The sequence below is a fragment of the Oncorhynchus nerka genome, linkage group LG4 (assembly GCF_034236695.1).
Source record: "Oncorhynchus nerka isolate Pitt River linkage group LG4, Oner_Uvic_2.0, whole genome shotgun sequence".
NCBI classification, from domain to species: Eukaryota; Metazoa; Chordata; class Actinopteri; order Salmoniformes; family Salmonidae; genus Oncorhynchus; species Oncorhynchus nerka.
The window spans coordinates 12,856,877-12,928,430 of NC_088399.1; the positions used below are offsets into that span (position 1 = coordinate 12,856,877).

Here is a 71,554-nt window from a genome sequence, read left to right on the forward strand (position 1 = left end):
CAATTACTCTGATATTTTCAATCAAGTCCAATCATGGTTGAAGTTTTTCCTCATTTAGAACCTAAAAGTTTATTCACCCAATGGCTGAAAAAAATGCACGTTAACACCAAGTATTTATATTCCCCTTTAGGCGGAGTCGCCTTTCCTCAAAACATCTTTGTTGCTAGGCAGAAAGTTGATGTGGGTAATAGTGTTACTTCGTGTGACCTGACCTCTGCTCCCATTCCACAGCTATCCAAACATGTGATTGCCTTTTCCTTTAACATTCCAAGCCCCTGGCTCGTAAACAACCGCCATTGACCCCACCATATACATTCCTTCTACATAACCATTAACTTCTGGTGTAGCAAGTATTTCAAATTACAACCCAACAGTGTATAACGTCACCAGAACTCGACATTGTCCACTCATGCGTGTTTGTGTAGCAATATGTTTTAATGAAACAGTAATTCATACAACTGAGCATGAAAGGAGTACACTGGTTGTATACTTGGTTCTGACATTAAGAATCGATGCAATATGGACTTAGTTTATAGCTTTGTTCCCTTGTCAAGGATTTGCTGTTCTGACGCCTTCCATGATCCAGCAACCAGTTGCCCATATTTTTATTTTCAAATGGCATGGAACTGATGCTTTTTCCTCAGGTCGTGGAGGGATCTTTCCCTTCCACATTTAATACTGTGTGTGTTAAAATGCCTGCATCCCCCATGCTTATGTCTTTCCCAATGACCAAGGGTTGTCTGGGGTAGGTGGTGCATAATGTATAGAGTGCAGGGTGATATCCTGTTTTCAGCAACCAGTCCAAAAGAACCTACAGAACAAAGGTTTTCAAATCAAAACGGTACAATCTTCGTAAGCTTAACTATTTTAAAACAATATCTTATTGAATATAAGAGTATGAGATGAATACAAGGGGGGGTGCCTTTTCTCACCGAGGAGCTGTCGGATTTCAGGAATCTTCTGTGAATTGTTCTTCCACTTGGGCATCTCAAAGCCACCCGTACAACCTGTCAAGAGAAACCTTACCGTACTCACACTGACCACCTTTTGCCAATCATTAATTGTTTACATGGATTAGAGTAATTGTCTAATTTCATAGTGTAACAGATGTAAGAGCAAACACTCAATGGGACAAAAGTGTATACATACCCCTTCAGCATCCTCTGCTGGCTCCTCTGGTAAAACGACCACCTTTTCAATCCAGAAGAGCACAAACCATTGAGGGTTTAGGCCTGGATTCAATTCCATTGTGCTTTGTCAACTATGCGCCATTTCAAAGGTCTTTTCTGATTGAGCCGACATGCAGCGTTACTGAAAGGTGGCTGGATCGAATCCCCAAGCTGACAGTGTACAATTCTGCCCCTGAGCAAGGCAGTTAACACACTGTTCCCCAGGCGCCAAAGACGTGGATATCAATTAAGGCAGCCCCCCCAGCACCTCTCAGTTGAAGGCATTCAGTTGTACAACTGACTAGGTATCCCCCTTTCCCTACTGTGCGGTCTCTGAACATCTGTAAAAGAGGTGCATAGCCGACAAAGCGTGATCGGATTGAGTCCCGGCCTAATCACAAAACAATGACTCACTCTGCTTTAGTGAAATAATAAACTATAGAGGGACCCGCAAGCGGGACTAACCTGACATGGAATAAAGGTTGGTGTTATCTGGAATCCTTGGGACCTCTCAACTCTGATTTTACCTCATTGAAGTTGACATTTAAAATGGTTTAGGGTAGGGACGTCCCAATTCTAAATAGCACTAACCATGGAATAAAACCATTTTCAGGTCCTTGGATTTAAATTGTTAATGATATCCTGCCATTAGCATTTTAACATCCTTTCCTGAATAGAGTCATTCAGCATACGCACCCTTTTTTGGGGAGGGACCTCAGGTTTGGGGTGGAGTCTGGTGGCACTCTCTGGCAGTTTCCTCCTTCTTACTGCCTCCTGATTGGGTGTCCCATCAACATCCTCCTGGGCACTCTGCCCTAACGATTCTCCTTCCTGTATCCACATAAATAACACATTTACAGTTGGCACACCTCACTGAGGATCTTTTCCAAAGAAGTCTTATCAAAAGGCCTACAAATGTAAGAGGTGTGTACAATTGTTCTCCCCAGTGGAAGAAAGCAAGTACTGCATTCCATTGGCATTCCAAGTACACTTAATTTGTTCATAGCAAATTTGAACCTATGTACAATATTAATTATTATGTTTTATTCATTAATTTGTAGATTTACCTGGCCCATTGAAATAGATCAGTATTTTAAATTCTAATTGTGGTGTGAAACCAAATGCATTTAGCCTACATGACAACATGTAGCCTAGTCTACATATTGCACTGGGGCAAAACAATCACGTTTTAATCGTAAATAACCTACAACTTATTTCGTAAGTCAAAGTAGCACATGCGCAAAAGGTACGGTTGTTTAGCAATCGGGACGAAGTGTTCAGAGAATCCAGTCACCCAGCAATATGTGTTTTTTATACAATTCCATGGGTGGTATGTTATTCTCACCCCAAGTTGTTCTCCGTCAGTCAGCTTCCAGGTCTCTCCCGTCATGCGGTAGAATCGCTCTTCTTTCTTCCTCATAGAAGACTCCTGACGAGGCCTCAGCACTGACTCCTGGTAAGAGAAGGCCTGAAAGGGAAACACACAGGAAAGTATTAGCCTACTCTGTTAATTAAAAAAAGAGCAGTGCTGTTTAGTTTTTTGCTGAAAGGCCATATTACCTTCTCACTGTGTTTCTCCTGCAGCTCCTCCCTTGCCTGCTTTTGTCTTTGTTTTGCCTCCTCATCTTCAGAATCTGGAAGAAGTGTAGTTTCATTCAATCAACTGGTTCACAATTTTCAGGAGAAATCGTTCGCCTGGTGTCAGAAGTTGAAAAACAGTGGCCAGGACTGAAACCCCCGATTAGGCTAATCAACTAATGGCCTAGATGAATTAAATCAGGTGTGTTGGTGACCTTCTCTTAGCGTCTGAATGGGTTTACAGCAGCGCCAACTGCTTTAGCGCCTATTGACAGTAGTATCTTTTGGATGGGGGGAGTTTTGTTAACATATCCAACGCTCCTTCTTAACATTAAAAGCAATCGCTTGCGGTACGGTTTTGGAAACATAAGGAACGTATAAAGGTTCAAATAAAACATTACTACACCTTTATAGGGTTCCCATACGACCATTGTCTCATCGCTTGTTTGTGGAAGACAGACAGAAAGCCACCTGAACTAATTGGCTATCTAGCGTGCTCCAAACACCTATATGTAACTTGGGAGGGAGTGTAGTTCGTCAACTGGCGCACAGTCTGTGGCTCTGTGCAAAACTGCTACAGTAAGTATATTTTTTTGGGAAAATGATTTATTGTTTATTGAAATGAAAGGGGCATATCAGCATGTTTCGAAAAACTGGTCTGACGTTTCGAAACGTTAACACAGCGTCGGAATTGTAGTTCACATGCAGGCAACTGTGGGTGAACCTAATCGCTAAAAACTATGGATAAGAATGGTTTTGGAATGCTAGCTCTGCTGTAAAAGGCCTAAGGTTGGCGACTACTGTTATACAAAATGGAATGCATGATTTGAATGAGTAATATTGGGATTGCCTGTTTTGATACAGTCACCTACATTCAGATGTTGATCGGGTGTTGGAAGAGAACAAAGACCTCAGCCGTGGATAAAAATATGACACCATCAAGGTAGACAGGCCCAACAGCAACAGACCTCGCCCCACCAATAGAAAGGCACCTCTCACATCTAAAACGGAGATTCATAGACATGAGCAATTAATAACTTGAATAGATAATGTACACACACGTCACCTTCAAGTGGATACTAGTAATCAACTTATGACAGTTCAGTATTTTGTGTGTACAAACGTTAGGACAGGAATGTCACATTAAAAGGACAACACCATGACAATTAAACTAGCTACTTATCCCCAAACAAAAATTAAATCCCTCTCCCCTTGTTGCAAAACTAGCCAATGGGCTCCTTGCACATAGCTTAACCAACACTTGCAAGAGTAACAAAAAAAAAAACTTACCGATTATTGAATGTTTCCAAGAAACAAAACAAAGTATTGATATTAACAAGGTCCCCAAAAGCCAAGATGTCTTTGACGAAGACATTTTATAATATCGTTCTCCAAGCTATCCCGTTTTTACTGCGTGTCTTTTTTAATACATTTTTTCTTAAAATATTCTTCCGCGGTAAATATCTCAACCACAGCTAGAACCATGAGCCAGATATTTCACTGGATGTATAAATGTGAAGCATCCGGTTGGCGTTTCCACTCACTGCCAAATATGGTGATGAGAGGAAGCACATTTAGCCGGCAGTGGGAGAAGATGGCGCGAGATGGATTTTGGCCGACGTTCGCGTCGATTAAATATTTGATCTCCATACAGTTTTCTGTTTCTAAAACTAGTATCTAACAGTGGACTGCGTTTTGTAGCCTTTACCCTTTGCAAACGTTTTTTGTTTGCTAAGGCTTTGTTTAGGAGTGCATGGACGAATATAGTTTTTGCACACGCGCACTACATAGTAGGCGTTCCCTAACGGAAATATGCAAAAATATAATAGATCGCGCCAATAGGATGTCACTAGCTCGTGCTTGGCTCTGCCCACCTCCTGCTTGTTCTGCCCATTATGTTCGTTTGTTCCCATTGGAAACGACAGGCTCTGGTCTGTCTTGGGTTAGTTATAAATTATCGTTGTCAATTTCGCAAACGTGTGATTGGGGACCCCTGCTGGTCAATATAAGTACAGGTTATATAGGGTCAGGATAAAACGTCTTAATAAACTGATCATAAAGATATGTTCTTAACTTTAAACCATATTTAGTTGATTGATGGAAGCATATAAGGAATAGTCCACTTTCCTGAATGTTATACATTGGTCTCTTTTGTCATCTGATTATTACCCCTATATATTTTCATGCCATTTTCTTTCTCAGAAAATGACAAACATGATGTGCCACCTGTGTCATTCAAGACACCACATACAGACAACAGGACAAAGGAAATTAGACAGAGAAAGTGAAGGGAATGGGAAACTGTCAATCCCATTACATGCATCAAAGCTAAAACGTAAAGTTATAGTTATCATATGCTGTTAACAGCAGAGGGGGGAATTATTTAGGTTAATTAGTGTTCATATTGAGACCAATTATCTTTTTCAAATGAGCCCAGCACAATAAAAAATATCAATATAATACTAAATTACAAAACATGATCCTAAAAAAATCAACCCAATCTTTACATGGAGCATCCCCCACTAATGCTGTAAATTCCCTAAAGGGAACCAGGCATTCAAGCCTGAGCCTTATTTGCAACATATTCCACATCTGTGGAGCATTAAAAACTAAAAGGAGTCTCCCTAAATCAGATACCACCCTTGGAACCTCTCGCACTATCCAATCTTGTGCTCTGGTACTGTATTCTTGACCAGTGTTATCAGATACATGGGAAGTTTCTGCAGGAGCGCTTTGTAAATAAACAGAAGGGAATGCTGCTCTACAGACAGAGGACCAACCCACCTTTTCCTATAATAGGTAAGGGTGGCTTCTAAAATAATCACCAGTAATGAATCTAAGGGCACAATGTAAAACAGCATCTAGTGGTCAAAGTGTGGAAGCTGCTGCGTGCATGGAGATTATATCCCTCTAATCTAAAACAGACATAATAGTGGCCTGGACACCTTCCTTTCTATTATCAAAATACAGACATGCTCTATTTCTGTAAAATAATACAATTTTGATATTCAACTTCTTTACGAGCTCAGTAACATGTGTTTTTAAAATGCCACCTTATTATCTAGCCAGATACCAAGATATTCATAAGAGGGAACTCGTTCAATGTGTGTTCTGTTCAGGCTAGTAATGTCAATCAAATGTATTTATGAAGACCTTTTTACACCAGCAGATGTCAAAATGCTATACAGAAACCCAGCCTAAACCCCAAACAGTAAGTAATTTATGGGACCTAGATAATAGCATGGATTTTTTGTTGTTGTTGCATTACGTACAAACTAAAGGTCCAAGAGTGACTTCTGTAGCGCATGGAAATCAGATGTCAAATGTGAAAAGGCTTGGTTTACAGAGTATACTACTGTATCATCAGCATAAACATTCATAAACATTTTTTCACAGTATTTCATATTGTGTGTATATACAGTGTTAACAATAGTGGCTCCAGAATCAAACCCTGGGGTACCCCTTTATTTGAGTTCTCATTGCAGGTGAGTAGGAATAATGTGATAACTGCAAAGAGAAACCCGCACACTGCTCTTGCTCGTATCACTTATTTTCTTGAAGCTCATGTGTCAGCCTCGGGGCCTTCGTCAGAGGTTCTTTCCTCTGACGAAGGCAAAGAGGCCAACACAAGCTTTAATGAAATAACTGATATGAGCAAGAACAGTTTGTTTGACACAATTTATATCTGTAAAAAAAGAACAGTCAACGTTTGTTTTAGAAAAGAGATGATAGGAATGGTACTGGATCTTCAGTGACATGTTATGTTTGCCCCTGTGTTTTGAAAGAAACCTGGAGTAACAGCCTTGCTACAACTTCCCGAGCAAGCTAATACAGCAGAACTGGAGTTGTTAGTCATCGTACTTAGTCTAATCTGTGAATGAATCACTGAAAGTGTAATGGTGAACAAGAACAATATAACAAAATTTGACCAGGGAGAGTGTATGTGAGTTAGAATATCTCCAAATGCCTCTATCTTAGACACATCTTAGACATGAGCAGTGACCAGACCACAGCGCTGAAAGGCCTTTTGCTCCCAGGGAGACTGACTTCCTAGCAACTTCTCAGAATAGAGAGCATGCTGACTGCAGAGCTTTATCTGAATTCATGACATACTTACCCACCCAAAATGTATGGAAGTTAAACCCGTTTTTGTGTAAACATTGTGTATACGAGATACTAAGTATTCATGTCAAACTACAATATTGTGGTGTCTATTGAGAATTGTTCAGCATATTGTTCTTTAGATAAGTTTTGCGTTTTATATTTTGATTTAGCGGCTTTAGTGAGAACATTCCATTTCACATTGTCCGTTTTTTATTTGTTACCAATAATAAACGTCATTCAACACAAGCAGAGATGACTTCCTACAAATGAGATTATTGCTGACTTTCCAGGAAGTGGGCATGGTGTTGTTTAGGACATGATAGATGTCCTTAGGTATGTTATGAATTTACATACAGTTAGTCGGTAGACTAGTAGCTCCCCATCACACTGCCTGGTTGTCAGTGTAACCCAGAAGAGCTTGTTAGGTGAGAGTTGAGTTATAGGGTGTGGCACTGCCATCTACCCTAGTTGCCACTGAGCCAAATATGCCATTGAAACTGTTCCATGCATTTTGCTACACCTGCAATAACATCTGTTAAACACGTGTATGTGACCAATCTGATTTGATGCCCATATTATTATTCAGATACTTTTGACTAATCATCATTCCCTTTAAAGACACATTCCAGTCTCCTTTTCATCTCACTTATCACCTGATTTACTTAACAAAAAGGCACATCTCAATAGGTGGTCCAGGTATGACATGGAACAAGAAGGGGGGTGGGCCTTACCTCTTTTGGCCTCTATTGTTCCTCAAACAAGGGGGACAGGGGAGGCCTATGACAACATTACTGCATTTCTACTTGGGATATTGTTTTTCCAACAGGAAAAGTAAAACGTAATAGCCAGAGTGGGTGTTTCAGTGTGTCTTTAAAATATGATTATAGCTTAGGACACTTTGGTACTTTTTAAGTCTAGCAATTAAGATCGAACAGTAAGAAAACATTTTGACAATGATTGATAGTTGCTGGTTACTTGGCTCATTCCTTATGCAATTCTTTGTTGTAATGTTGACACTCCCGGATGTGAACGGAGGAATGATGAAGTCAGAGGTAAAGAATGAAGATGGAAGTTGTACACCATTTTAGTGAGATAAGAAACCTGTCAGGTTACGTGTTACTATTCCTCTGCCTGACACACTGAACATGCATCACTTTGCCATGCGGATACTGTTGTTTATTTCCATTGTGAATGTTTCTGATTCAAGGTATATTGAAACATAAATGATACATTCGTTTTAGTATAATTATGGTTAAAAAATTATAATAATCCCTTTCAGTGTATGTATATTTGCTCTACATTTTCTTAACATTCCCTTAATTTCTCATGAGGTTGACTGTACAGTAGGCTTTACCCCAGTCGTCTGTGTTAGGACTTGATACTTTGGAAGTAAATTACACGTGATTGAATGTGTTCTCTCTATATGCCGTGTGTTATTTTACATTTGACTGTATGTGTACTACCATGAAAACATCTGACAAACGTTGGTTTTGGAGTGAAATGTCCTACAGCATTGAGGGCATTGTGCTGCATAATATACATGTATCCCTTCTCAGTTTTGCTCTAAGTACATTTTCAAGTATTAGTTTAGACTACTATGAGATCTTTGTTCGACATTCCTGCAACAACTTTACAGCTCAAGTTTGACAACATTCCCCCAAACATATACTTGTTATTTTAGTATTTGTGCAAAGCATGGTATTGAACCTGAACGTTTAGCCTACTTCATGTGAGGAACTGGATTCCCTTACTACAGAGAATAAAAACTATGACTTGATAACTACAGATTCACAGAATAGTATTTTTTTTCTTTCTTTACTTTATTTTGAAGTAGTTATGCATAGAGCTATTGTGTTTATTGGGGTGGCAGGTAGCCTAGTGGTAAGAGCGTTGGGCCAGTAACTGAAAACTTTCTGGATCGAATCACCGAGCTGACAAGGTAAAAAGCTGTCGTTCTGCCCCTGAACAAGGCACTGTTCCCCAGTAGGTCGTCATTGTAAATAAGAATTTGTTCTTAACTGACTTGCCTAGGCTACCTGGCTAAATATATTTATTGTTTATATCGCTATTTGGTGATTTATGTTTATTGATATCGATGATGCTGATACACTAATTTCCTGTATAATTTTCTAAATCAATTGAGGATGATGGTAATATAAATCATTTTCTAAGTCAATTGACAGGCTATTGATGATGCATTGATATTGTTGATCCTTTAATATCTTCCTAATCATTTGTTGTCCCTAAAGACATTCTGTTACAACTCTACCCCTACACACAGTGTTTATGTGTTCTGATTGTTACCCATTCCTAGATCTACATAATATCTCAACTACCTCGTACCCGTGCACATTGACTCCATAGATTGTAGAGGAATACAAATATCTGGGTGTCTTCTTGGACAATAAGCCTCAGTGGAGTAAATGTACAGCCCTGATCTACAAAAAAGTGTCAACAGAGACTGTACTTTCTCAAAAAGATGGGATCTTTTAATGTTAACTGTACTATACTGACTCTGTTTTACAAATCTTTCATTGAGAGTATTTTAACTTTTTGTGTTTGTTGGTTTGGCAATGCCACTGTCAGCCAGAGAAATATGCTGGGAAGAATTATCACCACAGCAAGCATGGTACTTGGAGTCAAACAGACAGGCTTGGATGAGATCTTTAAGGTCAGGTCCCTCTGCAAGGCTCACAAAGTCATTTTTAGATCCAAGCCACCCCCTGTACCCGGACGTTGAACTACTCCCCTCTGGGCGCAGGTATAGGGTACCCCTCGGTAGGAAAAACAGAATTAGACAATTTGATCCTATCGACTCAGTAAGGCCAGCAGGCAAGTCTCTTTTTATTGGTATGTAACTGTTATGAAAGTTGTATTGTCAATTTATCTTATATTTAAACGCCACTTTAAACTTGTACATGACACTGCAACAACATTTCCCCATAAGGACAATAAAGTCAGTGAAGTAGTCCGCTACTCCTGTATATAGCATCGTAGGTTTGTGTTACTATAAAGTCAGTGAAGTAGTCCGCTACTCCTGTATATAGCATCGTAGGTTTGTGTTACTATAAAGTCAGTGAAGTAGTCCGCTACTCCTGTATATAGCATCGTAGGTTTGTGTTACTATAAAGTCAGTGAAGTAGTCCGCTACTCCTGTATATAGCATCGTAGGTTTGTGTTACTATAAAGTCAGTGAAGTAGTCCGCTACTCCTGTATATAGCATCGTAGGTTTGTGTTACTATAAAGTCAGTGAAGTAGTCCGCTACTCCTGTATATAGCATCGTAGGTTTGTGTTACTATAAAGTCAGTGAAGTAGTCCGCTACTCCTGTATATAGCATCGTAGGTTTGTGTTACTATAAAGTCAGTGAAGTAGTCCGCTACTCCTGTATATAGCATCGTAGGTTTGTGTTACTATAAAGTCAGTGAAGTAGTCCGCTACTCCTGTATATAGCATCGTAGGTTTGTGTTACTATAAAGTCAGTGAAGTAGTCCGCTACTCCTGTATATAGCATCGTAGGTTTGTGTTACTATGTACGATTGTTGGGAAATGGCTCGTAAGTAAGCAAGTCTACACCTGTTTGTATTTTGTGCATGTGACAAATAAAATGTGATGTATTTACACACTGCATATAATGTGTCATTAATTCTCAATTGCTCACTATGGGATTGTCTTGGAACTTCGTCAAACAGAAAGCACCAATCAGCGAAGTGGCATAGTTTCGGGCATTGTTGGAGAAGTTTCGTCCGGAGCCCGGCTCTGCCAAAATGTGGGAGGAGACATCTGCAGTGGATAAGTACGGTGCATCACCAACAGGCGAGTCATTCGAGCCAGGCCGGCAGCGACAGGTGTGTACCAGATACAAGAGGAAACGCCATCGTCGTCAAACAGGTTATTGGGTCTCATTCATTTCTCTTCATCGTTGAGTTTTACCTCATTTTAGGCGATTCACTTTTCAGTTAATTTTTTAAAGTTCCAGTACAATTAGGTCGGCCTAAATATTTATGTTAACTAGGCAAGTCCGTTAACAAAATTCTTATTTAAAATGACGGCCTAGGAACAGTGGGTTAAGGGGCAGAACGACAGATTTTTACCTTGTCAACTCGGGGATTCGATAAAAGAACCTTTCAATTACTGTCCCAAAACTCTAACCACTAGGCTACTTGCGCGTTAAAGTTTAGGTTAGTGAAATATTAGACTAATTGAACCTTAATTCTTCCACTTCTCCAGAAAAACGTTGTGGTTTAGTCCAACTTTTTGACATTTGAAGTAATTAACCCAAACGTATATAGTTTGATTAGCCTAATAATGGAGAGCCGGTGTGGTTCTGAGATTTTCCCCCGACGGCGTGGTGTTTCGTGTTCAAAGTAAACAACCTGCTTGTAATGGAGAACCCTCTTTAAACAAATAGACACATTCCCAGACTAGATTATTGCATTGTGGTGGTTACGCAACCAGGTCTCAGAGCATTTCCTATTATTTGTACGTAAATCTGAGCAACCTAATTTAGTAAGATATGTTAAGATTCGTATGGTATATAATTTGTGGATGTCCATCCATTTTGTATGATATGTTACTAATTATAAATTGGGTGGTTTGAGTGCTGATAGGCTAAAGACCATATACCACATGTATGACAAATTATTTTTACAGTTTTAATTACGTTAACCAAGATATAAAAGCAATACGGCACCTCGGGATTTGTAGTGTTTGGCTAATATACCACGGCTGATGTCTGTATCCAGGCACCTCTCATTGCATTGTGCTTAAGAACAGCCCTTAGTTGTGGTATATTGCCCATATACCACACCCCCTCGTGCCTTCCTTCGTATTATGTTAAGTATTCTAGCTCTGTGGCGGGCGTGAGCAAAGCTTGGGGTTAAGGTGAAGTTACAAGGTTAGGGGAAGGGCTAGTTAACATAAGTAGTTAGAAAGTTGATAAAATGCTGAAGTTGTTTGTGATGTAATTTGACCTCTCAATCTTTTGCTAGATGTTTGTGGTATATGCCCACCAGTGGAGGCTGCTAAGGGGAGGACGGCTCATAATGTCTAGAGTGATATCAACTACATGGAAACCATGTATTTGATAACATTCCATTGACTCCCTTCCAGACATTATGAGCCGTCCTCCTAAGCAGCCTCAACTGATGCCCATCCATCCGTTCCTTTGTGCCTTAAGTAACATCTATGTAAGCATACCTAACATATACTAAATGGAATGTTATGGATTTATGTACAGAGTAATACGAAATGCTCTGAGACCAGGCTGGATTATGATGGACCAACCTTGTGTAAACTTTACAGGCATTCTGAGTTTGGGCCCAGGCATAGATTGAATTCTTTGGTTGTCTGGGTAGATGTGTAATTTTAAAGGTAAACTTAAATGTTATTTGGAGTCTGTAATGGCAATGCTGATTAACAGTATATACTTCACTGATAACTTTTGTAGCTATTACAATCTTTGTTATGATCACATGTTTCTATTGTTCCACTTAAAGCCCAATACAACTGAATTGTAGCCTAATTGGGTAAACCATAGGGCAGTGGTATTTAATGCTTACCCTACAAGGTCCGGATCCTGACAGTTTTCTGTTCTACCTGATAATTAATTGCACCCACCTGGTGTCCCAGATCTAAATCTGTCACTGATCAGAGGGGCAACAATGAACGCAGTGGTGCTACTGATGCTATTATGCAATTGATGCACCCGAATTACCACAGTCTACTCAGTTACTGCACTTCTACTGCAGTCTTTTTTTTTGTTGCTAAGGGTAATCTAACTTTTTACTGATATATATATATTTTTTTAAAAGCTGGAATGTGAAGTTTTTTTTCCCTCTCGGACGTAATTGGACGCGCGATAGAACAGCAATACGTACTGCCTTTTTTTTTATTTATGTCGTTGAGCGACGCTCCAGACCTCGCTTCGTCAACAAAACAATAACTGCTGTGGGGCGGACAGTGGCACCGTTTCCCTACTGCAGATTCCATCTTTAAAAAGCTTGCATTGTATTTCAATTGTGCATGTTACTTTGCTGTAAAAACCTATTCTGTGAACTGATATGGGGCTCTGAATTTTGGGATTGCACTTCTGAATTGTATCCTATTTCTTTTATAGGAGGTGCAACAAGAACAGTAATGGCTTTCGACTCGCTACCCTCCAGAGTAGTCTTGCTCTATGATGAATGGCTTAAACTGGCTGGTAAGTCTACACAAGTTGTTATAATTTCGAAACAAAGTTATTCAAATAATTTATTGATGTATAAAGTTGATTCAATTATCAGTTCAAGTCTTAATTTTGTGTGTAGTGTTTATTAGTGATACTCAAGACTGTGGAAATTAAGTTCTTTAAAAAAATCATCTCCATCCATTCTAACTATTTCCTGCCCTTGAGGCATTGACTGATCTAACACAATTGGATGGGTGTCCACAAGGGCTCATTACATTACACCTATCCTGTTATGTCAGATTAGTGATTACTTGAAGTATTTGAACAGGATGCCTGGCTTGTCACGTTACTCAGGAATAATGTTTTATTTTGTCCACTCAGATCCCAGGACAGAGGACTGGCCCCTAATGGCATCGCCGATAGCCCAGACTCTCATCGTAATCGCCTACATCTACTTTGTCACGACGCTGGGCCCTCGGCTGATGGAGAACCGCAAACCCTTTGACCTCAAAAATACCATGGTCGTCTACAATTTCAGTATCGTGGGCTTCTCCATCTACATGATCTATGAGGTGGGTGCACTTCAGAAATCGACTGGCCACCATAACTTTAAAGTCCAATGCAGCTGTTTTTATTTCAAAATCAAATCATTTTCTGGGTAACAATTAAGTACCTATTTCTATTTAAAGCAAACAGCTTAGCAAAGAGCAATTTCTTTAGAATTCTGAGTAGAGGGCTTGAAACTGAAAACTGTTATTGGCAGAGCGGTGTGGCACTCTTTCTTAATGGTCTATTAACTATACTAAACATGGTCCCCTGAGCTGAGTTTTATTTTAAATACATTTATTTAACCTTTTATTTACCTAGGCAGTTTAAGAACACATTCTTATTTACAATGACGGCCAAACCCGGACGACGCTGGGCCAATTGTGCGCCACTCTATGGGACTCTCAATCGCAGCCGGATACCTCCTGGATTCGAAACAGGGACTGTAGTGACACTTCTTACACTGAGATGCAGTGGCCTAGACCGCTGCACCACCCGGGAGCCCTAAAAGATACAATAATGTAATACGCATAAGAAGCTTATTTCTCTCAAATTTTGTTCACAAATTTGTTTAATTCCCTGTTAGTGAACATTTCTCCTTTGCCAAGATAATCATCCACCTGACGGGTGTGACACATCAAGAAGCTGATTAAATTGCATTATCATTACACAGGTGCACTTTGTGCTGGAGACAATAAAAGGCTGCTCTAAAATGTGCAGTTTTGTCCCACAACACAATGCCACAGATGCACAATGTCACAGCACAATGCCACAGCATGCAATTGGCATGCTGACTGTAGGAATGTCTACCAAATAAAGGTGAAAAAAAATAAAAAAATACCAGAGCTGTTGCCAGAGAATTTAATGTTAATTTCTCTACCATAAGCCACCTCAAGTCGTTTTAGAGAATTTGTCAGTACTTCCAACCGGCCTTACAATCACGCCAGCCCAGGACCTCCACATCCGGCTTATTCACCTGTGGAATCATCTGAGACAGCCACCCGGACAGCTGATGAAACTGAGGAATATTTATATCTGTAATAAAAAACCCTTTGTGGGGAAAACCCCATGACTATTGGCTGGGCCTGGCTCCCAAGTGGGTGGGTGACAATTGCCTGCTAGGGTGCATTTCCATTTTAAACATCTTGTCTTTCAAAAACTGCTGGACATAAAATAAGGTGTTGAATACAAATGTAGTGGTTGATGTGTTTCCATGACGATTTAGGCAAATTTTGTACTAATAAATTGTTGACAGCCTGTATGCCATCCCACTTATCTAATTCTTCGGGTAACCTGTGAAAGACTGCATGGATAGAATGCATTAATTGACTATTTGACTTTTCGTAATAATTCTCATGTCACAGATCTAGCGCCGCTGGGCTCGTTAGACAGAAGACAAATCCACCCCTGTCTAACGGATAAGTGTTGTCACCCTTAAGAAAATGTCTCCTATATCTGCCGTTTCCGTTACACGTTACAATTATTTCTTTGCGAATAAACCTGGGTCAATGGAAACCTGCCTACTGTGTGGCGAGTTGCATAGACACACATTTTTGACTGCACTGGGCCTTTAAGTTTTCACTCATAAGAAATGTAATGGGTTTAGTTTTACTACTATGCTGTCATCTGCTGGTGGTTACTTGCAATAACACAGGTGTGACTTTTACATGATGTACTTTGTAAAGTGGGATGTCTGGGTTTTTTTTCCTCATGTTTTTTTCCCCAATTTTGACTAACATTAACTTGTTTGTGTTAGTATCTGATGTCCGGTTGGGCCAATGGTTACTCCTACGGTTGTGACCTTGTTGACTACTCCAGCAATCCTCTGGCTGTCCGGGTAAGCTACTTTCACATTGCACTGGTGAAATACTCTTTGAATATTAATACTCCTGTATCTCTCAATTCGGTGGCAATGTTTGACTGTTGCCCCCGGAGGCTAATGTTTGACTGTTGCCCCCTCAGATGGCATGGACCTGCTGGCTCTACTACTTCTCAAAGTTTATTGAAATGTTGGACACAGTAAGTACTATTCTATCCTGTTTAGTTGTACAACTGTAGTCAAGTAGAACATTTTTATGAATTAAACTTGTTATTACTACACAACTATATTAAAGAAATTGTTATTTTCTTCTCAGATCTTTTTCGTCCTCCGCAAAAAGACCAGCCAGGTGACATTCCTTCATGTCTTTCATCACTCTATCATGCCCTTCACTTGGTGGTTTGGAGTCAAGTTTTCAGCAGGTAGAGTAAAACACTTGAAATGGAACTTGTGAATCTGAGTTGGTAATGACCTAACATTATGCAATGTCATCTGTTGCCATTTTTGAAATCATACAATGTATTATTATTTTTTTAAACCAGGTGGTATGGGAACCTTCCATGCCATGTTGAACTGCTGTGTCCACGTCCTCATGTACTCTTACTATGCTGTGTGTGCTATGGGGCCTGCCTATCAGAAGTACCTGTGGTGGAAGAAATACATGACCACCATCCAGTTGGTATGCTAATACTTGTATAGTGTGCCCCGTGTTCATTAATTGTATTGAGGAAAAGTGCATGACTTAGACTGAAATAGAATGAGTGCCGGTACTGTTTTATAGTCAAATGCAGGAGGTCCACAGTAGTACCGTTTGTTTGAGCTAATATTCTAGAGCAGGAACAGGAGCTCAAGCAGTAGAACATTTGAGGTGCTGGTACTCTGCTGTGGTGAGCTCAAGCAGTAGAACATTTGAGGTGCTGGTACTCTGCTGTGGTGAGCTCAAGCAGTAGAACATTTGAGGTGCTGGTACTCTGCTGTGGTGAGCTCAAGCAGTAGAACATTTGAGGTGCTGGTACTCTGCTGTGGTGAGCTCAAGCACTGAGGATAAACAATTTAAGAAACAAAGCTGGATGAAGCATCCACATTTTTACTTTAAGTAAAATGCTTTCCTCAATGCTGCCCATTTTAAGACCTGTATATCTGCATTGTAGTGGTTTAGTCACCATATAATATCTTAATCATGTTTCCTATTTCTCTAGGTTCAGTTTGTGATGGTGACTGTCCACATTGGCCAGTTCGTCTTCATGAAGGACTGCCCCTACAAGTTCCCGGTTCTTCTCTACATCGTTGGTCTCTACGGACTGATTTTCCTGGTTCTCTTCCTCAACTTCTGGTACCATGCATACACAAAGGGAAAGAGGCTGCCCAAGGTTGCGCAGAAAAGCAAGGCTCTCCAGAATGGCAATGGGGTTCACCATTCCAATGGGGTCGCCAAGGAGGCAACCAACGGCATCTTCTATGGCACAACCAACAAGGTCGCAAACGGCTTTCACCATGGCAATGGCATTCACAAGAAGGAAAAGTAAATGATGCAGCCTCCGGTTTTAGTTGACGAGCTCAATTACCAACTTCCAGGGCTGTATTTTACATCCAAGTCTCCTTTTTGTTACACTTCCACCATTTCAGAGCGTATTCCCTGTTTTAATTGGTTCCAACTGTTTTTTTGTGTGTGCTTACAACTTTGTGTTATCACTGTTATTGAATAGAATCATATGTTCTGTTTGGCTATAAGTGGGTGAGTTAGTGCATGACTTTTGTTTGTTTTGCACATATCATTTTTTCCCCAGTTACAAATGTAAATGTTTTTGTGCTGTAATATAATGTGCCTGGCAACAGGCTTTTGAGTATCGGTTTAAACAAGGTGATGATGCTTAATGTCTGGTGCAAACAGAGCATATAAATGGTCTTAGAGCTGCTCTGATAGAACCTGAAGCCCTGGAATCAGTGGCATACATTTCACTGATTTGAGCTTTAGTCTTTTCATATGACAATCAGTTTGTAGTAGGCGAAATGCACTTCCTGAAATGCTTTATTGCTTATAGTATGCCAAGGGATCGTACTTGATGTATTTTGTGTTAATTTAATGTTCACAATGTATATACATTTGTCTTTTTTATGTTGCCGTTTGAAGGTAAAATGTACAGCAGACAATGTGAAGGCTGTCTGGGCTTTTAGTGTTATTGAAGGAGCTGACCAAAAATGGGCATTTCCTTTGTTTGTGCCCATGGTGAATGAGAACAGAACAATATTGTCTGGATGAAAGCGATTATTTTACTACTGCAGTCAATAGCAAATACTGTGTATTTTTAAGCTACTTGCTCAATATTGTAACGAATTCGGGTGGGTGGCCCCGACCGGGACTAGAATCCGAGTCCCGCGACTGTCAAGCCAACACCTTAACCATCACGCCAGGACGTCCAAACCGCTTGACGAGGTCGCTACAATATTGTTCAAAAGAACAATCTGCTTTTATGTTGAAATAAATTATTTGTACCTACATATATTGGCCAAGTCATTTATGAAAGTTCATTTAATCTTTACGTTTTTATAGGTAACTATACTAGACTACACAATGTTCTCTTATCTCGGGCAAGTTGACTCGTCTGTTTCCCTAAATTGTTACTTTTTTAAACAAATGCAATGCATAGCTACAGTATGTCCATATTTGGACATCGTATCATGTGACCGGGTTCGCTTGTCTCTGCTCCAATCGCATTGCTCAGATGTGACGCTCGAGATTCAAAGTTGGTCAGCGAGGCGTAGCTAGGCTAACTTCTCAATGGCATGGTATGTTTTCAGCAGTAACGATAGTCTGCATTCATATTTGGTAGAATCTCTCGTTTATGAAAGTTGTGTAACTTTTGTGTGTGTTATTGGACCGGAATGGAAGGTAAAATGATCGGACCGGGTCCATACAGGGCAACAAAGTTGGTGAGTTGATTATGTCCAATGCTAGTAATGTTTGCTAGCCAGTATTGTGGTAATTTGCACAGGCAATGTTAATTTGCCAAATGGCTTGTTGGTTATGTTGTAAGACTTCTTCTCGTTTAATCGGATAAAACACCGTTTCGGCTAACGCTAACTATTTATTGATATTGCTCTTGGCTGGCTAGCGTTGAAGGAACGTTCCGGGGCTGTCCAGTGCTCTCTGGCAAGGTTTCTCACCGTGGTAAAGTTGGTATCTTTGCCAGTCAGAACTTCAGGTTAGGCTCTTTGTGAAAGAAACAATGTGTACAACTTTACACAGGTCTTACTTTCCCAATTCCCCGACCGGAGTCTCATAATCACACAGCAAAAGTGTAGGCAGTCTGTGGCACCGTCAAGGCAACTAGTTAGGGACCATCAACGAAGTGCATGATCACAACATTCACATTTCAATAGCTTTAACCACATGATTTAGCAACCTCATTTCAACTTTGGGTGCGTTAGTAAATCCACTCTGGAGTGCCAGAGTGCGCTCTAGGCATTCATAAATTCAGAGCGTTGTCAGATTGTCAGTTCTTAAATTCAGAGCGTTTCGCTCTCGGGATTTTAGAGCGCCATGTACGATCTTGCTGAGGAGTAGGGTTGATCTGAGCGTTCTGACCTCAACAGCAGTCAACCACCCAAGCGAACTGGCTAAAGTTAGCGAGCTTGATAGCTACTTCCAGACATAAATGAGAGAATACCTCACTGACCATTTTACTTGCCCTAGCAGAGCTGGTTATCCAGAGCGTTGGTGACTAACTGTGCTGCTGGCAACAATTTAATATATTTTGCCGAAGTTTACAGACACCGGCCATATTCAACGGGTGTTCCGCGTTCGTAAATTAATCAGTAGTTCTGCGCTCTGGCACACTCAGATGAGTGCTCTGAAACCTGAGTACATAGCCAGAGTGAATTTATGAACGCACCCATCAGTAGTTCTGCGCTCTGGCACACTCAGATGAGTGCTCTGAAACCTGAGTACATAGCCAGAGTGAATTTATGAACGCACCCTTTGATTCATACCTTCTATAGAGGCATGTGCTTCTACATTGCTTGCTGTTTGGGGTTTTAGGCTGGGTTTCTGTACAGCACTTTGTGACATCGGTTGATGTAAAAAGGTCTTTATAAATACATTTGATTGATTGATCCTTTAGTTCTCTCAAAAAATGATCTCTATGTTTAAATGTATATTTATTAAAATTCACTTAAAATTCAATAGCTCCTTGACCATGTGACCTAGACACCTCTACCCAACTTTGGAATGTTCACGTGTAGGGAAATACATTGTTCACCCTTTGATTTTCCGCAAAAAGCGCTTTCATGATTTTATATAAATATTTGAAACTTTAAAATGACTCTCTTCAATTTGATTAGCAACCTTTGTGTTCAGGAAATAAAGGTAATTTCTTTGCCACAATTTTGAAAACTTTAGTGCCTTATTGCAATCAGAATGCACATTGTGGAATATTTTTATCCTGTACAGGCTTCCTTTTCCTCCCTCTGTCATTTAGGTTAGTATTGTGGAGTAACTACAATGTTGTTGATCCATCCTCAGTTTTCTCCTATCACAACCATTAAACTCTGTAACTGTTTTAAAGTCACAATTGGCCTCATGGTGAAATTCCTGAGTAGTTTCCTTCCTCTCCGGCAACTGAGTTAGGAAGGACACCTGTATCTTTGTAGTGACTGGGTGTATTGATACACCATCCAAAGTGTGACCACAGACTGACTTCAGCAGACCCCAGACTTCCTCAGCTTGATGTAACAGGTTGCCTCAGACAGCAGACCCCGGACTGACTTCCTCAGCTTGATGTAACAGGTTGCCTCAGACAGCAGACCCCAGACTGGCTTCCTCAGCCTGATGTAACAGGTGGCAGGTGTAATAGCTCTGCAGGATTGTGGGAACTACGTTGTGGCGCCTCCTTCTCCATAGCAGGAAAGTGTCAAATGTACTTTGTTTTCAGTGAAGTTGAGGCTTCTGTCTGTAATACCCCCTAAGTAATTGAAAATGCTGAACCTCTCTACCTGTTCTCAAATGAGGGTCAGCTGAGGTAATGTAATCAGCCTTCACACAGTACACCAGATAGGCATGCACTCTCAAATTCTCCTATCCTATCTTGTGTACGGTATGGCCTTAGGCATGCTTCCTCAAATTCTCCTATCCTAAGATCAGACAGTACACCAGATTGGACAGACTGACCCTAGACCCCCGGCACATAGGCTATTGTAGGATATATACTTGAGACTGAAACGGGTGGGGGTTGGGCGACACTGGCCCCGTCCAAAATGACTCCCAGACAGGGCCAATCAAGCAGGATAAACATCAAAGCACAGCTCCCACACCACTCAGGGGAAATCAACAGACCACTAACTTACGACCCTGAGACAAGGCCGAGTATAGCCCGGGAAGATCTCCCCTACAGCACTAACCCTAGGGTAAGCAAAACCGGACAGGAAGATCACGTCTGTGACTCAACCCACCCAAGGGAGTCGAGTGTAGCGAGCAAAGCCTGGCATGACGTGATGCGTCCTTATAGGGAAAACATAGGACAGCATGAACAAACCAGTGACACAGACTCCGTAATAGGTGCAGAGGCAGAGAATCCCAAGAGAGAGTGGGGAGCCGGCCAGGCAGAGACTGCAAGGGTGGTTCCTCTCGTCTGTGACTTCACGTTCACTTTCGCTCCCCTGAGCCAGACTACGCTCAATCATAGGACCTCCTGAACAGACAAGTCTTCAGTAAAGACCAAGGTTGAGACAGCGTCTGCGTCTCTCACATGGATCGACAGAGCATCCCATAAAAGAGGAGCTCAATAGGAGAAAGCCCTGCCTCCGGCTGTTTCCTTACAAATTCTAGGGACAATAAGGAGGCCTTCGTCTTATGACTGTAGAACATGTGTACTGTAGATATGTACGGTGGGACCAAATCAGAGAAGTAAAAGCAAGTCCATGCAATGCTTTGTATGTTAACAGTAAAACATTGAGCCTTAACAGGAAGCCAGCAGACCAGCACTGGAGTAAAATTATCACGTTTTGGTTGTAGTCAAAACATCTAACATTGGAGTGTAACATAGGTGTTGTCTGAAGAGATGGTTTGTCAGTCTGGTTTTAAATATGCAAATGGATGATGAATGTTCCAGGAGTTTCAGAGGACTGCAGCTGAGCTGAAGTCACTGAAGACAAGGTCCCCAGTGGCCAGGAGTCTGGTGTTGGGGGTGAAAAGGAAGGTATTTAGGTGTGCAGCATGTCAGAGAGGTAAGAAAGAGCCAGGACATGGAGAGGTTTGTAGTTGAGCAGGGGAGTTGGTGGAGAGTGGATGTTTTCCCAGGTTTTGGTGTGGATTAGGGAATTTTCGGGTCCCAGTGGTTTGAAATTAAGGATCCAAGGATAGAGTGAACAAATGTCTTGTAAGCATTCAGATAATATGCACAATGGTAAGAAGTTGCATACAGCCTGCCTGCAAACTTATCCAACGCTTCAGTCTGCAGCCTTACTTCATACCATAACGTCAGGTAAGGACCCAGAGGAGGGAGAATTTTCCCTCCCCATGCCAGCCCATCAGAATGCCTGCAAATGGATTGAGACATAATGGTGACGCCAAAATGCTGTACCCTTCTGGCTGAGCACTGAAGCAACAGAATTGTGAACATATTGAAGAGGGTTGACAGAGAGGCTATAGAGATGAGCATTGCATTAGTCCAAATAAGAGGTGACAATCTGATAAACTGTTCAACACAATACTATTCAGAATGCCCAAAACCTGGCGGTCCAACTTTGCAGAGTAGAAAGTCTTACTTTTGTGTGAAACTCATGGCAGCCATGCAATGTGTGTCCCTACCCTGTGAATAATACAAACATTCCTAAGTTGATTTGAAGTGCCTAGGTCATGTGATCAAGGAGCTATTGAAATTCAAAGGCCAAAATGTAACTAATAAATTAAGGTAAAAGAAATTCAACAATTGTCCATTTGAACATTCCAAAGTTGGTTTGAGGTGTCTACATCACATATTAAAGGAACTGATGAGTTGTAAGGGATAAAAAAAAAAAAAAATACATGTTTCATTTAGGAATCGTTTTATGAGGACTAAAGGGTGCGCAACATGTCTCTCTCTATATAAGGAATAATACAAAGTGGAAATAAGATTGGTAAGTCACGTGGTTGAAGAGCTATTGAAATTGTAATATTGTGATCATGCACTTTGTTGACGGTCCCCAACCAGTTGCATTGTCCTTTGCCTTGTGATTATGAAACTGATCAAAATCGGGAAAAATAAGACCTGTGCAATGTTGTATACCTTTTTTAATATTTTTTATAAAGAGCCTAACCTGAGCTATGCAGCTCAAAACGTTCGTGAGCTATTGAAGTTTAAAGGTCCGAATGTCTGGCGAATCTCCAACCAACGTTACCACGGTTAGATACCCCCTGGCCAACAGCCATTAACTGCAGACTGTCATATTTTTATTGACATGTCTAACCACATAATTAAATGGAACAACAAAATTGTCTCTAACCCTAATTTACAAGAAGGTCATTGAACCGTTTTGTGGAGATTACTTTAATTGCTGCCAGTCTAATAACCCAGGGGACAGGAAATAAACACTATAAACAATGGTTTTGCTTCTAACTAGTAGTGGGAATGAACATGGTCACGGATTGATTTAAATTGTAGCCTAATGCCCATATTATAAAAGCCTGATAGATGAAGTACCTAAAATATGCATTTCCTTGACTTGTTTGTCTAATTTCATCTACCATTTGTATAGTTTTTACACATGGTCTTGAAGATGTGCCATCATGAATTTAAATCCTTGTACATTATCGGCCATTTTCCCAGACAATGATTAAACCTAGTCCTAGTGCTCAATGGAGAATCTCATTGAAATGTTTTTTTGGTTTGTCCAGAACTAGGCTTAATCTGTGTCCAGGAAACTAGCCATAGACGTGAGAGTCCTCCATCTAGGCATAGTTACTATGCAGCTTTCTTTTGATGTCGCGACATCTAGCTAGCTACAGTATATTACCGTGATCTAGCGATGGGCAACTTTGATGGAATGGGGCCCACAAAAAAATGTAACTCATCATGAGGGGCCGCAGGGGTCTGAGTACCCACATCCCCCCAAAATGACATTTTAAAGTTAATTTCTTGTGGTTCTACACATTTTGCAATGGGGCGTAGAGAAAAGGTTACAATTTTATAACTAATTTCCTGAAATTTTGCTATTGGGTGGAAGCAAATGTTTGCAGTTTTTGATGAGTTTTCAATGAGCCAAACCCCGGTCCTTAATTCTACCATGCTTTCTACAAGTTTAGATAGCTGGCCGCTACACTAATTTACGAATCTACTATCTTTTTAGCAGACATGGGTAATTGAGTGACTGCTGATGCACAACCAAATTTCGAAATTGAACCTCGTGTATTCTATTACTCTAACTGTCAACAGTTAGAACCCGACTGAGTTCCTAAAAATGTATTAATTTATTATTATATATATATATGTTTTTATAGGTCCGCGGGCCTACAAAAGGGGGCCGCTCCGCCAGTTGCTCATCCCTGATCTAGCTACAATACCAGTCAAAAGTTTGGACACACCAACTCATTTAAGAGTTTTTCTTTATTTTTACTATTTTCTACATTGTAGAATAATAGTGAAGACATAAGAACTATGAAATAACACATATGGAATCCTGTAGTAACCAAAAAAGTGTTAAACAAATTCTTCAAAATAGCTACCCTTTACCTCATGAAGCTGGTTGAGAGAATGCCAAGTGTGCAATGCAGTCACCTGGAATGCATTTCAGTTAACCTCCACAGGATCGGTGGATCCCCCGCGGGATGGTTAAGCTCATGTAGGCTAATGCGATTAGCATGAGGTTGTAAGTAACAAGAATATTTCCCAGGACATAGACATATCTGATATTGGCAGAAAGCTTAAATTCTTGTTAATTTAACTGCACTGTCCAATTTCCAGTAGCTATTACAGTGAAATAATACCATGCTGTTGTTTGAGGAGAGTGCACAGTTATGAACTTGAACATGTATCAATAAAGCAATTAGGCACATTTGGGCAGTCTTGATACAACATTTTGAACAGAAATGCAATGGTTCATTGGATCAGTCTAAAACTTTGCACATACACTGCTGTCATCTAGTGGCCAGAATCTAAATTGCGCCTGGACTGTAATAATAGTAATAATAATAATAATAATAAAGACTGCATTTCAAAGATAATGGTACATTCATTTCACATTTCCACAAACTTGTGTTTCCTTTCAAATGGTATATTCTTGCTTCAGGTCCTGACCAAGTCCATATTATGGCAAGAACAGCTCAAATAACAAAGAAAAACGACAGTCCATCATTATTTTAAGACATGGTCAGTCAATCCGGAAAATTTCAAGAACTTCTAAAGTTTCTTCAAGTGCAGTCGCAAAAACCATCAAGCACTATGATGAAACTGGCTCTCATGAGGACCGCCACAGGAAAGGAAGACCCAGAGTTACCTCTGCTGCAGAAGATAAATTCATTAGAGTTACCAGCCCCAGAAATTGCAGCCCAAATAAATGCTTCAGAGTTCAGGTAACAGACACATCTCAACATCAACTGTTCAGAGGAGACTGATTGGAGGAGGTGTGGGGGTGCTTTGCTGGTGACACTGTCATTGATTCATTTAGAATTCAAGGCACACTTAACCAGCATGGCTACCACAGCATTCTGCAGCGATACGCCATCCCATCTGGTTTGCGCATAGTCCCACTATCATTTGTTTTTCAACAGGACAATGACCCAATACACTGCCAGGCTGTGTAAAGGGTATTTGGCCAAGAAGGAGAGTGATGGAATGCAGCATCAGATGACCTGGTCTCCACAATCACCCGACCTCAATCCAATTGAGATGGTTTGGGATGGCTACTTTGGGTGGCTACTTTGAAGAATCTCAAATATAAAATATGTTTTGATTTGTATAACACTTTTTTTTGGTTACTACATTGATTCCATATTTACACCTGGATCTCGCAGCTAGCTAGCTGCTATCCGTGTGACTATTGGCTTACGTCGATCCCGGAGCAAACATCAATTATTCCGGAGCTAGCCAGCTGAAGAGTTCCATCAGCCACCCCTGGGCTACAATCACCTATCCGGACCCGTTTTACTGCCGATGCGGAGCCCCACCTGGCCTTCGACTGGACTACCGACGTTATCTGCCCGAGGGAGTTATCCAACTGGCCCCTCCGTCACGACGTTACCTGAACGCCCATCTGCGGCCCGATAATTGTTAGCTGTCTTATCGGCTGCTATCTGCTACCGATGGCCCGGCTAGCTGTCTGAATCGCCGTGACCCCAACCAACCTCACTACTCCCTGGACCCTCATGATCACTCGACTAAGCATGCCTCTCCTTAATGTCAATATGCCTTGTCAATTGCTGTTCTGGTTAGTGTTTATTGGCTTATTTCACTGTAGAGCCTCTAGCCCTGCTCATTATACCTTATCCAACCTTTCAGTTCCACCACCCACACATGCGATGATATCACCTGGTTTCAATGATGTTTCTAGAGACCCTTATAAAACTGACCATCCTACCGATCCTCGACTTTGGAGATGTCATTTACAAAATAGCCTCCAATACCCTACTCAATAAATTGGATGCAGTCTATCACAGTGCCATCCGTTTGTCACCAAAGCCCCATATACTACCCACCACTGCGACCTGTACACTCTTGTTGGCTGGCCCTCGCTTCATACTCGTCGCCAAACCCACTGGCTCCAGGTCATCTACAAGACCCTGCTAGGTAAAGTCCCCCCTTATCTCAGCTCGCTGGTCACCATAGCAGCACCCACCTGTAGCACGCGCTCCAGCAGGTATATCTCTCTGGTCACCCCCAAAACCAATTCTTCCTTTGGCCGCCTCGCCTTCCAGTTCTCTGCTGTCAATGACTGGAATGAACTACAAAAATCTCTGAAACTGGAAACACTTATCTCCCTCACTAGCTTTAAGCACCAGCTGTTAGAGCAGCTCACAGATTACTGTACCTATACATAGCCCATCTATAATTTAGCCCAAACAACTACCTCTCCCCCTACTGTTATTTATTTATTTATATTACACCCCATTATGTCTATCTCTACCTTGCACATTCTTCCACTGCAAATCTACCATTCCAGTGTTTTACTTGCTATATTGTATTTACTTTGCCACCATGGCCTTTTTTTTTGTTGCCTTTACCTCCCTTTTCTCACCTCATTTGCTCATATTGTATGTAGACTTATTTTTCTACTGTATTATTGACTGTATGTTTGTTTTACTCTATGTGTAACTCTGTTGTTGTATGTGTCAACTGCTTTGCTTTATCTTGGCCAGGTAGCGATTGTAAATGAGAACTTGTTCTCAACTTGCCTACCTGGTTAAATAAAGGTGAAATGAAAAAGTGTTATTTCATAGTTTTGATGTCTTCACTATTCTACAATGTATAAAATAGTTCAAATAAAGAAAAATCCTTGAATGAGTAGGTGTGTCAAATTTTGACTGGTACTGTTTGTGTATATAGAGAGATCTAGCACTCTAGCTGTTGCTTCATGTATTAAACTGAGGAGTATGTGCTCCCTAAGCTTCAATGGGCATTATTTATTTTATTTATTTCTATTTTACTGTTATTTTACCAGGTAAGTTGACTGAGAACACATTCTCATTTACAGCAACAACCTGGGGAATAGTTACAAGGGAGGGGAATGGATGAGCCAATTGTAAGCCACTGATATCCCTGCATGTATTTACAGATGCATTTAGTTTGTTATTTAGGCCTATATTTGACATGCCCCATGTGAAAGTAGAGATTGTGGTGTTACTGGCTAGACTATTTGTTAAAAAACAGGATGTAAATCATCAGCACATTATTAACACTAAATATGTGTTAAATAAAACTCTTGAATGGATCTCTGTCCTGCAGTGGAATGAAACTATCAAGCTCTTCCGTGGAGGCATGCCTCTGAAAAGACACTGGGCATACTTCCGTAGCTATGACAACAGCTTCACTGGATCTGAGGCCGTTGATTGGCTACATGAGCTGCTGAAGCGAAACCATAACTTTGGGCCAGAGGTGTCCCGGTACCAGACCCTGCAACTGCTCAGGAAATTCATGAAGAACCACGTCGTTGAGGATGTCAAGGGCCGCTATGGTAAAGAAGACTTTGAGGACAGTGGTCAAGTCTACAGGTGATGATGTCCTGTTATTGGGATGTGTGTGTTTTCAATGTCATTGCCTTTCATGGTACTAAGGTGTCATGGCTGACTACTTTGCTGCATATTTACATTTTGGTAATATACCAGACGCTCTTATCAAAAGTGATTTTTACAGGAGCAATTAGGTGCTATGCTCAAGCCACATCGACAGATACAATTTGTTTTTCACCCAGCTGTGTTAAGAAGCAGTGCGGCTTGGTTGGGTTGTGTATCGGAGGACGCATGACTTCCAACCTTCGTCTCTCCCGAGCCCGTAGGGGAGTTGTAGCGATGAGACAAGATAGTAGCTACTAAAAACAATTGGATACCACGAAATTGGGGAGAAAACGGGGTTTTAAAAAAAATATTAAAAAAGGGCCAATGCACACGTGACATGAAATGACCCTGTCTGCTTTTATGTGGTCTAAGGAGATATTGAGCAGATAAAGACGTCTGAACGCCTGTGGTCCTTAAATGTGCATGAATGTGTGGAAGGGCTGCCGGTCAGAGTTGTCTGTCCTCATTTGTTCATACCCCTGACTTCCCTTCCCTGTGACCCTAGGTTCCCTCCTACGTCCCCCCTGAAGCCCCTGCCCCAGCGGACCCCAGTGTCAGAGAACTGCGACCTGCCCCGCCTCATCCGCTGGGACGACTACGAGGAACTGCCGCAGCCAGAGAAAATCCCCATGAAGTCTCTGATCCTGGTGAGAGATACTGAGAGAGGCCAAGGGCTAGTACAGCTGTTTAACTTTACAGTTAGCTGTTGCTGTTTTCACTGACCTTTTTTAAATTGTTATTTTATTTTAGAGAGAGCACAACAATATGTAGTAATTATTATTATACTCACTCACTTAGAAACTGTGAAACATGTTAAAATGTACTAATAATAATATAATGTATGCCATTTAGCAGACACTTGTATCCAACGTGACTTAAGTTATGTGTACATATATCTTTTGTATTGGTGGTCCCAGCAGGACAAAAATCCAGTATTTTAGGGTTACATTGGTGTCATAGTTTTCTATGTTTTGTATTTTCCTCAGAACTCAGAGACGTGGAACAAGAGACACAGCATAGCCATTGGAGAGGTGCACGAGTGTAAAATCATACGTAGGAGTGACATCACCCCCAAGCAAGTCGACCAAATCTGGAAGAAAATGACAATCGCACAGTACGTAGCTAGCTATCCACCACACACCACCACACACCATGGACTTGCGCTTGTTGGTCACGCTGTGTGTGTGTGTGTGTGTGTGTGTGTGTGTGTGTGTGTGTGTTGCTTTTCCTTTTACAACCGTTTTAGTTTGCAGAGAGTGCTGGGTCTGAAGACAATGGATGGAGTGTTGGATCCCAAACACGTGAATGCAAAGCATATAATTCACAACGTATTCAGTGTCAATAAAACAGGAATAGTTATTGTGAAGAACAAAGCGGGTATGTAACTTTTGCAGTCATTCTGTAACATTGCTCATGACTTACTGTATAAGATTAACATTAATAACTAAAACTATATTTTAGAATTTAGCCTAACTTTATTTGATATTTTCTCATGTTTTGCATTACTAGAGGACATGCCCTATTGGGTTCTATCAGCAATGAAGTGCCTAGCCAACTGTGAGTAAAGCTATACTGATAATAAACCTCTCCTCTTATCATTTAGACATCTGCTTTGGGTTCACCTTTGTTACTAATTAGCTGCAGTATGTAAGGTTTTGTGCTCTTACCAATACAGCAAGACACAACATCTGCTCATGTTTGCTTTGGTTCTTCTTGTTTTGTATATACAGTTAGGCTTAAATCTCTCTCTTCTTTAGGGCCCAACGGTAGGGAGACCAAGCAGCCCATGTACCCAGGCTTTGAGCGTGATGTACTGAGGACGGTGGCTGAGTACTTCCAGAGACTCAAAGAGCCCCTGTTGACCTTCCAGCTCTATGAAGTCTTTGTCAACATTCTCAGTGAGTAATGTGTCAACTTACAACAATGATAGTAGAAAACACCACTACTCCTGAAGAGGAAGCATTGCATTATTTCTGTTATCAGTTAAATATATAAACTCGGATCTATAGCCACTTTGTGAGGTAGAAGAGGAAGCGCTGTGACTGTTATGTGGCTAAATGTAAACGGAACACTTCAGGGCCACACAGAACCCTTCCTGTAGCCTTGCCTTACCATATTTAAATTGGGCAAACAATCGTGGACCATTTGGTTTGTAATAAACAGTCCAACAAAATTGTATCAAAACCACATGAGAGACGGATAGATGCAATGCCAGGGAAGGTCCTGTGTACCTCAAGCAATCTCTTCCCCCAGGTCTGCTGCAAAAGAAAGATGTGGCAGCAGAGGCCCTCCAGGTGTGCAGCCTCCTCCTGCCACCGGCCAACCGCCGCAGACTCCAGCTGCTCCTCCGCCTCATGGCCAGGGTCTGCCAGAACCCCGCCCTTCCACCGCTTAACGATGCCATAGCAACACGCACCCTGGTACAAACTACTTTCCATCGTAACTTATGGAGTCTGCGGTAGAGTCCATCGTTGTTATGGAGGGCTGCAAGTTATATGGATTTTCCCACTACGTTTCAAAGCTCTTCATAGTAAATGACTGTATTTTTCTGTTTTCACTCCCCACTCGTTGTTCGTGGTCAGATGGTGCAGACATTCTCGCGCTGCATCCTGGGCTCTGCAGAGGAGGTGGACCTGGATGAGCTTCTGGCCACCAAGCTGGTCACCTTCATGATGGAGCACCACGACAGTGTCCTCAGGGTGCCCTCTAACCTGCACAGACATGTGGATGATCACCTCTCCCACCTCAGGAGGGTACAGGTCAGCCTGACTCGGTCATAGCATAGTTTTTACAAACCCAGAGAAAGTACACTGACAGCCTGTCTTGGGTCGTGTTCATTAGGGCACACAACGGAAAAAGAACATTTGCATTTCTCATGGGACAAATCCAGATAATTCCTATCCATTTTAGGCCAGTTTACTTCAATTTGGTGCCTAATGAACACGACCCTGGTCAAATGGTGTATGTTGATATGTGAAAGGGTGTGCTTTTGTTTCACCCTTGATGTGGTGGTGATTGTTTGATTTCTCAAGCTTTTTCACTATACTGGGTTCAAGTGCGACTGATAATTTAATAACAGCTATATAATGTCATGACTTACTATACTATGATCACTTTTATATATTTACGTTTACCTACCAGTTACATCAACTCAATCTCTATGGATTTTCATTGAACATGCAGGATTCTTAACAGCCTCTCCCTCTATCAACCCCAGACCAATAAGTATTTTTCATCTCTCACTTTCTCTACCCCCAGATAAAGTATGCCGGTGCCGATACAGACGCCTCCCTGATGTCTCCGTCGTACTGCAGGAAGATTAGCAGGGCAGAGTTTGAGGAGCAGAGAGTCTCCAGCTCCCAGGGGCCCATGCAGGAGCTGCTGGAGGGCCTCATTGCCGACACTGAGCTCTCAGCCAAGGACAAGAGGAAGAGACTCAAGCAGGTACACTCGAAGAAGAACTCTTTCCCTATATTAACTTTGCTAGGGCAGGATTGATCAAACTCCAGCCTACTGGCGCTCTGTAAACTAATCGTCTTACCATTCTTCAGTTCCAGAAGTCCTATCCAGAGATCTACCGCAGGCGGTTCCCCACAGCGGAGAGCAAGGCTGCCGTCTTACCAGAGAAAGCACCACGGCTCAAACCCCAGCTCATGCTGCTAACCCTAAAGAAACCCTTCCAGCCTTTCCAAAGGAGTTGGAGCTTTAGGACCTAACTCTCACCTCTGACTCTGCACGTCTGACCTCTACAGTGTGGCCAGGAGACAGGGAGGATTATGTGTGTTTGAGTGTTTGGAACTTATTCCACAGCAGGTCAATGAGAATAGAATTCACAGGGGTAAAGTGGCAATAGATGGAATAGTGTTGCCAATTTGACTTACTATACTAGAAACTACTGTTAAACTAAGAAGAGAAGTATAGTAGAAACTACTGTTAAACTAAGAAGAGGATGCTAGGAATCCATAAAGGGCAGCTTGTGTTAGCCAATTAAACAGTGAATGGAAATTATCATGCATAACAGGTCCATAGAATTGGTCACTACAGGTAGAATTAGAAATGTGTGTGCCATGTTTAAATTGGTTTTAAAAAATGAAACAAAAATTACCCCCCTTTTCTCCCCAATTTCGATCTTGTCTCATCGCTGCAACTCCAATGGGCTCGGGAGGTGAAAGTCGAGTCATGCGTCCTCCGAAAACATGGTTCTTAGCACCCGTCCGCTTAACCCGGAAGCCACCCGCACCAATGTGTTGTAGGAAACACTGTTCAACTGACGACCAGGTCAGCCTGCAGGCGCGTATCAAGGAGTCGCTAGAGCGTGATGTGCCAAGTAGAGCACCCCCGGCCAAACCCTCCCCTAACCCGGACGACACTGGGCCAATTGTGCGCCGCCTTATGGGACTTCCGATCACAGCTGATTGTGATACAGCCCCGGATTAAACCTGGGTCTGTAGTGACGCCTCTAGCACTGCGATGCAGTGTCTTAGACTGCTGCACCACTCGGGGGGCCCATGTTTTTTTCCACCAAGTGAACACCGTTTTAATTTTGTTTTTTACCGTCATGCATTTCAATTGGTCATTTACACTGAGCTCCAAAAGTATTGGGACGGTGACCATTTTTTGTTGTTGTTTTGGCTCTGTACTGCAGCACTTTGGATTTGAAATTATACAATGACTATGGGGTTAAAGTGCAGACAGTCAGCTAAAAATGTGAGTGTATTTTCATGCCATTTTAGGGAACCAAAAGTATTGGAACAAATTCACGTGTATTAAAGTAGTCAAGTTTAGTATTTGGTTCCATATTCAAAGCACGCAATGTTTACGTAAAGCTTGTGAATACAAATTTGTTGAATGCATTTGCTGTTTGTTTTGGTTGTGTTTCTGATTATTTGTGCCCAATAGAAGTTAATGGTAAATAATGTATTGTCATTTTGGAGTCACTTTTATTGTAAATATGAAGAATAGAATGTTTCTAAACACTTCTACATTAATGTGGATGCTACCATGATTATTGATAGTGAATAATGATGAACGTTACAGATGCACAAATATCACACCCCCAGAAATGCTAACCTCTCCTATTATTGTAATGTTGTTGTTTTTTTCACCTTTATTTAACCAGGTAGGCTAGTTGAGAACAAGTTCTCATTTACAACTGAGACCTGGCCAAGATAAAGCATAGCAGTGTGAACAGACAACACAGAGTTACACATGGAGTAAACAATTAACAAGTTGATAACACAGTAGGAAAAAAAAGTCTATATACATTGTGTGCAAAAGGCATGAGGAGGTAGGCGAATAATTACAATTTTGCAGATTAACACTGGAGTGATATATGATCAGATGGTCATGTACAGGTAGAGATATTGGTGTGCAAAAGAGCAGAAAAGGAAATAAATATAAACAGTATGGGGATGAGGTAGGAAAATTGGGTGGGCTATTTACCGATAGACTATGTACAGCTGCAGCGATCTGTTAGCTGCTCAGATATTAGATGTTTGAAGTTGGTGATGGAGATAAAAGTCTCCAACTTCAGAGATTTTTGCAATTTGTTCCAGTCACTGGCAGCAGAGAACTGGAATGAAAGGCGGCCAAATGAGGTGTTGGCTTTAGGGATGATCAGTGAGATACACCTGCTGCAGCGCGTGCTACGGGTGGGTGTTGCCATCGTGACCAGTGAACTGAGATAAGGAGGAGGTTAACATGTCTTTGGGGAATGATATTTGTGATTTAAAGTTTCTAACTCCTCTTTTATTCATGATTCATTCAGGATTATCCGTAATCATGGGGGATCCACATTTAATGTAGAAGTGTTTAGAAACATTGTATTCTTATTTACAATAACAGTGACTCAAATAACACAATACATTATTAACCAAGCATTTTAATATGGCACAAAATGATCTGAAACACAACCAAAACAAACAAGCGTGATGCAATCATTGCATGGTATGAATATGGGACCAAATAATCAACTTTAAACTACTTTAATACACAAGTGAATTTATCCCAATACTTTTGGTCCACTAAAATGGGTGGGTGGGGGGGTGTTTATGTACAAAAAGTGCTGTTATTTCTAAACGGTTTACCCGATATGGATAAATTCCCTCAAATCAAATAGAAGATCGACAGTCGTCTGCACTTGAACCTCATAGTCATTGTATAATTTCAAAGCCAAAGTTCTGGAGTAAAGAGCCAAAACAACATGTGTCACTGTCCCAATACTTCTGGAGCTCACTATGTTAATATTATTTGGTGAGTGTGGTCTTTCTCAGAACACATAGGTACTGAAGGGCTGGAAGAGCCATTTTCTTCAATATAGCACTGGTCTATGGAATTGGCAGTGATCTCTGATTCTTCACTTAATTTCATTATAGAATTTCACAATCATCTTGTTTACTACTAGGTCTTCTGAAGACACCCCAGTAGGCTTAGGGTGGATCGAGTCATTTCATGAGACGTGTTGTTTTTACATTTAATTGTCATGGTAATGTATTTCAGTAATGGAAAATATTATTTCAAGTTTAATATATTTTTGATAACTCTAAACTACTTTCATCGGCTTTAGCTGTACATCTGTTTTTCTGATCACACTGGAGAACTAGAAACCGTCGTTAAGAATGTTGCTGAAGAAATCACTGAAGTGCCAGTTGATAATATTGTATATTTGTTGGAATGTTTTTAGTAATTTTGTATATAGTTATAAGAAGTTATTTTTCACACGGTCACACAGTATGTCCTTTACTATAACAAGCATGTTGTTTTATTTCCTGTCACTGTCTTACTACTGTACCTACTTTCTCTAATGACATCTTTAGCTTTTCATCACTTTTTTTTAAATGAAGTTTTTTTAATGATTTAAACAAACTTTTAGCACTGGATAATTTTTATACAGATATCACTACAAGTATTTTTGGTTGATAATGTTAGTGGATAGATGGAAGAATGTTGGAATCTTGACTGTTACGACCTTACTGCAGGTAGTAAGTGGCTGCTCTTGCATTTTTGCAGGAATAAGGAAACCTGATGAATACAAGAAATGTAAAAGAAGGTGTCTCGTCGACTCTTTCTTGTGTGTATGAAATCCACTCAACAAATAACTTTCAGTTGAGGACAGGACACATTTTCAGATGGCATCAAAGCACATTTTTATTGGACTGTGGCTAAAAGGCTCTCCAACCCTGGTTTTCAATGAAGTAGGTAGGATTCATGAGTACCTTCCTGTACCATAAACAGTCAGCACTTTAACCTCACATTTACCATTTCAAAATCAAAAGTGCTGGAGTACAGAACCAAAACAACAAGAAATGTGTCACTGTCCCAAAACCTTTGGAGCTCACTGTACTTTCGACATAGAATTAAGCATACATTTTATGGCTCTAGCAGGCAGGCAAAAGCCATCCTCACCTGCTTTGTGCTCCCTTGGCTTTTTGGGGTGCATGATGCCCATGCTTGTAGCCATCATTAATGATCTTGCACTTTTCTCCTGGCAATTTGGCCCTCCCTTCAGCTGGAAACTGCTCCAATTCTTCAATGTTTGAGTGGGTGCCTTCCATCAACTGTGATTTTCAGATCTGGCCATAGGTTTTCGATAGTATTCAGATTTGGTCTCATCGTTCACCACTCCAGAACAATCCAGGGTCATTCTTGAATTGTGGTGGTAAGTGCTTTCCCTTGATTTGATCACATTGTAAAAGTCCATTTAAATGAAGGGAAACAACATTCCTAGCAAAATTATGAATCATCACTTTTGTAAATAATTTTGAAAAGGTTTGATGACCTTTGAGTGTTTGTGCCCTCCATTGTCTCATTGGTATTACTACTTCTACTGGTGGCACAATGTTATAATGGTACAAAGGATTTAAAGTCATTAAGCTAAAGTATTTGATTTAGAATGGACATATTTATCCCAAAACATTTAAATACATACAGATGTAGAAAAATGCAGTTCATTTTTTACAAAATGCCCAAATGCCCAAATACCATGCCCAAATGCCATGCCCAAATACCATGCCCAAATGTCATGCCCAAATGTCATGCCCAAATGCCATGCCCAAATACCATGCCCAAATGTCATGCCCAAATACCATGCCCAAATGCCACGCCCAAATGCCATGCCTAAATGCCATGCCCAAATGTCATGTCCAAATACCATGCCAAAATGCCACGCCCAAATGCCACGCCCAAATACCATGCCCAAATGTCATGCCCAAATACCATGCCCAAATGCCACGCCCAAATGCCATGCCCAAATGTCATGCCCAAATACCACGCCCAAAGGCCACGCCCAAATACCACGTCCAAATGCCATGCCCAAATACCATGTCCAAATGCCATGCCTAAATGCCATGCCCAAATGCCATGCCCAAATACCATGTCGAAATGCCACGCCCAAATGCCACGCCCAAATGCCATGCCCAAATGCCATGCCCAAATGCCATGTCCAAATGCCATGCCCAAATACCATGCCCAAATGCCACGCCCAAATGCCATGCCCAAATGCCACGCCCAAATGCCATGCCCAAATACCATGCCCAAATGTCATGCCCAAATACCATGCCCAAATGCCACGCCCAAAGGCCACGCCCAAATACCATGTCCAAATGCCATGCCCAAATACCATGTCCAAATGCCATGCCCAAATGCCATGCCCAAATGCCATGCCCAAATACCATGTCCAAATGCCATGCCCAAATGCCATGCCCAAATGCCACCGTAATTCAAGAAAAAACACTATAGCGTTTATTCTTGAACCATTCCTGGGTGCTGTTCTGTTTGAAGACCCACAATTTTCAATGGAGACCCAGTTTTTGGGTTGAACATTGCACTCCAAAACACCTTGCACACGTTCAAGGCCCCCAGTACCAAACACAGCAAAGCAACCCCACATCATTATCGAACTTCCCCCATGTTTAGTCGCCATAATTGTATATTGGTGTGTTTTGTTAGTGCCATGTGTTCTCCTTTCCACAAGAGGGTAGTGTTGATCTATGAGGATAATGATTTTAATGACAATGCGTTCTGGAAATAATAATTTAATGATGAACAACATTTCTATACCTTCAAATAGCTTGAAAATCCTACATTTCTTATCAAATACCAACCTTCTTGCCGGTTATATAGAGCCTTTGTTGAAAATAAGTTTGGCTTTTAGATGAAATATGTAATATTTCTGTTAAATAATTTTAATATGTTCTAATTCCCTACACTCATTGTACAAATCCTGTTTTAAAATGGAGTGAAGCTTTAGTGTACCCTGCAAACACAAAACCTACCACACAAGCCTTTTAAATGAGAATTATTCTAGTAGTATATTCTCATGGAGTAATACCTGAAAGGAAGGCAGATAAGTGCTGCATTATCCAAAGAGAGAAGAGAGGTCTAATTTGAACTGTACTGTGACTCAATTCGAGTGGCGGCTAATGCACATGAATGACCAATCAACGTTCTAGTTTTCCTCTGGCATGAGCTTCTGTTCATTTTGAGCTGTAGTGTTTTGTCAAACACAACACACTTGATCAGCTGCCTCTTATACTACCACTAGCAGGTTCAGTATTTCTACGAGATCTAATCATCATTTATTTCCTTACAGGGTGCTCTGCATTCACTTTGGGGATGTTTTTGGACTTGGCTGTCCTACAGAACCTGCTGGTTTATTTAGCCATTCACTTTGGCTGTAGACCAGGCAACGATTCATCATCCCATGTTTATAGGGTCTGGCTGACACTCCAAACAAAAGCTGGTGAACCGTCCTCCCAGCCCACTCCAAATCAATGGTAGCTTACCAGAGGCACAATGTCTGTACACCACTATCCCACTCCACTTTCCACAGCCAAACAGTATATGAAACTATTACAAACCTATAACAACAGCTTGAATCTGCTCTAAGTTTAATGCTCAGTATAATGTACATGTTTAATCTTCAACGTCAAGTGATCAATGGTCAGTCTTTCCATAGCTATGTGGTACACAGTTATATGTGCCTCCAGCAGGAATGTGTGAGTGATGACATGCTGTTCCAAGCATATAATAACTATCTGCTCCTAGTAGGACAGGCCGCTCGCTAAACTCCCAAACAATGAGGTCAAGGTCACCAAAGTAGTTTTTTCCTTTCAATGAGAGACGTTGTTTAATGTAATGATAAGGGCAGAATGTTCATATGCCAGATTATATTTGATACATTTATAGATGCACCATGCTGAATATGCCTGTGGAAAAGACGTGCCCAATATCAATTTGTTCTCGTCCATACATGGACATTTCTTGATGCCCCAAATAGCTTTGTATGACTTCAGTTAAAACAAAAATAAAACCAAATAACTTTGGTTGTCAAACCAAAAAATGCAACTATGTATGGGGTGAAAGTGTATTTTTAACTAAGGTTTGTCGTAGAAACACTTGCATCATTGGAAATAACACTTTTAAAAGGAACTCAACTTTTTGTTGAGAGACACATATTTGAATCCAATGGTTAATTTATTCATTATGCTTTCCAAAGCAGGCTCCAGTGAAAGGCAAATGCTTTTTCACGGCCTAAATTGGAAAAACGGCCTTTCAACCACATTGGGAAAATCATATTTCCATGCGGCCTCCAGAGGTAGCGCAGAATAGACATGCCAGCATTTCATACACAGGAGGTTGGTGGCAACTTAATTGGGGAGGACGGGCAGTTGGTAATGGCTGAAGTGGAATGAGTGGAATGGTATCAAATACATGGTTTCTATGTGTTTGATGCCATTCCATTCGCTCCTTTCCAGCCATTATGATGAGCCGTCCTCCCCTCAGCAGCCTCCACTAATTTCACATCTGTGAGAGAATGTTGGAATGGGAACAAAATCTACCCTTTTGAAACCTTTGCATCACGTGGACATACTTCACTAGCCCTTCACTAATATGTCCTATACAAACACACCCAATGTGAATGGCTGAGAGATAACAGGTAAGTGAATGGATGAATGATAACAGGTAAGTGAATACTCAAACAGCAGAGCTATTGAGATTTGGAAGATGAAACTTGATCAATGTTATATCATGCACTGTGTACATCACATTACTTCTTTCTCCAGATGTTGACATTGCCCAGTCACTGACAGTCTGCTGTGGAGGTGCTTAGAGATGGACAACGCTTCCTCTGGCAGGCAGGTGGGTACACAATCACCTTGGTGAAAAGACATCAGTGACAGTGAGTTAGAAGGGTTAAGTGGGGCTAACTATTGTTGACAAAAGAGTGATTCTGCTTCCACGCCCTCCTATAAGACGTAAATGGCTGTCTCCACTGTCAACACCTGATGTTATTATGTCATGCCTGCACAGGACTCACTATGTGTGTCCCAAATGGGACCCTATTCCCTATATAGTACACTGCTTTTGACCATAGCCCTGAAGGCCCTGGTCAACAGTAGTGCACTATAAAGGGTATAGTGTGCCATTTGGAAAGCAAACTCTGTCTGTACTTTTCAGTGGCAAGCTGATATGCTAAATATCATAAGGCGCCGGATATGTTGACACATTGTATGTGCAAATAAAACAAATGACTTAGACTTGGATTGTGGTCAAAAAAGTCAATAGAATGAATGCAGCTCCACCCAAGTCATGACGTGGATCTAGTAACTTACAAATGGTCTGTCATTATTCTCCTTTTAATACGCAAGTAAAGGCTGTCCGTCTCTATTTGTTATAGTTGGATTGTTCCAAGTCTACAGCATCACAAGACACACCTATTATTTTCTTTGAGCACACCAGACTTTGAACAGTCATTACTCTACAAGCAACAATTCCACACTTTCCTACGTGTTCAGAAGTAAAATAATTGAATTTGGAAACCATGTAATGTAGGCTACTCTATCGGGCAATTACAACAAGTTGTGTTGGCTGCCGACACCATATTTGCTTGTTGGCTGTAAGTAAACGGGCTCCGGCCAAAATGATTGTGCAGCTGAGATCTTGTGACCTACCATTCCAGGAGCATACATTGGCAGACGTGTCAATGTCACAAAGAAAACCTGCGGTAGGTTAACACCATGGTTGTGTGGTCTTTGGAATTAAAACTATTTTTATTCGTCACATGCTTCGTAAACAACAGGTGAGGACTAACAGTGGAATGCTTACTTACGGGCCCTTCCCAACAATGCAGAGTGAAAGAAAATAGAGAAATAATAGCAAAGCAAAACACGTAATAATACAAGTAATGATAGATAAACAATGAGTAAACATACAGTATATTCAGAAAGTATTCAGACCCCTTGACTTTTCCCACATTTTGTTATGTTACGGCTTATTCTAAATTGGATTAAATAAATGTTTTTCCTCATCAATCTACACACAATACCCCATAATGGCAAATCGAAAAAAAACAGGTTTTTAAACATTTTTGCAAATGTATAAAAAATGTAAAACAGAAATGACCTTATTTACATAAATATTCAGACCCTTTGCTATGAGACTTGAAACTGAGCTCAGGTGCATCCTGTTTCCATTGATCATCCTTGAGATGTTTTTACAACTTGATTGGAGTCTACCTGTGGTAAATTCAATTGATTGGACATGATTTGGAAAGGCACACACCTGTCTATATAAGGTCCCACAGTTGACAGTGCATGTCAGAGAAAAAACCAAGCCATGAGGTCGAAGGAATTGTCCATAGAGATAAGAGACAGTATTGTGTCAAGGCACAGATCTGTGGAAGGGTACACAGTGCCCTCCATCATCCGTAAATGTAAGAAGTTTGGAACCAACAAGACTCTTCCTAGAGCTGGCCTCCCGGCCAAACTGAACAATCGGGGGAGAAGGACCTTGGTCAGGGTGGTGACCTAGAACCCAATGGTCACTCTGACAGAGCTTCAGAGTTCCTCTGTGGAGATGGGAGAACCTTCCAGAAGGACAACCATCTCAACAGCAATCACGCCTTTATGTTAGAGTGGCTAGAGTGGCTTTCTCCTCACTAAAAGGCACATGACAGCCTGCTTGGAGTTTGCCAAAAGGCACCTAAAGGACTCTTAGACCATGAGAAACAAGATTCTCTGGTCTGATGAAACCAAGATTGTACTCTTTGGCCTGAATACCAAGCGTCACATCTGGAGGAAACCTGGCACCATCCCTACGGTGAAGCATTGTGGTGGCAGAATCATGCTGTGGGGATGTTTTTCAGCAGCAGGAACTGGGAGACTAGTCAGGATTGAGGGAAAGATGAACGGAGAAGAGAGAGATCCTTGATGAAAACCTGCTCCACAGCGCTCAAGAACTCAGACTGGGGCAAAGGTTCACCTTCCAACAGGACAACGACACTAAGCACACAGCCAAGTCAACGCAGGAGTTGCTTCGGGACAAGTCTCTGAATGTCCTTTTTTATGTTTTTACTTATTAAATTGAACCTTTATTAACTAGGCAAGTCAGTTTAAGAACAAATTCTTATTTACAATGAAGGCCTACCCCGGCCAAACCCACCCATAACCCGGACAGCGCTGGGCCAATTGTGCACCTCCCTATGGGGAGTGTTTGGTCCCAGGATACTTAGCTTAGTGATGAGCTTGGAGGGCACTATGGTGTTGAACGCTGTGCTGTAGCCAATGAACAGCATTCTCATGTTGGTGTTCCTTTTGTCCAAGTGGGAAAGGGCAGTGTGGCGTGCAATAGAGATTGCGTCATCTATGGATATGTTGGGGCAGTATGTGAATTGGATTGGATCCAGGGTGTCTGGGGTGATGGTGTTAATGTGAGCCATGACCAGCCTTTCAAAGCATTTCATGGCTACAGATGTGAGTGCTACTGGGCGATAGTCATTTAGACAGGTTACCTTGGAGTTCTTGGGCACAGGGACTATGGTGGTCTGCCTGAAACATATAGGGATTACAGACCTGATCAGGGAGAGGTTGAAAATGTCAGTGAAGACACTTGCCAGCTGGTCAGCACATGTTCTGAGTATGCATCCTAGTAATCCGTCTGGCCCTGCAGCCTTGTGAATGTTAAGCTCTTACTCACATTGGCTATGGAAAGCGTGATCACACAGTCGTCCGGAAGAGCTGGTGCTCTCACGCATGGTTCAGTGTTGCTTGCCTCAAAGCGAGCATTGAAGGCATTTAGCATAGAAGGCAGGTAGGCTCTGGGCAGCTCGTGCCTGGTTTTCCCTTTGTAATCAGTGTGATAGTTTACAAGCCCTGCCACATCCGATGAGCGTCAGAGCTGGTGTAGTAGGATTTGATCTTAGTCCTGTAATGATGCTTTGCCTGTTTTATGGTTCGTCGGAGGGCATAGCGGGATTTCTTATAAGCGTTCTGGTTAGTGTCTAGCTCTTTGAAATCGGCAGCTCAAGCCTTTAACTCAATGCGGATGTTGCCTGTAATTCATGGCTTCTGGTTGGTATTATTGCCTAATGTGAGTTAAAATGTATTTTTGTCTAATGTGAGGTGAAAGGTACTGTATTACACGACTGGCCTGTTATCTATTATACATAGTGAATTGTTGGAGCCATTTCGCTTCCTAACTGTCTGTAACTCACTATCAATTGTGCTAATATTGTAGTCTGCCATATCCTGAATTACTGACACTTCCCCTGAACGTTTTCTACTCAGAGGAGGCTGATGGAAGTAGCTATAGGAGGACGGGCTCATTGTAATGGCTGGAATGAAATCAATGGAATGGTACCAAACACATCAAACATATGGAAACAACGTGTTTGACTGTTCCATTAATTCCATTCCAGCTATTACAATGAGCCAGTCCTCCTATAGCTCCTCCCACCAGCCTCCACTCTTCCTACTTATTTTTGAGATGATGTAATATTACTGCCATATCCTAAATCATTTTTGCAATATTCATTCAAATCGCCACAAACTGTGCTCCATCAGATCAGCTGGCACCCTTGGTGAGAAGTAAAACGATAGCTTTAAGACCCTGGGTCTTGTTTGAAGTCAATTCCAAACAGCAGGGTAAACAGCACTAATCTTGAGAGGTGCAGAAATTAGAAAAGGATTAAAGGGTTTTGAGAGTTTATCAAACAGACGATTTCATATAATCTCTACACCCACTTATGCCAACCTTGTGGTTTACCTGATGCAAGAAACTCCAGGAGTCACAGAGAGAGTGCAGAGTGGACTCACAGAGAGAGTGCAGAGTGGAAATATACAGTGGTGGTGCACGGCATGTATTTGCTTTGGCTCCTCCATGGTTCTTTGTGAGCCATACAAAGGCATAGAACAGCAGCCGTAGGAGGCAGAAAGGACAGCCAGTCACTGTGTTGTCTTTGGGCTGGGGCCTGTGAAAAGACATTCAGAGACTGTGGGTCCATTCATTCATTATAGTTGTTTTATGGTTGTTTTGTTTAATTAGTCATATGTACAGGATATACACTCAGTGGCCAGTTTATTAGGTGCACCACCCCGTTCACCAAAGTGGTTGACTCCCACGGATAGTGAGTCATGTGGCAGTGGCTTGCTATATAAAGCAGGCAGACAGGCATCCAGTTACTGTTCATTTGAATGTTAGAATGGGTAAATCGTGGCCTCCCCGAAGGCACTGCTAGCTGTGCCACTAGAAATTCTGGGTCCAGGCTCTGTCGCAGCCGGCCGCGACCAGGAGACCCATGGTGCGGCGCACAATTGGCCCAGCGCTGTCCGGGTTAAGGGAGGGTTTGGCCGGCTGTGATGTCCTTGTCCCGTCGCGCACTAGCGACTCCTATGGCTGGCAGGGTGCAGTGCACGCTGACACGGTTGCCAGGTGCACAGTGTTTCCTCTGACGCATCGGTGCGGATAGCTTCCGGGTTAAGTGGGCATAGTGTCTAGAAGCAGTGCGGCTTGGTTGGGTTGTGATTCGGGGGACGCACGGCTCCCGACCTTCGCCTCTCACGAGTCCGTACGGGAGTTGCATCGATGAGACAAGACTGTAACTACCAACGGGATATCACGAAATTGGGGAGAAAACGGGCAATTTTTTTTTTTTTTTTAAAGAATGGGTAAAACGAGTGACCTAAACGACTTTGAGCTTGATATGATCGTCGGTGACAGGCTCGCTGGTTCCAGTACCTCCTGGGATTTTCATGCACGACAGTGTCTAGGGTTTACCAAGAATGGTGTGACAAACAAAAAACATTCAGTCAGCGGCAGTCCAGTGGGCGAAAACAGCTCGTTGTTGAGAGGTCAAAGGAAAATGGCAAGAAGTTTTCAAGCTAACAGGCCGGCCACAAAAGGCAAATAATGGCGCAGTACAACAGTGGTGTGCAGAACGGAATCTCTGAACAGACAACTCGTCGATCTTTGTCATGGATGGGCTATTGCAGCAGAAGACCACACCAGGTTCCATTCCTATCAGCTAAAAACAAGAAGAAGTGGCTCCAGTGGGACCACGATCACCAACACTGGACAGTTGAGGAGTGGGAAAAACATTGCCTGGTCAAACAAATCCCGGGTTCCTTTTGCGTCGTGCTGATGGGAGGGTCAAGATTTGGCGTAAGCAGCATGAGTCCATGGCCCCATCCTGCCTGGGGTCAAAGGCATAGGCTGGTGGCGCTGGTATAATGGTGTGGGGAATGTTTTCCTGGCACCCGTTAGGTCCCTTGATATCAATTGAGCAATGTTTCCATTCCCCGAAGATTTCAGGCTATTCTGGAGGCAAATGTGGGTCCGACCCGGTACTAGATGGGTGTACCTAATAAACTGGCCACAGATTGTATTGTCCAACAGAATGCTTACTTGCAGGTTTCTTCTTGATAATGCAACAACAATAAAAAATAATACAATATAAGAATATGAACAAAAATGTAATGGCTCAGTAGAATAGAATAGACATTCTAGCATGAGTATAATACAGGAAGGCACAATTTATGGTCCAATATTTACACGTGTTTTGGGGAAGAGGGGATTAGGGGACAACTGTTTACATTCTGCAGTATTAGCAACAGTAAATAAGAATCTGGTAGCAGCAGTTGTGATGTGTGTGTAGCATGAATGCATATACTGTCAGCCGTTTCCAGCTACAATTGTCATTTACAACATTAACAAAGTCTACACTGTATTTCTTTCAAAAACAAGGACATTTCTAAGTGACCCCAAACTTTTGAACGGTAGTCTGTGCGTGTATATGTATGTATGTATGTGTGTATGTGTGTGTGTGTGTGTGTGTGTGTGTATGTATGTGTGTGTGTGTGTGTGCGCGTGTGCGTGTTTGTGTGTTTGTGTGTGTGTGTGAGTGTGCGTGTGTGCGTGTGCGCGTGTGTGTGTGCGTGCGCGTGTGCGCGTGTGTGTGAGAGTCCAGTTCCAGTGTTCAGCAGTCTGATGGCTTGTAGATATAAACTGTCTCTGAGTCTGTTGGTATCAGACCTCATGCTATGATACCGTCTGCCCAACGGTAAGGGAGTGAACAGGTCGTAACTGGGGTGTGTGTGGTCCTTGATGATGCTGCAGTATATGTCCTGGTAGGGTTGGAACACGGCCCCAGTGACATACTGGGCCGTCTTCACCAACCTGCTGGAGGGCCTTGCGGTCGTGGATGGAGAAATTCCCGTACCCGGCCATGATGCAACTGATCAGGACGCTCTCGATGATGCACCGGCTGTATTTGGAGGGGACCCGGGGAGGCATGCCAAATTTCTTCAGCCACCTTAGGAAGTAGAGGAGCTTTTGCACCCTCTTGACAAGACTGCTGACTGTCTCTACTGCAGTCCTGTTGATGTGGATTGGGGTGTGTTTTCTCCTCTACGTCCTGAAATCAACAATCAACTCCTTTGTTTTGCTGACGTTGATGGACAGGTTGTTGCAATGCCAGGACACTTACATCCTCCCTATAGTCTGACTCGTCATTGTTGATTATTAGGCTTACAATCATGGTGTCATCAGCAAACTTGACGATGGAGTTGGTGTCACGCAATGCCACGCATTCATGCGTGAGCAGGGAGTACAGCAGAGGGCTGAGGACACACCTCTGGGGTACCCATGTATTAATAATCAGTGTGGAGGAGGTGTTGTTGCCAATCCTCACGGCCTGTGGTATGCCCGTCAGGAAGTCTAAGATTCAGTTGCAGAGGGTAGTGTCCAGACCCAGGGCTCTGAGCTTGGTGACAAGCTTGAATGGAACAATAGTGTTGAATGCTGAACTGTAGTCAATGAACAGCATTCTCACTAAGGTTTTCCTCTTAGTGATGTGATGTGTTAGTGTAACCAGTGTGAAATGGCTAGCTAGTTAGCGGTACACACTAGTAGCATTTCAATTGGAGATGTCACTCGCTCTGAGACCTTGAAGTAGTTGTTTCCCTTCCTCTGCCATTGCCGTTGCTTTTGTAGAGCGATAGGTAACGATACTTTGTTGGAGGCAGTTGTTGATGTGTTCAGAAGGTTCCTGGTTCAAGCCCAGGTTGGGGCGAGGAGAGGGACAGAAGCAACACTGTGTGAATAGCGATGGATTCTTTTTTTTTTCTCTGGATCTGTTAGAGTGGTAGGCAAATTGAAGTGGGTCCAGTGTGCATGGCATGCTGGCCTTAATGTGGGCCATGACCAGCCTCTCGAAACCCTTCTGTGAATGACGATGTATATTGAGTGTACCTGCTCTTTCCATGACACAGACTGACCAGGTGAATTCAGGTGAAAGTTATGATTCCTTATCGATGTCACTTGTTAAATCCACTTCAATTAGTGTAGATGATTAAAGAAATTTTTTTAAACCTTGAGACAATTGAGACATGGATTGTGTATGTGTGCCATTCAGAGGGTGTGCCTTTGAACAGGGTATGGTAGTAGGTGCCAGGCACACTGGTTTGAGTCAAGATCTGCAACCCTGCTGGGTTTTTCACGCTCAACAGTTTCTCGTGTCTATCAAGATTGTTCCACAACCCAAAGGACAACCCAAACCAACCTGACACAACTCTGGGAAGCATTGGAGTCAACATGGGCCAACTTGCCCGTGGAAATCTTTTGATACCTTGTGTAGTGCATGTCCCGATGAATTGAGACAGTTCTGAGGGCAAAAGTGTGTGTGTGTGGGGGTAGGGTGGTGCTACTCAATATTAGGAAGGTTTTATACACTCAGTGTATATTCTTAAATGTTGATGAATGAGTCCTGGGCAGTATTCTCAAAACAGTCCTGAATCATTGAGTCTCCTCCTCTGTCCAGCTCCTCACTATTCTCTGTGTTGGTGGCTCTCTCTTGAGTTGCTTCTTGTAGGCAGGGAGTAGGAACACAGGAACAGATGGCTTTGATCGCGTCACTGATGTTTATGTACACAGGGTCCAGCACGTTGTTTCCTCTCATGGGGCAGGATACATGTTGGTGATACTTTGGAATAATAAATACATAATTTGCTTGGTTAAAATCTCCCACGACAATAAAGACTGCTTCTGGGTGAGAGGATTCTTGCTGGCTAGTGTTCTTGTACAGTTCGCTGAGGAATGCCTTGATGTTTGCTTGTGGTGGTATGTACACAGCTGTGATAATAAACAAAAATGATTTCCCTCGGCATATAGTGGGGTGGGCATTTTAGCATCAGAAACTCCAGGTCGGGTGAACAGGAGCTCTAGATGTTTTCATCTTCAGTACACCAGGAATTGTTGATGAGGAAGCATACACCTTCCCCTACTGTTACCAGAGGCCGTGGTACGATCAGATCCATTCGGAAAATGGAAAAGCCATCTGGTTGAATAGCAGAATCGGGTGAACTGTCCGTAAGCCAGGTCTCTGTAAAAACAAAGACACAGCATTCCCTGATGTCCGTCTGCAATTGAAACCTTACTCTGAGTTTAAAGACTTTGCATTGATCTTAATTTGGTGCAATAACTATACCATTAAAGTGACAGTTCAAACTACAAACCCCTCCCCTCCTCCAACATTCCGACACGCCCCCGCCCTACTAGCCTACATTCACTCATGATGTGACTGCTTGCAAGAAATTATAGTTTGTCTTACGGTACAGTTCCTCCCAGCAGAACAAAGACACTGAAGTCAGCGGACGGGCCATAGTGATGCTGTAGCCACACAAAGCTAATCTGCCTGCCATAGAACAGAGCTCATGACATGCAGATGAAATGTCTTGACCACTGCTGTTACTAGGTGATACTTCTTAGATTGACCTTATTTGGATGTAATTCAATTAAAGTGACAAAAGGCATTGCAGTGTGAAGAGAAAATAGTCTTACAGTCACACAAAGCCATTTTAATGAATTGATATAGAGTCTATATACGATGTGTAAGCTGTTTATAAAATAATGAATAAATGGATGAGCTTGTTTTTTGACAAGTTGACAAGTTTGACAAGTTGATGACTGTAGACTTAAGGCACTGCTACAGTATACAGAACAACCTTAAAGGTCAGTCGAAATGATAACGGTAGGCTGTGCATATTAAAGCTGCAGTCTGCAAAACAAGCGGTAGGGCAGTAGACTGCCCCTTTAATACATTTGAGACTGCCCCTTTAATACATTTGAGACTGCCCCTTTAATACATTTGAGACTGCCCCTTTAATACATTTGAGACTTCCCCTTTAATACATTTGAGACTGCCCCTTTAGTACATTTGAGACTGCCCCTTTAATATATTTGAGACTGCCCCTTTAGTACATTTGAGACTGCCCCTTTAATATATTTGAGACTGCCCCTTTAGTACATTTGAGACTGCCCCTTTAATATATTTGAGACTGCCCCTACAATTTTGTCATTATTAGCACACACTTTATTCTAAAAAAGCCGGTTTACAGAATTTCCAACTTAACAGTGACACCTAATACTGATATTGAGTATGTGCAGCCCATGCAATCAAACTCCTAACTGTTACTATTATCATGCTTTAAAGGGGCCAATCAGCAGTTAAAACAATAACAAATTGTATTCTCTCCCACTGTTTTGGTAAAAAGCTAAATGATGGGCCTGGAGAAATGTAACCACTGTCAAATTCATAGACAGAGAAATGATGCAAAATTATAGTTTTAATCATGTTTTCAGGCTATAAAGTGTTTGTTTACATGGACAACAGTGATGAGGTTGTTTCTATATTTCATGGAAATATCTCATTCATTACTTCCTTTACAGCATTTCCAATATGCTCTCTGTCACAAAGGATGTGTATAGAGAGCATGTGTTTCTGATGACCTGTAACCTTGTATTTTGCCTCCAGGAAATTCTCATGGTTTTGAATGTGCAGAGATAGATATTCAAACTACTCAGACCATAAACATTTGACGTCAACTGGTCGAAAGTCAATAATACCCATGTGAAGAGATATGATGTTGTCCTACATGTCTGCTGTCAGCTCAACGAGCTAAGACGTGACTGTAGTATATAAAGACACACATCCAAACAAAGACTTACTAAGATGTCTGAAAACAAATGCTGAATGCATGAGGACGCTACATTAACTGCACTCATAGAACACAAGGCATGATTGTGCAACAATGCCTTTGGAACTCACAGACAAGGCTCACAGGTGAAATGTATCTCATTTAGCAGGCATAATGTTCTTTAGTATAGTATTTTAAACACAAGCACACACACACACACACACACACACACACACACACACACACACACACACACACACACACACACACACACACACACACACACACATACACAAAGTATGCTAGAAAACATTAATTGTTATAAATAAAAGGTTAAATATTTTTGTAAATGTAAAAAAAAAAATATATATATATACATATATACACACAGAAAGTATTCAGACCCCTTTACTTTTCCACTTTTTGTTACGTTACAGCGTTATTCTAAAATTAATATAAAAACAAATGTTTCTCTCATCAATCTACACACAATACCCCATAATGACATCACCATACCCCATAATGACAGCACAATACCCCATAATGGCAAAGCAAAAGTTTTTAGACATTTTGGCAAATTTATCACATTTACATTTAATATCACATTTACATAAATATTCAGACCCTTGCCTCAGTACCTTTGGCAGCGATTACAGCCTCAAGTCTTCTTGGGTATGGCGCTACAAGCTTGGCACACCTGTATTTGGGGAGTTTCTCCCATTCTTCTCTGCTGATCCTCTCAAGCTCTGTCAGGTTGGATGCGGAGCGTTGCTGCAAAGCTATTTTTATGTCTCTCCAGAGTTGATCGATCGGGTTCACATCCGGGCTCTGGCTGGGCCACTCAAGGACATTCAGAGACTTGTCCCGAAGCCACTCCTGCATTGTCCTGGCTGGGTGCTTAGGGTCGTTGTCCTGTGGAAGGTGAATCTTTCCCCCAGGCTGAGGTCCTCAGTGCTCTGGAGCAGGTTTTCATCAAGGATCTCTCTGTACTTTGCTGAGTTCAGCTTTCTCTCGATCCTGACTAGTCTCCCAGTCCCTGCAGCTGAAAAACATCCCCACAGCATGATGCTGCCACCAACATGCTTCACCGTATGGATGGTGCCAGGTTTCCTCCAAGAACTCCAAGGTAACCTGTCTAAATGACTATTGCCCCGTAGCACTCACATCTGTAGCCATGAAATGCTTTGAAAGGCTGGTCATGGCTCACATTAACACCATCACCCCAGACACCCTGGATCCAAGCGACGGCTGGAGTGGTGTGGAAGAACTCGACTTGCCTGCACAGAGCCCTGACCTCAACCCCATCGAACACATTTTGGATGAATTGGAATGCAGACTGCGAGCCTAGCCTAATCGCCCAACACCAGTGCCCAACCTCACTAATGCTCGTGGCTGAATAGAAACAAGTCTCCACAGCAATGTTCCAACATCTAGTGGAAAGCCTTCCTTGAAGAGTGAACGCTATTATAGCAGCAAAGGGGGGACCAACCCCATATTAATGTCCATGATTTTGGAATGAGATGTTCGACGTGAAGGTGTCCACATACTTTTGCTCATGCAGTGTATATACAGTATGTCACGCCTTGGTCTTAGTATTTTGTGTTTTCTTTAATTATTTGTTATGGCCAGGGTGTGACATGGGGTTTTTGTATTGTCGTATTGGGTTTTTTGTAGGCATTGGGATTGTGGTTGATTAGGGGTGTGTCTAATATAGGCATGGCTGCCTGAGGCGGTTCTCAATCAGAGTCAGGTGATTCTTGTTGTCTCTGATGGGGAACCGTATTTAGGTAGCCTGGGTTTCACTTTGTATTTCGTGGGTGATTGTTCCTGTCTTTGTGTAGTTTCACCAGATAGGCTGTAATTAGGTTTCGTTCCGTTTGTTGTTTTGTATTTATCAGTTATTTCTTGTATCGCTATTTCATTCATTAAAGAACATGAGTAACCACCACGCTGCATTTCGATCCTCTCTTTCTACAAACGAAGAACGCCGTTACAGAATCACCCACCACACACGGACTGAGTGGCGTGGTTACAGGCAGCGACAGCAGGAGCGAAAGGAGGCACTTACGAGAGCTGAGAGACGCTTTATGAGGACGTTATGGACAGCAGAAGCATAGAGTATACTACGTGGGATGAAATAGACAGGTGGGCGGCCGACCCAGAGAGAGTGCCTGAGCCCACCTGGGATTCGCTGGAGCAGTGCGAAGAGGGCTATAGACGAATGGAGTCGAAAAGAAAGACACGGCGGCGCAGAGCGAAACCCGAAAGTCACCCCCAAATATTTATTGGGGGAGGGCTCAGAGGGAGAGTGGCTGAGTCAGGAGTCAGACCTGAGCCTACTCTCCCTGTTAATCGTGAGGAGCAGCGATATAAGGACTTCTGGTCTTGGGAGATGATATTAGACGGAAGAGGACCCTGGGCTCAGCCTGGTGAATATCGCCGCCCCAAGGAGGAACTAGAGGCGGAAAAGCGGAGAGGCGCTGGTATGAGGAGGCAGCACGGCGACGCGGATGGAAGCCCGAAAAGCAGCCCCCAAAAAATATTGGGGGGGGGGGCTTAAAGGGAGTATGGCTATGCCAGGTAGGAGACCTGCGCAAACTCCCTGTGCTTTCCGGTGGGCTAGAGAGACCGGGCAGACACCGTGTTATGCTATGGAGCGCACAGTGTTTCCAGTGCGGGTGCATAGCCCGGTGCGGTTCATACCAGCCCTTCGTATTGGCCGGGCTAGAGTGGGCATCGAGCCAGGTAAGGTTGGGCAGGCTCGGTGCTCAAGAGCTCCAGTGCGCCTGCACGGTCCGGTCTATCCAGAGCCACCTCCACACACCAGTCCTCCGGTAGCAGCTCCCCGCACCAGGCTTCCTGTGCGTGTCCTCGATCCTGTAGCACCAGTTCCAGCACCACGCACCAGGCCTTCTGTGCTGTCGGAGTCTCCCGCCTGTTCAGCGCTATCAGAGCCTTTCTCCTCTCCTGCGCTGTTGGAGTCTCCCGCCTGTTCAGCGCTATCAGAGCCTTCCTCCTCTACAGCGCTGCCGGAGCCTCCTGCCTGTTCAGAACAGCCTGAGCTGCCAGTCTGCAGGGAGCTGTCAGTCTGCAAGGTGCTGTCAGTCTGAATGAAGCAGCCAGAGCTGTCAGTCTGCAAAGAGCTGCCAGTCTGCAAGGAGCTGTCAGTCTGCAAGGAGCTGCCAGTCTGCAGGGTGCTGTCAGCCTGCATGGAGCAGTCAGTGCTGTCAGTCTGCATGAAGCAGCCAGAGCTGTCAGTCTGCAAAGAGCTGCCAGTCTGCAAAGAGCTGCCAGTCTGCAAGGAGCTGCCAGTCTGTAAAGAGCTGCCAGTCTGCAAGGAGCTGTCAGTCTGCAAGGAGCTGCCAGTCTGCAGAGTGCTGTCAGCCTGCATGGAGCAGTCAGAGCTGTCAGTCTGTATGAAGCAGCCAGAGCTGTCAGTCTGCATGAAGCAGCCAGAGCTGTCAGTCTGTATGAAGCAGCCAGAGCTGTCAGTCTGCATAGAGCAGCAAGATCCGCCAGTCAGCCATGATCTTCTAGATCTGCCAGTCAACCAGATTCTTCCAGATCTGCCAGTCAACCAGATTCTTCCAGATCTGCCAGTCAACCAGATTCTTCCAGATCTGCCAGTCAACCAGTCTCTTCCAGATCTGCCAGTCTGCATAGAACAGCTAGATCTGCCAGTCAGCCATGATCTTCTAGATCTGCCAGTCAACCAGATTCTTCCAGATCTGCCAGTCAACCAGATTCTTCCAGATCTGCCAGTCAACCAGATTCTTCCAGATCTGCCAGTCAACCAGTCTCTTCCAGATCTGCCAGTCTGCATAGAACAGCTAGATCTGCCAGTCAGCCATGATCTTCTAGATCTGCCAGTCAACCAGATTCTACCAGATCTGCCAGTCAACCAGAATCTTCCAGATCTGCTAGTCAGCCCGAATCTTCCAGATCCGCCAGCCAGCCAGGATCTACCGGAGCCTACTACCTACCTGAGCTTCCTCTCAGTACTGGGCTTCCTCTCAGTACTGGGCTTCCTCTCAGTACTGGGCTTTCTCTCAGTCCCGAGCTTCCCCTCAGTTCCGGGCTGCCCCTCAGTTCCGGGCTGCCCCTCAGTTCCGGGCCGCCTCTCAGTCTCGAGCTGCCCCTCAGTCCCGAGCTGCCTCTCAGTCCTGAGCTGCCCCTCAGTCCCGAGCTGCCCCTCAGTCCCGAGCTGCCCCTCAGTCCCGAGTTGCCCCTCAGTCCCGAGCTTCCCCTGTCCCGAGATGCCCCTCTGTCCCGAGCTGCCCCTCAGTCCCGAGCTGCCCCTCTGTCCCGAGCTGCCCCTCAGTCCCGAGCTGCCCCTCAGTCACGAGCTGCCCCTCAGTCCAGTGGGGATCTGGGTGAGGACTATTAGGCCATGGTCGGCGGCGAGGGTGGATTATCCCAGGACGCGAAGGGGAGGAACTAGGACATTAATTGAGTGGGGTCCACGTCCCGAGCCGGAGCCGCCACCATGGACAGACGCCCACCCGGACCCTCCCTATGGTTTTGAGGTGCGTCCGGGAGTCCGCACCTTAGGGGGGGGGTTCTGTCACGCCTTGGTCTTAGTATTTTGTATTTTCTTTAATTATTTGTTATGGCCAGGGTGTGACATGGGGTTTTTGTATTGTCTTATTGGGTTTTTTGTAGGCATTGGGATTGTGGTTGATTAGGGGTGTGTCTAGTATAGGCTTGGCTGCCTGAGGCGGTTCTCAATCAGAGTCAGGTGATTCTTGTTGTCTCTGATGGGGAACCGTATTTAGGTAGCCTGGGTTTCACTTTGTATTTCGTGGGTGATTGTTCCTGTCTTTGTGTAGTTTCACCAGATAGGCTGTAATTAGGTTTCGTTCCGTTTGTTGTTTTGTATTTATCAGTTATTTCTTGTATCGCTATTTCATTCATTAAAGAACATGAGTAACCACCACGCTGCATTTCGGTCCTCTCTTTCTACAAACGAAGAACGCCGTTACACAGTACCAGTCAAATGTTTGGACACAAGTACTTGTTCAAGGGTTTTTCTTTATAATTGCTATTTTCTACATTGTAGAATAATAGTGAAGACATCAAAACTATGAAATAGCACATATGGAATCATGTCGTAACCCAAAAAGTGTTAATCAAATCAAAATATATTTTCTATTTTAGATCCTTCAAAGTAGCCACCCTTTGCCTTGATGACAGCTTGGCACACTCTTGGCATTCTCTCAACCAGCTTCATGAGGAATGCTTTTCCAACAGTGTTGAAGGAATTCCCACATATGCTGAGCACTTGTTGGCTGCTTTTCCTTCACTCTGCGGTCCAACTCATCCCAAACCATCTCAATTGGGTTGAGGTTGGGTGACTGTGGAGGCCAGGTCATCTGATGCAGCACCATCATTCTCCTTCTTGGTCAAATAGCCCTTGGACAGCCTGGAGGTGTGCTTTGGGTCATTGTCCTGTTGAAAAACAAATGATAGTCTCACTAAGTGCAAACCAGATTGGATGGCGTACAGCTGCAGAATGCTGTGGTAGCCATGCTGGTTAAGTGTGCCTTGAATTCTAAATAAATCACTGGCAGTGTCACCAGCAAAGCACCCCCACACCACGCCTCCTCCTCCATGCTTCATGGTGGGAATCACACATGCGGAGATCATCCGTTTACCTACTCTGTGTCTGACAAAGACATTGTGGTTGGAACCAAAAATCTAATATTTGGACTCATCAGACCAAAGGACAGATTTCCACCGGTCTAATGTCTATTGCTCGTGTTTCTTGTCCCAAGTAAGTCTCTTCTTCTTATCTGTGTCCTTTAGTAGTGGTTTCTTTGCAGCAATTTGACCACGAACGCCTGATTCATGCAGTCTCCTCTGAACAGTCAATGTTGAGATGTCTGTTACTTGAACTCTGTAGCATTTATTTGGGCTGCAAGTTTTGAAGCTGGTAACTCTAATGAACTTATCCTCTGCAGCAGAGGTAACTCTGGGTCTTTCCTGTGGCGGTCCTCATGAGAGTCAGTTTCAGGGGCGCGCAGTGGTTAAGGGTGCTGTACTGCAGCGCCAGCTGTGCCATCAGAGACTCTGGGTTCGCGCCCAGGCTATGTCGTAACCGGCCGCGACCGGGAGGTCCATGGGGCGACGCACAATTGGCCTAGCGTCGTCCGGGTTAGGGAGGGCTTGGTCGGTAGGGATATCCTTGTCTCATCGCGCACCAGCGACTCCTGTGGCGGGCCGGGCACAGTGCGCGCTAACCAAGGTTGCCAGGTGCACGGTGTTTCACCCGACACATTGGTGCGGCTGGCTTCCGGGTTGGATGCGCGCTGTGTTAAGAAGCAGTGCGGCTAGGTTGGGTTGTGTATCGGAGGACGCATGACTTTCAACCTTCGTCTCTCCCGAGCCCGTATGGGAGTTGTAGCGATGAGACAAGATAGTAGCTACTACAACAATTGGACACCACGAAATTGGGGAGAAAACAGGGTAAAAAAAAAGAGTCAGTTTCATCATAGCGCTTGATGGTTATTGCGACTGCACTTGAAGAAACTTTCAAAGTTCTTTAAATGTTCCGCATTGACTGACCTTCATGTCTTAATAGTAAAAGTAATGATGGACTGTCGTTTCTCTTTGCTTATTTGAGCTGTTCTTGCCATAATAAGGACTTGGTATTTTACCAAATAGTGCTATCTTCTATATACAACCCCTACCTTTTCAAAAAACAACTGATTGGCTCAAAACGCATTAAGGAAAGAAATTCCACAAATTAACTTTTAAAAAGGCACACCTGTTAATTGAAATGCATTCCAGGTGACTACCTCATGAAGCTGATTGAGAGAATGCCAAGAGTGTGCTAAACTGTCATCATGGCAAACCGTGGTTACTTTGAAGAATCTCACATATAAAATATAAATCTATTTAGATTTGATTAACACTTTTTTTGGTTACTACATGATTCCATATGTGTTTTTTCATAGATTTGATGTCTTATTCTACAATGCAGAAAATAGTAAAAATAAAGAAAAACCCTTGAATGAGTTAGTGTGTCCAAACTTTTGACTGGTACTGTATATATAAATATATATAATTGGACAATAATCAACATACAAAATAGAAACAAAATAACAGATTTGTTTGGTTGTCAAAGTGCTATTCCCTTTTAAATTAAATTATTATAAACAATTACTGGCCATACTGCCAGATCTCACCCTTCAGGGTGTGGTGCCAGATCTCACCCTTCAGGGTGTGGTGCCAGATCTCACCCTTCAGGGTGTGGTGCCAGATATCACCCTTCAGGGTGTGGTGCCAGATCTCACCCTTCAGGGTGTGGTGCCAGATCTCACCCTTCAGGGTGTGGTGCCAGATATCACCCTTCAGGGTGTGGTGCCAAATCTCACCCTTCAAGGTATGGTGCCAGATATTAACCTTCAAGGTATGGTGCCAGATCTCACCCTTCAAGGTGTGGTGCCAAATCTCACCCTTCAAGGTGTGGTGCCAAATCTCACCCTTCAAGGTGTGGTGCCAGATCTCACCCTTTAAGGTGTGGTGCCAGGTCTTGCCCTTCAAGGTGTGTGGGATAAAGAATAAGCAGTGAGGGGCTTAGAATTATTATAGGGAGAGTAAGCCCTGCCAATGTGTGTATTAGTGTGTGTGTGTGTGTGTGTATTAGTGTGTGTGTGTGTGTTTCTGTGTATGAGAGCGTCGGCCTCGCCTCTGCCACAGCTAGTCAGAGCCAGCTTGGCTTATTTCAGGGGGAGTGGAGTGTATGTGTGTGGGGTGGGGGAAATCGTGTGTGAGTGGAGTCAAACCATTGGCTGAGCCCTTCGGAAGCACAGCCTCATAATTTCTAAGCCAGCGTGCGTGAGCATGAGCACCATCCAGAATTTGTTACTGTATTGGTATTCCCTTTCGGAGTGTTAGTCTGTTTTGGTATTCCCTTTCGGAGTGTTAGTCTGTTTTGGTATTCCCTTTCGGAGTGTTAGTCTGTTTTGGTATTCTCTTTCGGAGTGTTAGTCTGTTTTGGCATTCTCTTTTGGACTATTAGGCTACATTGTGCAGAGAGTGGATGATTGTATTTATAAAGCTACTTAGTTATTTGTTGATTTATGTCATTTGGGGGATTCGTGGCTGCGTTACAGCTGAGGGTCATCTTTGGGAGACGGAAGGTAAGTTTGTCTACTAATTTCTCTGCCTCAACTTGTTAATCTTCAGCTTATTTACAACAACATGTGTAGATACTTTTGGAAAAGTAGATTTATTGAGTTTTCACATGTGCATTCATTAACAGTGTCATAGGGCAAGTTATTCAAGTGCAGATACTTTTTGGAGCACCAGTGCTGCTGTCTGAATGAGATGGTGTAATGTCTGAAACTGTATCGCGGGAACACCTGCCATGCACTCCAGTTGTTTTGAGATCAGGTGTATTGAGGGTGATGTTAAGCATCATGAACCTATATGTTCTGAAACAACATCCTCAAAGGCTGTCTAAAAGAATGCTGCATTCAGAATTTAGCTTAGAAACTAAACAGACTCGTAATCATCCTATTTGCAAGAAAGACATTTCACTGTATTTGTGCATGTGAAACTCGAAACGTTTTCTTTGAACAAGGTACAGTTGTCTTGAATGTAAAACAAATCATACATTTACTTTAATATTATAACAGATCAGAAAATGTAATTACAATCATTTTGTTTATGCAACACAGAAAATATAAACTTAAACCGGTATCCAATTGAACCCGTCAGAGAACTGTTTATGCAGTTTATAAACTACTGCTAAGAACTACTAATTCTTATTCTGAAAACCATCTACCTGTTTAAGGAGTCTATTTGGCCGATAGTGAAATGCTTTTAGTGAAAAGTCCCAGGAAAGTGAAACTGTGAAACTTCTAAAAAATGATTCATGTTTGCACAGAAGCTTTGAGAGCTCTCAACCTTGAATACATGGCAAGGTATAACCATATATCTCTGCTGTCTCTTTCCAGATGTAGGATCTTAATTTGATGAGAATTTTCTTGCACAGCAGGAAATGCATACTTGTAGTGTATTCAAGGTTTAAAAAGGCTTCTAAAGTTTGTAATTTCCAAGTCTTCGAATGTCAGAGAAGGTTACTCGTCAGTCAAGTGTGTTGTTTATCCAAACCTTCTTTCTTAAAGAGGCATAGTGGGGAAGTCTGCTGGGAGACTGACCTGTCTGACCATGTGGTGTCTGTCGAGTGGTGCCTCACTTTCCCTGGCTGTTGCTTTCTCTAATTGGGCTTGAGGAGAGCAAAACATTCATGAATGGTTGTTTTTCTCTTTATTCATTTTTTAAAATTCAGGTAGTCTGTCTAGAAAGAAACCTTTCATATACTAAGAAGTATAGGGCAGTATGAATACTCTGTGATGGGTTTGTGGATAGCAAAGTATATGAATGGCGTCATGTCATTATTAAAATGCCGAACAGTTATCCCATACTTCTGTGCATGTGTGATGTCTTGAAAGCACCCTCCACCGTCAAAGCTTATTGGTGCTTTTGGAGGTCCTGAGTGCCTTACCAAGTCATTTAATAGTTGATTTACTGTAGGGAGCCTGCTTACTTTTCTAGTTGCAGCTTATACTACAGAATGCCATTGTGACTTAATAGAGAATCATTGGCAGCATGATATTGTTATTTCCACTGCCTTTCCATTCCGAAACACAAGTGAAGCCTCATCTCTTAAATGCAAATGACCCTCAACATTATCCGATCACATTCAAATGACTTTTCAGGGGAGACATTGACAGCAGGCTAAGTAGAGGCAAAGTGCCCCGGGCTAAAGTACACCAGACTTAGTGTAAATGGGTTTGGCATACTGTAGAACCAGCCCATGTATTCAATATATGACATTTATTTCATTGGATAGAGACATGTCATGTATTTATTCAATATTTGACATTTGTTGCTCTATTCAATACTGTACGGCGCCTTCAGAAAGTATTCTCACCCCTTGACTTTCTACATTGTGTTGTATTACAGCCTGAATTTAAAATGGACCACGTTGGCATTTTGTATCACTGGCTCACACACAATACCCCATAATGTCAAAGTGGAATTATGTTTTTAGACGTTTTTACAAATGAATTAAAAATGAAAAGCTGAAATGTCTTGAGTCAATAAGTATTCAAGCCCTTTGTCATGGCAAGCCTAAATAAGTTCAGGAGTAAAAATGTGCTTAACAAGTCACATAATAAGTTGCATGGACTCTCACTCTGTGTGCAATAATAGGGTTGAATATGATTTTTTAATGACTACCTCATCTCTGTACCCCACACATACAATTATCTGTAATTGTATGTGTGTAATTGTATAATTGCAATACCCTAGACCCACTCCAATTTGCTTACCACCCCAATAGGTCACCATCACACTGCACACTGCACACTGCCCTACCCCAGACAAGAGGAATAACTATGTAAGAATGCTGTTCATTGACTACAGCTCAGCATTTAACACCATAGTACCCTCCCAACTCGTCATTAAGCTCAAGACCCTGGTTCTCGACCCCGCCCTGTGCAACTGGGTCCTGGACTTTCTGACGGGACGCCCCCAGGTGGTGAAGGTAGGAAACAACATGTCCACCCCGCTGATCCTCAACACTGGGGCCACACAAGGGTGCGTTCTCAGCCCTCTCCTGTACTCCCTGTTCACCCATGACTCCGTGGCCATGCACGCTTCCAACTCAATCATCAAGTTTGCAGACGACTCTACAGTGGTAGGCTTGATTACCAACAACGACGAGGCGGCCTACAGGGAGGAGGTGAGGGCCCTCGGAGTATGGTGTCAGGAAAATAACCTCTCACTCAACGTCAACAAAACAAGATGGTCATGGACTACAGGAAACAGCAGAGGGTGAGATCCCTGTTCATACAAGTAAATAGGATTCAACTGAATACAGTATGGTTTGAATATGAGGTCCTATAGGGTGGATATTGAGATGAGGTTAGGTACAGTGGTCGGGGAGAATGACTACACTACACTAGCTTATAAACAATGGAGGTACTAGTTACAGATGTAGGATCTTTAATTGAGACAACTTTCTACAGCAGGAAAATAATCCTGCAGCAACTGGAAATGTGAATTACTATGTGGATTTTTTGTAGGGAACAACCTGTATCCTCCCCTTCATCTACACTGATTGAAATCAATAAGGGATCATAGCATTCCCCTGTATTCATCTGGTCAGTCTATGTCATGGAAAGAGCAGGTGTTCTTAATGTTTTGTCCACTCGGTGTGTTTACACTGTGTTGTGTGTGATGTGCCTCTACAAGGCAACAGTGGTTGAATTATGAAGTGATATTTCTCGCTTGCCCAGAGTGTGATGTGTGTGACAATTATGCTGAAATCAATGATTCACGACTGTCCACACTGACCTCATGGAAAACGTTACCAATGTGAAATCCTCACGTTCAATCGCTTGCTGCGCTGACGTTACATTGATTTAATTGATTCAAACATTGTTGATTACACACAAGTTCTTACCCAATTAGCATCAAAAGAGGATAAAAGCCATGGCCAAGAGTGTGATAAGGTAAGCTTGGCCATATTCTGATGAGACAGGGATTCAGCAGGATTTGGCTTCGATTTGCTTACCATTTTTTACGGGTGGACTCACATGCCGATTGGCCAGTTCAGAATGTATGTATGCATATGGTGCAGTTTGAACAGACCCCCTCCCCCCACCCCAAAATTGTACTAGAATGAACAGACATTCAGGTCAATTACACCATAACGGGGGGACTGGCGGCCATTTTGAGTGTCCCCATAGCAGTAAAGCAGAAAGTAAGCGATTCTATTTTAATGGCATTTTGTAAGATTTCTTCTGATCTATTGCTCAACCAGTTAACTGCTGAAATTGCTACAGATATTCTAGTTGGAGTAATGAAATTGCATCAGATTGTTAACCAAGCAGTGGAAAATACAGGAATGGACGAAAAACAGTATGGTTAACGTACATGTCACATGTTCTGGGTCTGTGTCCCAAATGGCACAATATTGCCTATAGTGCACTACTTTTGTGAAGTGAATTAAAGTAGTGCACTATGTAGTGTATACAGTGCCTTCAGAAGGAATCATGACCCCTTAACTTTTTCCATATTTTGTTGAGTTACAGCCTTATTTTTTAAAAATTGATTAAACATTTTCCTTAGAAATCTACACACAATACCCCATAATGACAAAGCAAAAACAGTTTTTTTGAATTGTTTTTGCAAAATTAGAAAAAATATAAAACATAAATATCTTATTTACATAAGTACTCAGACCCTTTGCTCTGAGACTCGAAATTGAGCTCAGGTGTATCCTGTTTCCATTGATCATCCTTGAGATGTATCTACAACTTGATTGGAGTGTACCTGTGTTAAATTAAAATGATTGGACATGATTTGGAAAGGCACACACCTGTCTATGTAAGGTCCCACAGTTGACAGTGCATGTCAGAGTAAGAACCAAGCCAACGAAGGAATTGTCCGTAGAGCTCCGAGACATCATTGTGTCGAGGCACAGATCTGCCAAAGCAGCAGCTACTCTTCCTGGGGTCCAGTAAAATTAAGACAGTTTATACAATTTTAAAAACATTAGAATACATTCACAGATTTATCAACACACTGCCTGTGCCATTAAACCCCTACAACTCATCCAGAACGCCGCAGCCCGTCTGGTGTTCAACCTTCCCAAGTTCTCTCACGTCACCCCGCTCCTCCGCTCTCTCCACTGGCTTCCAGTTGAAGCTCGCATCCGCTACAAGACCATGGTGCTTGCCTACGGAGCTGTGAGGGGAACGGCACCTCAGTACCTCCAGGCTCTGATCAGGCCCTACACCCAAACAAGGGCACTGTGTTCATCCACCTCTGGCCTGCTCGCCTCCCTACCACTGAGGAAGTACAGTTCCCGCTCAGCCCAGTCAAAACTGTTCGCTGCTCTGGCCCCCCAATGGTGGAACAAACTCCCTCACGACGCCAGGACAGCGGAGTCAATCACCACCTTCCGGAGACACCTGAAACCCCACCTCTTTAAGGAATACCTAGGATAGGATAAAGTAATCCTTCTCCCCCCCGTTCCATGTAGTCATGGCTCTATATAGTACTGTGTGCCTCCCATAGTTTGTTCTGGACTTGGGGACTGTGAAGAGACCTCTTGTGGCATGTCTTGTGGGGTATACATGGGTGTCTGAGCTGTGTGCCAGTAGTTTAGACAGCTCAGTGCATTCAACATGTTAATACCTCTCATGATCAATACCTCTCATGATGAAGTCAAATTCTCCTCCACTTTGAGCCAGGAGAGACTGACATGTATATTATTCATATTAGCTCTCTGTGTACATCCAAGGGCCTGCTGTGCTGCCTTGTTCTGAGCCATTTGCCGCTGAACAGGCAGTTAAACCCACTGTTCCTAGGCCGTCATTGAAAATAAGAATTTGTTCTTAACTGACTTGCCTAGTTAAATAAAGGTAAAAGAAAAGAAAGAATCTCAACTTGCCGAAATTCCACATAATTTATTACAAGATTTTGTTGAGGTTTAGCTGTGAGTGTTTTGTTCCAAATACAATGCTTTTAGTTTTGGAAATATTTAAGTTATTCCTTGCCACCCACTCTGAAACTTTGTTAAGTGTTGCAGTCATTTCAGTCGCTGTAGTAGCTGACGTGTATAGTGTTGAGTCATCCGCATACACACTCTGGCTTTACTCAAAGTCAGTTGCATGTCGTTAGTACAAATTGAAAAAAGCAAGGGCCTAAACAGCTACCCTGGGGAATTCCTGATTCTAACTGGATTATATTTGAGAGGCTTCCATTAAAGAACACCCTCTGTGTTCTCTTATACAAGTACCTCTTTATCCATATTATAGCAGGGGGTGTAAAGCCATAACACATACATTTTTCCACCAGCAGCCTATGATCAATAATGTCAAAAGCTGCACTGATTTCTAACAAGACAGGCCCCACAATCATTTTATCATCAGTTTCTCTCAGCCAATCATCAGTCATTTCAAATCAAATCAAATCAAATCGAAATCAAATGTTATTTGTCACATACACATGGTTAGCAGATGTTAGTGCGAGTGTAGCGAAATGCTTGTGCTTCTAGTTCTGACAATGCAGTAATAACCAACAAGTAATCTAGCTAACAATTCCAAAACTACTACCTTATAGACACAAGTGTAAGGGGATAAAGAATATGTACATAAAGATATATGAATGAGTGATGGTACAGAGCGGCATAGGCAAGATACAGTAGATGGTATTGAGTGCAGTATATACATATGAGATGAGTATGTAAACAAAGTGGCATAGTTAAAGTGGCTAGTGATACATGTATTACATAAAGATGCAGTAGATGATATAGAGTACAGTATATACGTATACATATGAGATGAATAATGTAGGGTATGTAAACATTATATTAGGTAGCATTGTTTAAAGTGGCTAGTGATATATTTTACATCATTTCCCATCAATTCCCATTATTAAAGTGGCTGGAGTTGAGTCAGTGTGTTGGCAGCAGCCACTCAATGTTAGTGGTGGCTGTTTAACAGTCTGATGGCCTTGAGATAGAAGCTGTTTTTCAGTCTCTCGGTCCCAGCTTTGATGCACCTGTACTGACCTCGCCTTCTGGATGATAGCGGGGTGAACAGGCAGTGGCTCAGGTGGTTGCTGTCCTTGATGATCTTTATGGCCTTCCTGTGACATCGGGTGGTGTAGGTGTCCTGGAGGGCAGGTAGTTTGCCCCGGTGATGCGTTGTGCAGACCTCACTACCCTCTGGAGAGCCTTACGGTTGTGGGCGGAGCAGTTGCCGTACCAGGCGGTGATACAGCCCGACAGGATGCTCTCGATTGTGCATCTGTAGAAGTTTGTGAGTGCTTTTGGTGACAAGCCGAATTTCTTCAGCCTCCTGAGGTTGAAGAGGCGCTGCTGCGCCTTCTTCACGATGCTGTCTGTGTGGGTGGACCAATTCAGTTTGTCTGTGATGTGTACGCCGAGGAACTTAAAACTTACTACCCTCTCCACTACTGTTCCATCGATGTGGATAGGGGGGTGTTCCCTCTGCTGTTTTCTGAAGTCCACAATCATCTCCTTAGTTTTGTTGACGTTGAGTGTGAGGTTATTTTCCTGACACCACACTCCGAGGGCCCTCACCTCCTCCCTGTAGGCCGTCTCGTCGTTGTTGGTAATCAAGCCTACCACTGTTGTGTCGTCCGCAAACTTGATGATTGAGTTGGAGGCGTGCGTGGCCACGCAGTCGTGGGTGAACAGAGGGAGTACAGGAGAGGGCTCAGAACGCACCCTTGTGGGGCCCCAGTGTTGAGGATCAGCGGGGTGGAGATGTTGTTGCCTACCCTCACCACCTGGCGGCCCGGCCCAGGTGTAAGTGCTGTGCTGGTTGAGTGTCCTTCCCTATAAGCATGCTGAAATTATGTTGTCAATTTGTTTACTGCGAAATAGCATTGTATCTGGTCAAACACTTTTTTTCCAGAAGTTTACTAAGGGTTGGTAACAGGCTGATTGGTCAGCTATTTGAGCCAGTAAAGGGGGCTTTACTATTCTTGGGTAGCGGAATGACTTTAGCTTCCCTCCAGGCCTGAGGGCACACACTCTTTAGTAGGCTTAAATTGAATTTAAATATATATATATTTCACCTTTATTTAACCAGGTAGGCAAGTTGAGAATAAATTCTCACTTACAATTGCGACCTGGCCAAGATAAAGCAAAGCAGTTCGACACATACAACAACACAGAGTTACACATGGAGTAAAACAAACATACAGCCAATAATACAGTAGAAAAATAAGTCAATATACAATGTGATCAAATGAGGTGAGATAAGGGAGGTAAAGGCAAAACAAAAAGAGGCCATGGTGGCAAAGTAAATACAATATAGCAAGTAAAACACTGGAATGGTAGATTTGCAGTGGAAGAATGTGCAAGGTAGAGATATAAATAATGGGGTGCAAAGGAGCAAAATAAATAAATAAATACAGTACGGGGAGAGGTAGTTGTTTGGGCTAAATTATAGATGGGATATGTACAGGTGCAGTAATCTGTGAGCTGCTCTGACAGCTGGTGCTTAAAGCTAGTGAGGGACAAAAGTGTTTCCAGTTTCAGAGATTTTTGTAGTTCGTTCCAGTCATTGGCAGCAGAGAACTGGAAGGAGAGACGGTCAAAGGAAGAATTGGTTTTGGGGGTGACCAGAGAGATATACCTGCTGGAGCGCGTGCTACAGGTGGGTGCTGCTATGGTGACCAGCAAGCTGAGATAAGGGGGGACTTTACCTATCAGGGTCTTGTAGATGACCTGGAGCCAGTGGGTGGCAAATAGGAGTGGCAATATTGTCTGCTATTATCCTCAGTAATTTTCCATCCAGATTGTCAGACCCCGGTGGATTGTCATTGTTGACAGACAATTGAAGGATTAGAGGTCCCAAAGAACACAGTTGCCTCCATAATTTTGAAATGGAAAAAGTTTGGAACCACCAAGACTCTTCCTAGAGCTGGCCAAACCGAGCAATCGGGGGAGAAGGACCTTGGTCAGGGAGGTGACCAAGAACCCGATTGAGCTCTAAAGTTCCTCTGTGGAGATGGGAGAATCTTCCAGAAGGACAACCATCTCTCCAGCACCCCACCAATCAGGCCTTCATAGAAGAGTGGCCAGATGGAAGTCACTCCTCAGTAAAAGGCACATGACAGCCTGCTTGGAGTTTGCCAAAAGGCACGTAAAGACTCTCAGACTGAGAAACATGATTCTCTGGTCTGATGAAACCAAGATTGTACTCTTTGGCCTGAATGCCAAGCGTCACTTCTGGAGGAAACCTTGCACCATCCCTATGATGAAGCATGGTGGCAGCATCATGCTGTGGGGATGTTTTTCAGCAGGAGGGACTGGGAGACTAGTCAGGATCGAGGCACAGACGAACGGAGCAAAGTACAGAGAGAGAGAGATCCTTGATGAAAACCTGCTCCAGATCGATCAAGACCTCAGACTGGGGCAAAGGTTCACCTTCCAACAGGACAATGACCCTGAGCACACAGCCAAGACAATGCATGAGTGACTTCGGGCCAAGTCGCTGAATGTCCTTGAGTGGCCCAGCCAGAGCCCAGACTTGAACCCGATTGAACATCTTTGGAGAGACCTGAAAATAGCTGTGCAAAACAACGCTCCCCATCCAACCTGATGGAGCTTGAGAGGATCTGCAGAGAAGAATGGGAGAAACTCCCCAAATACAGGTATGCCAAGACTTGAGGCTGTAATCGCTGCCAAACGTGCTTCAACAAAGTACTGAGTAAAGGGTCTATATACTTACGGTATGTAACTGTGATATTTTTAAATTTTTTAAATGAACAAACATTTCTAAAAACCTGTTTTTGCTTTGTCATTATGGGGTATTGTGTGTAGATTGATGAGGGGGGGAAACGATTTAATACATTTTGAATAAGGCTGTAAAGTAACAAAATTTGGAAAAAGTCAAGTCGTCTGAATACAAGGCACTGTAGGTTGTCATTTGGGCCGTGACCTGGATGATGTGGGAAACATATTGACACATAGAGCTGCTCTTTCCCAGGGTGCAGTGGGCTCTTTCCCAGGCTGCTGTGGTCTCTAACATCAAGGTGGATGGACACTTTCCATGGTTCCTCTCCCTCCCACTGGGCACACCACGTTATTTCAATGTGGAGAATTGGGTTATATCTGGTAGCTACGATGATCAATGAGATTACAACCTATTTTCACCCACTCAAAAACACAGACAAAAGTTTGTTCAATTCCCAATGTGTTATCACTATCCTTTCAACCATCTAAAAGCAAAACCAAATTCCAATAGAAAATCAATGTCTGATTTTTTGTTTAGTTGTCACCTATATGCATTATCACTGCGCTTTCAACCATTTAAAAGCACACCAAAGTTCAAATGGGAATATAATGTCAGATGTTTATTTTATTTCTATGACAGTTTAGTGTGTTATTGCTGTGCTTGATCTAATAGCATAACTAGATGACCTGGACTGTAGATAGTTGAGATTACATTAAAGTACATGGTGCAAGTGATCAATGCCGTTAGAGATTCTGTGCAGATTATTTTAGCAATTGTGAAGATTTTCACAGACCTGCGACCCTGAACATGAACACTTTCTATGATTACATAACACATGTATTGTTACAGTAACCTCAAAATGTGGCCATGGTTGTGTTACTCATTTTAAGGTTGAATAAATACTGTTACATTAGTTTGTAAGATAGGAAATAGCCTAATATTAAGGCTGTCTTACAAAAGTAATATTGAATTGTGTTTGGTTGACAACTCAACCAAATATCCACATTTAAAGGAGATGTGTCTACTGCTTGGATAGTTCCATCTGAGGCACTGGCTTAATCCTATTCTTGAACTTGTATTTTTGGTTTAGTTGGAGACGTGAATTCAACATATAATTTGTTAAAGACCCAGTGCAGTCAAAAATATGATTTTCCTGTTACGTTGGTTGATGGAAGGATCGGACCAACGTGCAGCGTGGTAGGCGTACATTTTAATTTAATAAAAAAAACATAGAAAAAACAACCAATACAAAAATAAAGAGTAACAAAACAAAACGTCCAGCTTTGTAGGGCTCAAAAGCAACAACACAAAATAAAGATCCCACAAACAACAGATGGGAAAAGGCTGCCTAAATATGATCCCCAATCATAGACAACGAAAGACAGCTGCCTCTGATTGGGAACCATACCAGGCCAACATAGAAATATACAAACTAGAGTACCCACCTTAGTCACACCCTGACCTAACCAAAATATAGAATAAAACGTCTCTCTAAGGTCAGGGCGTGACAGTACCCCAAAGGTGCGGACTCCGGCCGTAAAACCTGACTCAATGGGGAGGGTCCGGTTGGGCATCTAGCCTCGGTGGCGGCTCCGGTTCGGGACGTAGACCCGCTCCGCTCGCGGATCCCTCCACTTCCGTGGAATCAGACCGTGGATTGTCGCCGGATGCTCCGGACCGTAGATCGTCGCCGGGGACTCCGGACCATAGATTGTCGCAGAAGGCTCTGGACTGGGAACCCCCGCTGGATGCTCTGGACTGGGAACCCCCGCTGGAGGCTCCGGACTGGGAACCGTCGCTGGAGGCTCCGGACTGGGAACCGTCGCTGGAGGCTCTGGACTGCCGACCGTCGCTGGAGGCTCCGGGCCATGGATCGTCACTGGAGGCTCCGGGCCATGGATCATCACTGGAGGCTCCGGGCCATGGATCATCACAGGAGGCTTCAGGCCATGGATCATCACTGGAGGCTCTGGGCCATGGATCATCACTGGAGGCTTCGGGTCATGGATCATCACTGGAGGCTTCGTGCATGGATCATCACAGGAGGCTCCGGGCCATGGATCATCACTGGGGCCATGGATCATCACTGGAGGCTCCGGGCCATGGATCATCACTGGAGGCTCTGGGCCATGGATCATCACTGGAGGCTCCGGGCCATGGATCATCACTGGAGGCTCCGGGCCATGGATCATCACAGGAGGCTTCAGGCCATGGATCATCACTGGAGGCTCTGGGCCATGGATCATCACTGGAGGCTTCGGGTCATGGATCATCACTGGAGGCTTCGTGCATGGATCATCACAGGAGGCTCCGGGCCATGGATCATCACTGGAGGCTCCGGGCCATGGATCATCACTGGAGGCTCCGGGCCATGGATCATCACTGGAGGCTCTGGGCCATGGATCATCACTGGAGGCTCCGGGCCATGGATCATCACAGGAGGCTCCGGGCCATGGATCATCACTGGAGGCTCCGGGCCATGGATCATCACTGGAGGCTCCGGGCCATGGATCATCACTGGAGGCTCTGGGCCATGGATCATCACTGGAGGCTCCGGGCCATGGATCATCACTGGAGACTTCGGGCCATGGATCATCACTGGAGGCTTTGTGCGTGGAGCAGGCACAGGATGTACCAGGCTGGAGACACACACGAGGCCGGGTGCATGGAGCTGGCACAGGATATACTGGAGCGTGAAGGCACACTGGAGGTCTGGAGCATAGAGCTGGCACAACGTGTCCTGGACAAAGGACCACCTTCGCATGGTAAGTGCGGGGAGCTGGCACAGGACGCACTGGGCTGTGAAGGTGCACCAGAGATACAGTGAGTAGAGCCGGCGCAGGATAGACCAGGCGCGCTGAGCCGGCACCACCCGTCCTGGACAGATGCCCACTTTCGCACGGCAAGTGCGGGGAGCTGGGACAGCATGCACCGGGCTGTGGATGCGTACTGGAGACACAGTGCACATGGATAGCGCCGTCTGTGCCACTGAGTCTGGCTTTAATTCTAGTTTGTTTACAAATTAATAATTGACATCTTGCGTTCACGTCACCATTTTAAGAAGAAATATAAGTTAACGATTAAGACTAAATCAAATCAAACTTTAAATGCACTTTAAACACAGTTTGATTTGATTTAGTCCTATTCTTGAACTTTTATTTTTGGTTGAGATGGTGATGTGAATCCAACATATTTATTATTAACTTGTAGATTCCATTTGAAATCAACCAAAGATTAAAACTCTGGGCTTATATGTGTATAATCTGTTAGTTGTTTCCTGGGCTGAATTTAAACAAAAGCTGTTGATGACTTCCCAAATGTTGTATTGGCCATAGCATCATTGACGATATACACTGAGCATTCAAAACATTAAGAACACCTGCCCTTTTTTTATTTTTTATTTTTTTTTACATTGAATGACTTTGATAGCAGCAGTGAATCTATTAAGTGGAGATTTCTCAACGGTCATTCTCACGATCGCACATATAACGTTGAAGATCTGACATTGTTTCAGAGGTACAACTTCAGCCTATTTTACACAAGGTTTGCGTATGTTGAAAATTGGTTACATGCAATGACGATTTTAGGATCGTGGGGCAAACACACCATTTTTTTGTTGTTGACGCATGCCAGTAAAGCCGCTACACAACAGAACACAACACTAAACAATACATTAATTGGACTATAACGGTGACAAACAGGGCCCACAAACTGTTAGGGCCTACATAAAGCTGTCCCAACAGCAGAGTCCCAACAGCAGTGCCAACCAACAGTCCCTACACCTTATCACTGTTACACCTGGCTATCAGCAGAGCCTTGTCTTGCAGCGAAACAGTTCATTCAGCTTAATTTACTGCCTTTTAAAAAACATAGCTAATACGGCTGACTTGCTTGAACAAATGTGGTTTCTACTGACAATTGAGATGTACAAACTATGGCATAAGGGGACGATGAGCTGATAAGAGGAAATCTGTCATTTCGATTAAGACATTAATGAGCATGCAAGGAAGGACGTAGTCAATATAACTATTTGTTCAGCACTTTTGAAATGTACAGCGACAGAATTCAGTGCATGGGCCATTCTTACAGTACTCTCTCTGTACACCAAGTCAGAACTGTAGGATAAATAAAGTGGGCATATAAGCAGACAATGAATGCTCTTACAATTTTCAATTATGTCATTTCTCTAAATCAGGCTATAGGCTACATGTGCACCACCAAGTCAGAACAGTAGGCTAAATTATGAGAGGAAAAGGGATCAAATTATTAGGCTGAAGCACATGGGCTACTGACAGCTTACAACACATCATACACTTAGTATTACTTTATTAGCTACAGTATACATATCTCCCTGGCATATTACATCATTTATGCAGCAGCATACAGGACATTTTTGGACACACCTTGTTGTGCTGTGCTCACTTGAACAGGAAGGATGCGTGGGAAAAATGTTTCATCAAACTTTCTCATCAAAGTCTGGCATTCTTTGGATTTATGATGCTTTCAAGACAACTGGGAACTCTGAAAAAACAAGGTTGAATCATGACAGAAGTGATCTTCAGGTCGGAGCTCTAGAAAGAGGTCCGAGTTCCCGACTTAGAATTCCAATTTGGATGACCGTTTTCCGTCGGAGCTTGTCGTTTTTTCAGAGTTCCCAGTTGTCTTGATTTCACAGAAGTCTGAGATTTCCCAGTTTCCAGTTGTTTTGATAGTGGCAGAAGTCATGCTGGATTGACAGCATGGCGGATGTTGAATGTTTATCCTTTTAAGCTTGGAAAAGAGACCCCTAAACCCAGACTTGGACCACACATCCACTCCACTGAATGGCAGTCTAGAAATGGCTTTGCAATGTTAGCCACTCATTCCGTTCAAACCACTCATTGTTGAATTTGTGATTTCCAACTTGTTGTGTAATGTTTATGTCCAATGGCCAATGAGCACCGATACATTTTATCTAGAATATCTCTTCATAATTTCTATTCATATGGATTGAAAAGGATTTGCCAGTAGATTGTCAACTTGATTCATGTTGATGACTGCTAACTAAGATTGTGAAAGTATGATGTTGATATGATCAGTACAATCAAAGCTACTGTACATACAGTATAATGTGATTTGACGTAATTTTACCTGTGACCTTGAGCCTTCTTGGATGGGCACTTCTAATATAACTCAAGCCAAGGGGCTTGACGTAGTGTCCCCATGAGGGACAGAACACTGAGCCAATCACAGTGCAACTACTGAACTTTACCAACCCCTACGCTCCGTATTTTCTGCTGGGTGCCCCACCTCCTCAGAAAGCACTGAGCACATCTGCATTTTGGAGCTCAAGAAACCAAAAAGAGACCATGTTTCTGTGCTGCTTTATTAACTAAATCATTTA

The 71,554-nt window shown here is 42.9% G+C and overlaps 4 protein-coding genes across 9 annotated transcripts in view; 3 read left to right on the forward strand and 1 right to left on the reverse strand.

The window, feature by feature from the left end:
* Positions 1–414: 414 nt before the first annotated feature.
* ubxn8 (UBX domain protein 8) lies at positions 415–4,250 on the reverse strand. Of its 3 annotated transcripts, XM_029647028.2 has the most exons (8): positions 4,038–4,247; positions 3,620–3,748; positions 2,730–2,803; positions 2,515–2,637; positions 1,866–2,000; positions 1,150–1,191; positions 933–1,007; positions 415–811 (listed from the first exon to the last, which is right to left on the reverse strand). In XM_029647028.2, the coding sequence occupies exons 1-8, from the start codon at positions 4,120–4,122 to the stop codon at positions 641–643; spliced, it is 834 nt and encodes a 277-aa protein (XP_029502888.1). In that variant the 5' UTR covers positions 4,123–4,247; the 3' UTR covers positions 415–640. The 3 variants fall into 3 exon arrangements, with proteins under 3 accessions (XP_029502888.1, XP_064873310.1, XP_064873311.1); XM_065017238.1 differs by lacking the exon at positions 3,620–3,748 and having other exon boundaries at positions 4,038–4,248; XM_065017239.1 differs by lacking the exons at positions 415–811; positions 933–1,007; positions 1,150–1,191 and adding an exon at positions 1,244–1,510 and having other exon boundaries at positions 4,038–4,250.
* A 6,293-nt stretch (positions 4,251–10,543) lies between these two features.
* Positions 10,544–17,884, forward strand: LOC115118405 (very long chain fatty acid elongase 7-like). Of its 2 annotated transcripts, none has more exons than XM_029647000.2 (8): positions 10,544–10,742; positions 12,970–13,053; positions 13,402–13,592; positions 15,323–15,403; positions 15,529–15,585; positions 15,702–15,807; positions 15,928–16,064; positions 16,585–17,884. In XM_029647000.2, the coding sequence occupies exons 1-8, from the start codon at positions 10,619–10,621 to the stop codon at positions 16,909–16,911; spliced, it is 1,107 nt and encodes a 368-aa protein (XP_029502860.1). In that variant the 5' UTR covers positions 10,544–10,618; the 3' UTR covers positions 16,912–17,884. The 2 variants fall into 2 exon arrangements, with proteins under 2 accessions (XP_029502860.1, XP_029502867.1); XM_029647007.2 differs by having other exon boundaries at positions 10,643–10,699.
* Positions 17,885–17,944: 60 nt separating this feature from the next.
* Positions 17,945–32,479, forward strand: LOC115118396 (DEP domain-containing protein 1B-like). 2 transcript variants are annotated; one of them, XM_029646992.2, is made up of 11 exons: positions 17,945–18,316; positions 27,298–27,563; positions 28,132–28,273; positions 28,613–28,740; positions 28,873–29,003; positions 29,136–29,183; positions 29,384–29,524; positions 29,880–30,046; positions 30,209–30,385; positions 30,885–31,070; positions 31,178–32,479. In XM_029646992.2, the coding sequence occupies exons 1-11, from the start codon at positions 18,269–18,271 to the stop codon at positions 31,340–31,342; spliced, it is 1,599 nt and encodes a 532-aa protein (XP_029502852.1). In that variant the 5' UTR covers positions 17,945–18,268; the 3' UTR covers positions 31,343–32,479. The 2 variants fall into 2 exon arrangements, with proteins under 2 accessions (XP_029502852.1, XP_064873312.1); XM_065017240.1 differs by having other exon boundaries at positions 28,613–29,003.
* A 24,326-nt stretch (positions 32,480–56,805) lies between these two features.
* Positions 56,806–71,554, forward strand: part of LOC115124197 (3',5'-cyclic-AMP phosphodiesterase 4D-like) — a 457,268-nt gene continuing 442,519 nt past the window's right edge. The window contains exon 1 of one of the 2 annotated variants that reach the window (XM_065017241.1): positions 56,806–57,018. In XM_065017241.1, the coding sequence (XP_064873313.1) occupies positions 56,919–57,018 (100 nt within the window). In that variant the 5' untranslated portion in view covers positions 56,806–56,918. The remainder of the gene's footprint in view (positions 57,019–71,554) is intronic. The other variant, XM_065017242.1, reaches the window with a different exon arrangement.

Coding starts and splice junctions, on each gene's coding strand:
- LOC115118396 (XM_065017240.1), top strand. CDS start 18,269: ATGGAAGGTAAAATGATCGGACCGGGTCCATACAGGGCAACAAAGTTG. Junction 28,274..28,612: donor CCATGAAGTCTCTGATCCTG/GTGAGAGATACT, acceptor TATTTTCCTCAG/AACTCAGAGACGTGGAACAA. Junction 30,386..30,884: donor CCCACCTCAGGAGGGTACAG/GTCAGCCTGACT, acceptor CTCTACCCCCAG/ATAAAGTATGCCGGTGCCGA.
- LOC115118405 (XM_029647000.2), top strand. CDS start 10,619: ATGTGGGAGGAGACATCTGCAGTGGATAAGTACGGTGCATCACCAACA. Junction 15,404..15,528: donor GCAATCCTCTGGCTGTCCGG/GTAAGCTACTTT, acceptor TTGCCCCCTCAG/ATGGCATGGACCTGCTGGCT. Junction 15,586..15,701: donor TTATTGAAATGTTGGACACA/GTAAGTACTATT, acceptor TTTTCTTCTCAG/ATCTTTTTCGTCCTCCGCAA.
- ubxn8 (XM_029647028.2), bottom strand. CDS start 4,122: ATGTCTTCGTCAAAGACATCTTGGCTTTTGGGGACCTTGTTAATATCA. Junction 2,638..2,729: donor AGGAGAAACACAGTGAGAAG/GTAATATGGCCT, acceptor TTTCCCTTTCAG/GCCTTCTCTTACCAGGAGTC. Junction 812..932: donor TGAAATCCGACAGCTCCTCG/GTGAGAAAAGGC, acceptor TTTGTTCTGTAG/GTTCTTTTGGACTGGTTGCT.